This window comes from Populus trichocarpa, chromosome 1, assembly GCF_000002775.5.
Source record: "Populus trichocarpa isolate Nisqually-1 chromosome 1, P.trichocarpa_v4.1, whole genome shotgun sequence".
NCBI lineage: Eukaryota > Viridiplantae > Streptophyta > Magnoliopsida > Malpighiales > Salicaceae > Populus > Populus trichocarpa.
The window spans coordinates 6295801-6366812 of NC_037285.2; the positions used below are offsets into that span (position 1 = coordinate 6295801).

The 71012-nt window shown below is 32.6% G+C and overlaps 8 protein-coding genes and 1 pseudogene across 11 annotated transcripts in view; 6 read left to right on the forward strand and 3 right to left on the reverse strand.

Moving 5' to 3' along the window:
- The first annotated feature begins 3585 nt into the window (after window positions 1-3585).
- LOC7491488 (uncharacterized) lies at window positions 3586-7338 on the forward strand. 2 transcript variants are annotated; one of them, XR_002977811.2, is made up of 7 exons: window positions 3586-3910; window positions 4636-5124; window positions 5473-5694; window positions 5779-5851; window positions 6017-6124; window positions 6267-7017; window positions 7109-7338. XR_002977811.2 is itself a non-coding variant. In XM_002297887.4 (6 exons), the coding sequence occupies exons 1-6, from the start codon at window positions 3794-3796 to the stop codon at window positions 6632-6634; spliced, it is 1377 nt and encodes a 458-aa protein (XP_002297923.3). In that variant the 5' UTR covers window positions 3586-3793; the 3' UTR covers window positions 6635-7338. The 2 variants fall into 2 exon arrangements, 1 of the variants encoding a protein (XP_002297923.3); XM_002297887.4 differs by having other exon boundaries at window positions 6267-7338.
- A 738-nt stretch (window positions 7339-8076) lies between these two features.
- Window positions 8077-18692, forward strand: LOC18094470 (protein ARABIDILLO 1). 2 transcript variants are annotated; one of them, XM_024585190.2, is made up of 14 exons: window positions 8077-8192; window positions 8306-8396; window positions 8824-10237; window positions 10493-10651; window positions 10795-10875; window positions 10987-11118; window positions 11281-11408; window positions 15361-15448; window positions 15898-15992; window positions 16405-16468; window positions 16617-16792; window positions 17005-17226; window positions 17775-17859; window positions 17984-18692. In XM_024585190.2, the coding sequence occupies exons 3-14, from the start codon at window positions 8879-8881 to the stop codon at window positions 18158-18160; spliced, it is 2766 nt and encodes a 921-aa protein (XP_024440958.2). In that variant the 5' UTR covers window positions 8077-8192; window positions 8306-8396; window positions 8824-8878; the 3' UTR covers window positions 18161-18692. The 2 variants fall into 2 exon arrangements, with proteins under 2 accessions (XP_024440958.2, XP_024440961.2); XM_024585193.2 differs by having other exon boundaries at window positions 8104-8396; window positions 17984-18172; window positions 18264-18692.
- Window positions 18693-23725: 5033 nt separating this feature from the next.
- Window positions 23726-26909, forward strand: LOC7477796 (lipid droplet phospholipase 1). Of its 2 annotated transcripts, none has more exons than XR_008058570.1 (11): window positions 23726-24065; window positions 24451-24518; window positions 24692-24762; window positions 24860-25102; window positions 25366-25529; window positions 25647-25702; window positions 25800-25852; window positions 25940-26060; window positions 26225-26393; window positions 26549-26666; window positions 26748-26909. XR_008058570.1 is itself a non-coding variant. In XM_002297889.4 (11 exons), the coding sequence occupies exons 1-10, from the start codon at window positions 23944-23946 to the stop codon at window positions 26618-26620; spliced, it is 1068 nt and encodes a 355-aa protein (XP_002297925.1). In that variant the 5' UTR covers window positions 23732-23943; the 3' UTR covers window positions 26621-26666; window positions 26748-26909. The 2 variants fall into 2 exon arrangements, 1 of the variants encoding a protein (XP_002297925.1); XM_002297889.4 differs by having other exon boundaries at window positions 23732-24065; window positions 26225-26322.
- A 1025-nt stretch (window positions 26910-27934) lies between these two features.
- On the forward strand, window positions 27935-33937 carry LOC18094468 (ATP-dependent 6-phosphofructokinase 4, chloroplastic-like; annotated as a pseudogene).
- Window positions 33938-35560: 1623 nt separating this feature from the next.
- LOC7477798 (ethylene-responsive transcription factor ERF106) lies at window positions 35561-36815 on the reverse strand. Its single transcript, XM_002299371.4, has one exon. It carries the CDS (start codon window positions 36558-36560, stop codon window positions 35847-35849), a length of 714 nt encoding a protein of 237 aa, XP_002299407.3. The 5' UTR covers window positions 36561-36815; the 3' UTR covers window positions 35561-35846.
- A 7640-nt stretch (window positions 36816-44455) lies between these two features.
- On the reverse strand, window positions 44456-45986 carry LOC7491489 (ethylene-responsive transcription factor ERF105). Its single transcript, XM_002299372.4, has one exon. It carries the CDS (start codon window positions 45590-45592, stop codon window positions 44729-44731), a length of 864 nt encoding a protein of 287 aa, XP_002299408.1. The 5' UTR covers window positions 45593-45986; the 3' UTR covers window positions 44456-44728.
- Window positions 45987-55000: 9014 nt separating this feature from the next.
- On the forward strand, window positions 55001-56243 carry LOC7491490 (ethylene-responsive transcription factor 2). The gene has a single exon (XM_002297890.4). It carries the CDS (start codon window positions 55273-55275, stop codon window positions 56059-56061), a length of 789 nt encoding a protein of 262 aa, XP_002297926.1. The 5' UTR covers window positions 55001-55272; the 3' UTR covers window positions 56062-56243.
- Window positions 56244-66165: 9922 nt separating this feature from the next.
- On the forward strand, window positions 66166-66984 carry LOC7477799 (oleosin Cor a 13). Its single transcript, XM_002297891.3, has 2 exons — window positions 66166-66522; window positions 66619-66984. Exons 1-2 carry the CDS (start codon window positions 66242-66244, stop codon window positions 66740-66742), a joined length of 405 nt encoding a protein of 134 aa, XP_002297927.1. The 5' UTR covers window positions 66166-66241; the 3' UTR covers window positions 66743-66984.
- Window positions 66985-70284: 3300 nt separating this feature from the next.
- LOC112327029 (zinc finger CCCH domain-containing protein 54) overlaps window positions 70285-71012 on the reverse strand; it is a 1105-nt gene continuing 377 nt past the window's right edge. Inside the window, 2 exon segments of the mRNA XM_024598277.2 lie at window positions 70285-70895; window positions 70898-71012. The exon segment at window positions 70898-71012 is cut by the window's right edge and continues 377 nt beyond it. Of these exon segments, the coding sequence (XP_024454045.2) occupies window positions 70444-70895; window positions 70898-71012 (567 nt within the window). The 3' untranslated portion in view covers window positions 70285-70443.

Consider the following 71012-nt stretch of genomic DNA (forward strand, 5'->3'; position numbering starts at 1 on the left):
AATAAAACAAAATATATGAGAATTGTTTTTGAATTTTTATTTTATTTTAGTAGGTTGGACCTGGTCTAATGCATTTATGTTTGGATCGGACCCGTTCCGACCCATGAACAGTGGAGACGCTCTCCACTATTTTGTAAAGTGAACAATGGAAACGAGGAAATGCAGCGTAAGAAGAAAAAAAAGAGAAAGAGGAGGGGAAGAGCAATGGAGACGAGAGGGTTGTTTTGGAAAAAAATTACAATAATTTCGTTGTCATTTGGCAAGAGGCAGAGAAGGAACAGAGGGGAACAATGATGAAAATTTGGGAAATGACAAGATTTTTTCAGATCTGAACAATGGAGACCTCTCGGGTTATTTTGAATTTTTTTTGCAATGGTTAATTATCTGCACTGTCGGTGAAGGTGAGAGGAAAACACGCCCTTGTGAAAAGTAAATCCAAATTGCTTTTCAAGAAACTGAGTTTCATCCTCAGTTTCGGGTAAGACCCACAACAATAAAAGTGTGGTTAATATCTAACCAAACATTTACAAAAAGCGTTTTCTTGCAATTACAACACCAAACACGTAATAAATATAGCTCCATCAACCGAGAACCGAATATTACAATGTTTTAAATTGGTTCTTAAAAATTAAATTGAAATCGAGCAGAGTTTTTATGTCAAGCTCCAAAATAGTATCCAGGTTTAGTTGATTGCCTTTTCGTTTAAGCTCAAACTTGTTTAGAAACAAAATAAAATTGAATAAATATAAATATTATAATATAATTATCTTAACAAAGTATGTCTTTAATTTCAATACTGTATATTAATCTTAGTTTGAATGTTAAAATCACTTAGTACTTCATCTTATATTGGATAAGCAGTGATTAGTCAAGCCGGAAATTAACTAATCCACTCGAATAGTACTAAAAAGTAAAAACAGAAGCAGCTGAAATATTTGGAATCTTACCACCATATTCTGTCATCCCGATGCTAATTTCCGTTAGCAATGAAGGGGATTTTTACTGGTAATTTATTTATTCTCTTAGGGTTCAAGGTTTCAAATGGTTACCACTAATTAACTAAAAACTAAGGTCAATTTTTTTTTTTTTATGCATATGGCTTTTCAGGATGCATGTTATATAATTTTGGTGTTCTACCTCAGCGCTAGTAACGACTTTGAGGAGGAGGCATGCGACAATGGAGCCGAGGCATTGAGCAATCCACTATAAAAGGCCAGTAAGGAAGGTGATGTTGCCTCCGATGGCCAGCCCGAAGGTGTTTTTTAAAAATCGAACCAAGTTAGAATAAGTAATAAAGGATTTAATCAAAAAATAGAAAATTAGTTGATGAAATTTAAAATAAAAAATAAAAAGGATAAAAGAGCTTGACCCAGCAGTTCAACTTTAAAATCTCTTGATCTAACTTGTTGCCTAGCCTGAGTTTAATATTAACTTGTGTAAGAGTTATCTTGACGTAACCTATTCTACTTAGTAAGTCGAAAGACAACCAGTAAAAAGTATGGTTTGATTTAAAAAAATTCAAGATAATTTTTTTTTAATATTGAGATGGTAATATATTGGATCGACCCGGGTTTCACGACTTAATCGGCCAAACTCGCGATTGGGATCATAAACTCCGTTAAGTTTAACAACTTTGTTTTTTTTCAGTTATTTTTTTATTTAATGATATGATAATAAAAATAAACGTTCATATTATTGAGCATTAGTCAAATATCAGGATACTTATTTGAAATTACAATAACTTGATATAAAGTAAATAAATAAAATTATGAAAATCAATTCAAAATCAACCCAATTAAAGAATAAAATTGAATAAAATTAATTAAAAAAAAATTATCAAATAAAAGAGCAATTCTTACAACAACAACAGCGAATGAGTTCGGGGCTTACCCCAATTCTTTATGAGGTGATGTAATTAACAAAAACCAAAAAAAGAAGTAGGTAGGCCATTGTTCATATAAAACATTGAACCTCCTCACAAGAGGTTTTTTTTTTAATTTTCAAACATTTTTTTAATTGTATCATTTTGCAGTGTAATTATATGAGATAAAGCTCCAAATTAAAACACAATGGCTCGTACCAAATTTATGATAATTTGCATTTTAATTCAAAAATTAATTTTGTTTATTTTCAGACCCTGAGTTATAAAGAATAAATATAAAGTTATCGGAAAATAGTAAAAAAAAAATAGTTAGTTGTCGTAATATCAACAACAAAAATAGACAGACTTAGTGTTTGATGGTGGTGGTTTCTCATTGTAAACAGGTCTAAAAAAGAAAATCTTCCATTTTAATTTTTTAGATTCAGTTGATATTAGTTTTCTTGGGTATTTTGAGGTTAGCAGGTGGTTTATGAAGATTTATTAGGTTTTTTTTTTGGTGAAAATGAGTACAAATATGGATTTTCAAGCCAAAAAACTCTACCTCAAGATTTTCGATCACCATAGTGGTGGCAGGATTTCAAGTTGCGTATAACCGGCAATGCGTCGTCAGCCCTAACATGCCACACACACCTATCTTCATTTTTTTTTTATCATATAATGAAAATAAAAAAAAATATTATTGAACCCATTGGAGCCCACAACCCTGGTCACAAGTTTGACAAGTTAATTTAAATTGATCAAAATCGATCCAATATGTCATCATTTTATTTTTTTAAAAAAGTGAAACCACTTTTTACTGCTAGTTTAAGTTGTTTGACCCAGGCTCGCATGTTTGGACTTTTTTTAAGGCCCTGATATGTTGGGCCACTTAGATAGCGTGTCTGGCCTAACCTTTTTTTTTAAAAAAAAAAAAAGAACCTTCAGTATGTGGTTTTTGATGATTTTTTCCCTTCAATTTCATTATTTAATATTGAACTGATTTTAAATTGGTTTTAATTTTTTTATCATATAATAAAAATATTATTGAACTCATTAGAATCCACAACCCAAGTCACAAGTTTGACAGGTTAACTTAGGTTGACCAGAATCGATACAATATATCATCGTCTCAATGTTTAAAAAAAAAATGCAAGCTTTTTTTATATTTAAAGTCAAATAATTTTTTAACGATTATCCAAATTGCTTTAAACTCGTGTCTGACGTTTGTTTTTTATGTTATTTTTTTTATTTTTTGATTTTTTTTATCTTTGGATATGCCAAGTTGACTGAGATATATTAAGTCAACTCTCAAATAATTTAATTGAAAACCCGAACTTAAAAATGACTGAAGTCGAGGGTTTTCAAGTTTGACTTACTATATTGAGTTTAATGAGAATGTGAAAAAACTTTCCAAAATTAAAATTACTTTTTACATTCAAATTTTTTTTTTTTTTTTGTCTAACCTGCAACATATCACAAGAAGTAAACTAGTAATCTCTACAGCATTTTAATCTAGATACTATCTATTATTTAATCTAAACTAGTAACTTGTTATTAAACAGCATAATTTTTATAATTCATAAATATATTAAAACTTCTCATATTGTAAATTGCATTAAATTATTGCATGGGCCGTATAATAATTTTGGTAGACCTACATAAATTCTGGCATAAAAGCCCAGAACCATTTGACAGGGGGGAAATAAAAAGAAAAAAAGAAAAAAGGCATTTTACTTTACTGCAAAATCTGTGCGGGTCTCCAACAGTCAAAACCAAAATGACCTTTAATTTTAAACTCCAAAGATCCACACAGATACTGTAGTTGCATAGCGTTGCTCGATCGCTAACAAAAAAAACATGCTAAAAAGTTGACAGATTTCAGAGCTTAGATTGATAGATAGTTAGATAGGTTAAACATACCAAAAGGTAAAAATGGAGTTTACTGAAGCTTATAAGCAGACGGGTCCTTGTTGTTTCTCTCCAAACTCCCGTTACATCGCTGTTGCTGTCGATTACCGTCTCGTGATTCGTGATACGCTCTCTTTTAAGGTATTTTCACTACCCTTTTGATTGTTCTGTTTGTTTTTAAGAAATTCGTGGTGAATTTCTGTAACGAGCTATGTTTGGATGCTGAGAAAATTGGAAGAATGCAAGTTCTTGTTTGATCTTTTTCTTTTTTTCCTAATTTCAGTGGTGTGTATTGAGCTACCCTTTCCGTTTTTCTTTTTGGTTTCTAGAACTTCGTGGTGAATTTTGTGTTTGGATGCCTAGAAAATTTGAAAAAAATGGGAAGAATAGAAAGTTTTGTTTGATCTTTTTTCTTTTCTTGTTAGTGTCAGTGGTGTGTGGTTGAGCTAGAACGGGAATCTGATTTGGTATTACGTTAAGTCTTGTTTGCCTGATATTTCTTTGTCTGGTTACTGAGAAAGTGGAAGTTTGTTTCTTAGTTTCTCGTGAACTTAGTGTAATGCTTGTATTTGGATCCTTGGGAAATGCATGGAAAGTATAAAAGCTTTGATCATTTTCTGTTTTCTTGTTAGTGTCATTTGTGAAAATTGAACTGGACTGGTTAAGTAAAAGGGCAGGAGGATATTTGATGGTACAATGCGAGGTTTTGATTAAATTATGCTTATGTCTTGTTTGGTTACTGAGAAAATTTTGTGGGAAAAAAATTTCTTTGTCTGCTCAAGTATTAACCACTGAGTTTTATTAATCGAGGCTATTAAATATGGGATTCTTTTGTGAGATCTTGCATTGTTTTTTATGATTTGCAGGTTGTGCAGTTGTTTTCATGCTTGGATAAGATAAGCTATATAGAATGGGCAAATGATTCTGAGTACATCCTTTGCGGTCTGAATAAAAGACCGATGATACAAGCATGGTCATTGACTCAACCTGAGTGGACATGCAAAATAGATGAAGGTCCTGCTGGTATTGCATATTCTAGATGGAGTCCTGACAGCCGGCATATACTTACCACTTCAGATTTTCAGTTGAGGTTAACAGTTTGGTCGCTTTTGAACACAGCATGTGTTCATGTCCAGGGGCCAAAGCATTGCTCTAAAGGGGTTTCTTTCACTAAAGATGGGAAATATGCTGCAATTTGTACGAGGCGTGATTGCAAGGATTATGTAAATCTACTGTCATGTCATACATGGGAAATAATGGGTGCGTTTGCTGTTGATACATTGGACTTAGCTGATATAGAGTGGTCGCCGGATGATAGTGCTATAGTAATATGGGATGCACCACTTGAATTCAAGGTAATGGCGTTTGTTTTTTGTTGCATTTACCATTTATCAAGAGCACTTGACTTTATAAGCACGAGGAGAAGCAAATCTGGGGTAGAATTTAATGCTTATATTGTACCCTTCTAATTTCTTGGTGATGATTAGCATTTTATGATAGTACATTGCCAAGCATTGAAAATGTCTGTTGCTATCAATTTTATGTCTTGCATTATGCATATGTGACATTTCATAGGAGCTCCACTTTGTATTATATCTCATGGTTTATCAATGCCCAAGATTGCATGTTGACTTTTGATGGTTTCTATCTTTGTGTCCCTGTCTATAAGACTGAGAGCTTATGGTTGTTGCAATTCGATACAGGTTCTAATTTACTCCCCAGATGGGAGATGCCTATCCAAGTATCAAGCATATGAAAGTGGACTGGGTGTAAAAAGTGTTTCGTGGTCGCCTTGTGGCCAATATCTAGCTGTGGGTAGTTATGATCAGATGTTGCGAGTTTTGAATCACTTAACTTGGAAAACATTTGCTGAATTCATGCACCTATCCACTGTCCGTGGTCCTTGTTGTGCTGCTGTTTTCAAGGTGACTGGATTTTTTTTTTTTATATCATTGGGTGCACTGATGATTTAAGTGGTTACAACTTTCAGTCTTTTCTTAATTTTGCAGGAGGTAGACGAGCCATTGCACCTCAATATGTCTGAGTTATGCTTGAGTGATGAGTTTCTCCAAGGAAATTCTGGTAAAGCATGACTGCACAAGTATGGAGTATCTTACAGTGACATGGATCTTGTTTGACACAGAATGTTTGATCTGTAAAATGAATTTGAAACTGTCTTCATGCAACTATATCACTTCTTTTGAATAACTTTTCTAGTCGAATTAATACCTTTTCCTTTCCTAAAAGATGTTTCAGAAGGACACTTCAGAGTCATGTACGATGTTACTGAAGTACCTATTAGCTTGCCTTTCCAGAAGCCTCCTGCAGACAAACCGAATCCTAAACAAGGCATCGGTAAAGCCCATCTTTCTCGTATAGCATGTTGATGCAATTAACAATACATGTTTTAAGAGTTCCTTGCAGTGCATTGATGTTTGTTTTCCTCTTTGTTAGTATCAAACCAAAATGCACTAAAAATGCATGACCTTAATTGCAGGTCTTATGTCATGGAGTAAAGACAGCCGATATATTTATACACGTAATGATAGCATGCCAACTGCTCTGTGGATATGGGATATACGCCATCTAGAGCTTGCTGCCATCTTGGTGCAGAAGGATCCCATACGAGCAGCAGCATGGGACCCAACATGCACACGTCTTGTTCTCTGTACTGGCAGCTCTCACTTGTATATGTGGACCCCATCAGGTGCTTACTGCGTGAGTAATCCTCTACCACAGTTTAACATAACTGATTTGAAATGGAATTCAGATGGAAGTTGCCTCCTCCTCAAAGACAAGGAGTCGTTCTGCTGGGCGTCTGTGCCCTTATTTCCAGAATCTAGTGAATATAGTTCAGATGACTGAGGCATGTCTCCATTTTTTAATCCAGGTGGCTTGCAAACTTAACAAAAAAAAGTATACTACAAAAACAGGGCATCAGTGTTTAACCAAATATTTCGATTCTCCTTATCTCTGTTTTTAATATGTCAGAAGTGAAAAACTTGAAGAACCATAACTCGATTTCCGAAAGAGTATACTCGTGACACAGGTTTGGCCAGTCTCGGGGTGTGTGTGTGTCAAGACAATGGCAAAACGAATGAAACTATGGCAAACGACATTTATCCCGTGTCAAGACAAATCAATAACGGAAGTCAAATATATACCAACATTTGTTGAGTTTCATGGAATCAGCTATCCCTTGGCGAAGCTGCAAGTAAACTGTGATAGAAACAAAGCAAGCATATACCGTAAGTATGCTTTTTTCGTGTGATATTACTATGTTTCTTAATTCTGCTTCTTTCATTGAACTCTTGTCAAATGTTTGTATTTTGTGAGCAGGACTGCATGCAATAAACCCTACCATACACGGCATTTTTTATGATATATCACAGCTTTGTAATTAGGTAACATTTCAAACATTAGTTTAATGAATTCCATGCCATGTCATTAAGTTTCGGCTAACCTTGTACAGGACAAATCAAGGATCAAAAGTCAAAACTGTAATAATTAACATCGTGTAGTTACATGGAAACAATCTATTATATGGTCGCTTCCCTTCTTGTTTATAACGAATTGGTTTTGCGTATGCAGAAAGTTCTCGTCAAGTTTTGATACCACCAAACATTACAAGCCGACTAAAACTTCCCAGAGGTTTTTTTTTTGCTCTCTGTGTCACTATCTTCGTTTCAAGTTCAATGAGAGACGTCAAGAAATGGATTCTCTCGTAAATGCCCTGTCTGCAAACGGCAAGCTGGCTTACGAATTGTAAATGCAGGATGCAAAGAGTTTAGCCATATCTTAGACGATACTTAATTGCATGTGACAAAAGTAATCTGCTACTGAACCGATGCTTTCGGTCTCTTGACCTGAAGTGTTTTTATCAGTAATAGAAATTAAAAGAATCCACTGGCCGCATGCATCAATGCTCCTCATTTTCAATAATACTCCATTGCCGCAATCGCACCAAAATAATTGGAATAACCACTTAGAAACACCTATCCATTGCACTTGCAGTAATTCGCCTTATCTTTCCTTTTTATCCATTGAATACATAAATTCTATCGTGTTTTGTTTGTGTTTTTGGATTAAAAAATAAATATAAAAGAATAAAAATGCTTTTGGTTCGAGAAATAAAAACAAAGATTTAAAATAATTTGATTTTTAGAATAACTTTAAAATGAATTTATGTGTTCTTGAAGACAATAAAAAAAATAAAGGAAAAAAAACCATTGACCTCAAGAAAAAAATCAATAATCACATGGTACTATAAAACAGGCGGTGAATGACAGAGAGGTATTTATATGGCAACAAGAAGCAAGAAAGCCCACCAACACCGTCCTCCACTCAACTAAACCTTTCTTTTTTCTCCCCTCTCTTTCTCGCATCAAACACCATTGCTTTGCACCCACAAAGAGAGAGGGAGGTATCTTTTAATTCGAAGCTAAAAAAACTGGCTTCAACTTCACAATTTCCTTTGTTTTTGTTTTTTACACTCTTTAACTGCCATTACCTTCTAAAACGCTTTTTTTTTTTAAGTTTCCTATTCACATTCACAGTTTGAAAGGTTCCTTTTTCAGGCTCTTTAACGACAGCCCAATTGAGTTTTAACTTGTTTGACGCTATTTAGGTATGCCCATTACTTGCTTTTGGTTGAATTCCTCGCCTGTCTTGTGATGTTTGGCTTTGTTCAGCAGCTGTTTTTTCATGTTTTTGTGATTAAGTATTTGTTCTTGATTGCAAAAATGGACTTCTTATATCTGGGGTTGCGATTATTGAATTAGAGCTTGTTTCATTGGATGTTTGTTTTTCTATGATAGTAGAATTGGTTAATTTTAGGTCTTTAGCATGTGAAACATTGGAGCTTTCTTTATTGAATGTTAGAAGGTTCTTTTATGAAATTAAAGATTGTTTGTTATGCGGTCCCAAAGAATGGTGTATTCTGTTTGTTGCTTGCTTTCTTAATGAATTTGGAGGTTGTTTGGCATTGGTGTATGTGTATAATAGAATTGTAGCTTGTTTGATTAATGAGTTGCTTATTTTGTTTCAATTGAAAGATTGCTGACAGAAGGGTTCCTAGTGTGCACGATATTGGAGCTTTTTGATTGAGATATGACTCGAAGGGTGAGGAGAAAGTTGGCACACTCCAAGGAAAAAAATAAGGAGATTGTAGGCAGTAATTCAGAGAATCAGGATGATGGATGTTTGCGCTCCAGTACCATTTGTGACCTTGATTGGATGGCATTGCCTGATGACACAGCTATTCAGCTATTTTCTTATTTAAATTATCGAGACCGGGCCAGTTTGTCGGCAACATGTCGAACATTTAGACTGTTAGGTTCCTCTCCTTGTTTATGGGATTCTCTAGACCTTCGGTACCACAAGTTTGATATTGCAGCAGCACAGTCGCTGTCTTCTCGATCCAAAAATCTTCGGAAGCTTCGGTTTCTAGGGGCAGAGTCCGCAGATGCTATTATTAGTCTTGAAGCGAGGGAACTTCGTGAAATTAGTGGTGATTTCTGTCGGGATATCACAGATGCTACACTTTCAATGATAGCAGCTCGACATGAGATGCTTGAGTGTCTCCAACTTGGGCCAGATGTGTGTGAAAGAATCACCAGCTTTGCAATCAGAGTAATAGCACTTTGCTGCCCCAAGTTAAAGAGACTTCAGATTTCAGGTGTTAAGGAAGTTACTGGAGAAGCCATAAATGCTTTAGCTAAGCATTGTAGGCAATTGGTGGAGGTTGCATTCATGGAATCCAATTCTGTTGATGAACTCGCATTAGGAAACCTGACTTCTGTCCAATTTTTGTCACTGGCTGGAACAAAAAACCTGAAATGGAATTCAGCTTCATGTGTTTGGAGTAAATTGCCCAAGTTGGTGGGGTTAGATGTGTCAAGGACAGATATAACTTTCAGCTCTGTCATGAGATTGTTTTTGTCATCCCAATACTTGAAAGTGTTGGTGGCCTTGAACTGTCCAGTTTTTGAAGCTGAAGTTGATAATCACATGACATATAATCATAAGGGAAAAATATTACTCACAGTTTTCAATGACATTTTCAAGGCAGTAGGCTCGTTATTTGTCGATATTACTGAAAATGAGAGCAACAACTTATCTTATTGGAGGAAAGTAAAGAGCATCGACAGAAGCATGGATGTCATTGCTACTTGGATTGAATGGATTTTCTCACATTTTCTTTTACGTATCGCGGAGAACAACCCCAAGGAGCTTGATGCTTTCTGGATCAAGCAAGGAGCAGCTCTGTTGCTTGATTTATTGCAAAGCTCACAAGAAGATGTTCAAGAAAGAGCAGCCAATTCAATTGCTACTTTTGTTGTGATTGACGATGAAAATGCCACTGTTGATTCTCAAAGAGCTGAGGTAGTTATGCAGAATGGTGGAATACAGCTGCTTTTGGACCTTGCTAGATCTTGCCGAGAAGGACTTCAGTCTGAAGCAGCAAAGGTAAGGGTGATTTCTTTTAGGTGCCATTCCTCATCCTTCTTGCAATTTGAAAGACATTTGGACAGTCATTTAAAATTATTGAATAAGAGTTGGAAAAGGCCAGGTTTAGATATGACTCGAAACAAAAGTTAGATGCTTAAGCTACTAAATTTTCTTACTCCTTGAATTCTTACTTCTCACATTTTGTTCATAGAATTTGATTTCCTGAGAAGTTAGTTATTTGGCATAATCCTGTAACGCTGTTGACCTGTGCAGGCTATAGCAAATTTGTCTGTAGATTCAAAAGTTGCAAAAGCTGTTGCTGACATTGGAGGAATTAATATCCTTGTCGGTTTGGCTAGGTCAGTAAACAGATTGGTTGCTGAAGAGGCTGCTGGAGGCCTATGGAATCTTTCCGTTGGAGAAGAGCATAAGGTTGTGGAAATTGAAGCAAGTTTATGATGCCATAACCTAAAATTATGCGACTTACTCTAATCAATGCTGTTTGGAAATTGAAGCAAGTTTATGATACCATAACCTAAAATTATGTGACTTACTCTAATCAATGCTGTTTACAGGGTGCCATTGCTGAGGCTGGCGGTATAAAAGTTTTGATTGACCTTATTTATAAATGGCACGCTGGCAATGATGGGGTACTTGTATGTATCCTGCATACATATAATATAAGCATCACTTGCTACATGATTCTGCAACTTATGTAGCATTTCAATTAAGAATTATGGGCTGGTGTTTGCAACCTTGTTATTCAGGAACGAGCAGCTGGAGCACTGGCAAATTTGGCAGCTGATGACAGCTGTAGCATGGAAGTGGCAGTGGCAGGCGGTGTCCATGCTCTTGTAATGCTTGCTAGATCCTGCAAGTTTGAAGGAGTGCAAGAGCAGGTGATCCTGGTTATAGCTTTTAATCTGTGCATGTGTTCACAAGTAAATGGTCATTTTCTGAATATGATATACGAGCGTCATGTTTATGGCATGTGATTCATTTACTAGATTAAAAGTGGGTTCTAAACTGCTGCATTCTCTGTTGCTTCTCTTCTTGACCAGGCTGCTCGTGCATTGGCCAATCTAGCTGCTCATGGAGATAACAATAATGACAATGCTGCTGTTAGGCGAGAGGCAGGAGCACTTGAAGCATTGGTCCAACTCACTTCTTCCCAGCATGAAGGTGTAAGGTAATCTATTTTTCTTTCAGCTACCTATGGTATTAATATAATAACTACCTATGGTATTAATATAATAGTTAATAACGATCTTACTCAAGCAAATAACAAGATAATCTTATGTATTTTGGATAATTCTAATAAAAAAGTAATTTCACTCGCCTTTTGAAAAACTTGCCATTCATTTTCATTGTTGTTATTTGAAGAGCACTATCATTCTAAATTTTTAACTATTTTGTTTGGCTTGAATTTACGATTACAATTACAAAATAAACTAAATGAGAAAGAAAAAAACATTGTTTCTTTCACTTCAGTGCTAGACACGGGCGCATTGTGTCAACTCTTACATTTTTAGTATATAAAAAGAAAATATTAAAACAATATTGTCTTGAATTTTTTTAAAATCAAATTGGGTTTTAATTGGATCATATTGGGTCAACTCTTACCTGATTCAATTTTAAACTCGATCAAGCCAGGAAAGGACTCGAGTGGAAGGGTCTCTAGGTTAGCCTGCCAGGGTTTGTTGATATTGCCAAAAAGTTTCCCACAACAATGCGCAGTCAATGTGCCCTTGTATTTCTTAATGTTTTTGCGTTAAAATTAACATATTTCTATAAAAAACAAAATTTATTGAAAAAAAAAAAAGTGAAAAATGGACCATGTTGATGAGATAAAAGAGTTGAGAGATGATACTTTTACTTTTATTTCAAACCATTCAATTTTGTTTTTTTTTTTTTGTATTTCTTATGGCTTTTTGATTTTTATTAAATGAAGGACAGAGAAAAAAAAAGTCATGTTACTTTGAAGAAAACAAATAAAAAAAGAAGGAATTATATTATAAAATCATTTCAATGGAATTTTAATTATTGCTCTTAAAAAAATAATTACCATATAATTAAATAAAAAAATTAAAAGGCTTCCCAAATCATGAAATTAAATATTTTAATCTGCATCTCTCTCTTAACTACTTAATTTGATCTTTAGTTATTGTTAATATTTTTTTTTAATATTTATTAGCGCATTTAATTCTCTATTTGTTTTATTAAACAGACCCATAAAATTTTTAACTTGCAATAAAAACTTTTCTTGCTGCTACAAAACATATTGACAATAGCTATACCTTATTTTTACTTTTTAAATTGTTTTTTGATCTTACCCCCTGTGGAATGAGTGCTAATGAACTAGTCGGTCAGTAAAAATAATCAATTCATGATTTTTTAATTTAAACTTGCTTTCAAGATCAAAATAAATTTTTGCATAAAAACAATGATTCTCATAAAAATAGCATGTTTTAAGTCAAAATAAAAATGAAATGCATGGATAATGAAATTAGGTTTTTATTTAAAAATATGTTTTTTTTTTAGTTCAAATCATTATGGTTTTTGCAAAAAAATTTTTGTTACATTTTATTTAATGAACTATGTCGTTAACGAGAAAATTTTGTTGTAAAAAAAAATAAAAAATTACATGAATTAAGAAAGATAATTTTGACAATTTTTTTTTTCTCCATAATTTTATCTGTAATTTTTCCTTTAAATGTCTATTTTTATTATTCTATAATTAAATAAAAAATTCATTCGAAAAAGTTTCTTATGGTAGTATGCGGGCAACCATGCTAGTTTCATACTAGGAGACCGTTTGACATGCTAACTTTTCTTTTTTGCTCAACTACATAAAAAAAAATCTTTTGGTAAGTCAAATGGTTTCTGCCTTTCGCAATATGACCTACACATAATTGCGTTACAAACCTTGATTTTATAGAATGTAAAATGCTTTTTATTCATGAAGACTTGTTTTTTATTTATTTTGCATACAAAAATTTATCTCACAATAGTTTAATCAAACTTTTTTTTAAATCTATTTTTTAAAAACTATAACTAAAAATGTTTTTCTTGAACCTATTTTTTTTAAGCATGTTTGGTATTATGATACAAAATGTTTTTCAAAAGTGTTTTTCGCTTGAAAAGCTTTATAAAGATTTTTATAGATTTTTATTTTATTTTTGACAACATATGAAAATCATCTGAAAACACTAAAAAAATCAATTTAATGCCTTTTCAAGCCAAATGGTTTTTTAAAACGCACTCAATTGTAGCTTGAAACGCAAAAACAAACAGTGTTTTTAAACTCTAACAAAAAAAGCTACCATAATACCAAATACACACTAAATAGCATAGAACTATCCGTGACTTGTGTTATGTCGGGGGTTGGATCAATTTTTTTCTAAACAATAAATAAATCAATGTGTTGCTAACTTTTTTTTAGAAAAAAAAAATCAATTATGAATTCAAAATATAATGCATGTTGGACAACATCTTTTTAAAATATTGAGATAACATATAAGACGACATCCTTTCATTTTAAATATTGAGATGATGACAAATCAATTTTACTCGGGTTAACCCTAGTTAGCATGCAAAACCAATGACCCGGGTCATTTGACTTCGATAACTCTATAAAGAGCAAATAAAAAAATACAAAGCCCAATTTTCAAATAACCAAATGTTGTTGATAAAATTGAAAAAAAAAATAATCTAAAAAAAGTAAAAATAAAAAACAGCTGGGGTCAACCTTGACAAACCTTCTAAACCCTTGACATGGATCATCAGAACCGGATAACCCTATAAAAATATATTGAAATAAATTATGAAGCATAATTACTAACCAACCCAATATTTGAGGACTAAACTGCAAAAAAAAGAAAATCTATTTAAAAAAAAACTAAGACAACCCACGGTATGAGTTTGTGATAATCCCATAGAAAGAAAATTGAAAAAAATAATGAACTTGAATCCGAAATTAATCTATTGGTGAAGGATAAAATTATATATATATATAAAAATCAATTTTAAAAAAGGGCCCAAAAATATCCCAAGTCAACTGGGGTGAATTTTCCAAACCCATTACCCAGGTCATAAAATTAGGATTATCTCATAGAAAGAAAAAAAAAAAATACAAAACTCAATTCTCAACTAACCAAATGTTGGAGGACGAAATAAAAAAATAAACTTTATTAAAAAAAACAATAAAAAAAGACCCGAGTAAAACTAGGTCACCCTGCGATCTGTTTAATGAGACCGAGATTATCTCGTAAAAGGCAAATAAAAAAAATAACAAAGCTTAATTTCCAACAAATCAAATATTAAAGAATGAAATTGAAAAGAAAAAAAAAACAGGTGGTAAAAACAACAATCAAAAGAATAAGAATAAAATTTGATACACAAAGTTTGACAACCCACTTTGGTCTTTTGAGAGTGCTAGGCATGGAAATCGAGGTGAGGAGAGAGAAAAGAAAGGAAAATAAAGAAAAGAAAAATGGTTTGCCGGAGTCAAACCAGACGTCCGTCGTTGACACACGCCGCACATGGCGGTAGACCACAACAAGTCTTTTTGGATAGCACCAACGAAGGGCGTAAGTATTTGGAGATTGTTGCACGCGCCATCCAAGCTCGGTGGCCTCTCCCATGCGCTAACAATTCTCGCCAATTCTTCCCTTTTTTGTTCGAATTGGTCATTCTCACCAATTCTTCTCTTTTTGTTCAAATTGGTCTTTGGATTGTCAATTTTCAAATTCATCCTTTAAATTTTAATTGTTTAAAATCAATGAAATTGATCTTGTTTTTACCCAAACCGAGAATTAATCAAATGTTTTTTTTTCTTGATACTTGAGAATCCCATAAGAACTGAATCAGAGCAAACCATGATTTCCAATCTAAAATCAACCAAATACAAAAAGGATAAAATTGAAAAAAAAAAAAATGAGCAACCTAAAAAAAAGGAAAAAAATGGGGATTCATTATTGTAATCCACCGTGTTTACGTGTCTTGTGCAGCAATTTCACCACCCTTTTTAGTTTCTTTTGTAATTGTAATTGTAATTGTAATGTAATATTTATGTACTTGGCTTCACAAGCTTCTACTCTTTTAAATACCATGTGGAATTTCATGTTCTTACTTACAAACAGGCAAGAAGCTGCTGGTGCTCTGTGGAATTTATCATTTGATGACAAAAATAGAGAAGCAATAGCGGCAGCTGGTGGCATCACAGCCTTGGTACGGCATTGCAATTGCACAGCAAACCTTTGTTAAAAAGACTTGTTTTCTTCTTGCATTCCAGCTGATGCATAAAAAGCTAAAATATCCAAAACTTTTGCTGTTTTTTATATATATCATCATCATTGCAATCATCATTATTATTATCTATTTGTAATCAGCTTCAAATGTTCTAATTTGTCCAGGTAGTTTGAGACGTTATGACAGGATAGGATAGGATTTAAAAAATACGCAAGTAGGTAGAGAAATAAATAACTACTAAAACCTCTTAAGCATTAATATTGAGATGTCCTTGATGTAGAATTTTGTTATCATGAATTCCAATGGTATTGTATGGTTCTTTCATGTAAAGAAATAAATATAACAATGCCAGTTTGATTATTATTTGAATTAATGCTGTTGCATGCATTTGCAAGTAATTGATGTTTGACTTGATTATGGTGTTTTAGGTTTCTCTAGCACAATCATGTTCAAATTCCTCCCAAAGTCTTCAAGAAAGGGCTGCGGGTGCTCTTTGGGGATTGTCAGTATCAGAAGCCAACAGGTAGTGAAAGTTTGAATCGATGTTGCCCTGGATTCCTCCTAATGTATTGATATTATTAGAGTTGACAATTGCTGCCTTGCGTTGGTTGCTTGGCATATGGAGATCCTCCGTTGTGATCCTTTATTGCAATGGATGTGACGGTGCCTTCACGTTTGCTATGCACGGACCCTGTTATTTTCTCTGTCCTGTTAACTATCATAACTCTGCCTCTTAAGATGCGATTTCAAGACATCAAAAAGAAATGTTTAAACTCCATTAATGAAAAGACTGTCTTTTTACTCTTTGATATGAAATTATTCAGTTGATGGTGCCTCGGTTTCAGTCTCTACTAATTAACTTGGTAAGCGAAATTGCATCTCTACAATCTGTTTTACTTTTACTAATGTGTTACCTCGGTTTCCTGTTAATCCAGTATTGCTATTGGGCAAGAAGGCGGTGTAGCTCCACTAATTGTACTGGCTTGCTCAGATATTGCAGTAAGTTTTGGTCTTTGGCAAACTCGGATGAACTGAAACCATCACCATCCAAGACCAATCAATCTTTCTTTAACTGAAATGGTTTGGTATAGCATTCATGGTAAAATTTGAACATGACTTGAATGACCTATATTTATTGGATTTTCAGGATGTCCATGAGACTGCTGCAGGTGCTCTTTGGAATCTGGCTTTTTATCCCACCAATGCTCTTCGCATAGTAGAGGGTGGAGGAGTCCCAGCCCTCATTCATCTGTGTTCTTCATCGGTATCAAAAATGGCACGTCTAATGGCTGCATTGGCTCTGGCATACGTGTTTGATCAGAGGTAGAGATTCAAAATACTTTTTAATCTGTCATGACCACACACTAACCGAAACACATGTATTTATTTGTGAGTTAACCCTTACACATCATGGATATACTGGGATGGCTTCCATGTGGCATGTGCATGTTAGATATTCCTATAACATGTCTAGGATTGCAGTGGCTTCAGGTCTCAATTTGCAAGAGTTTTTGAGTTTACTGTGTTGCATACAGAACGGAAGAATTTGCACCAGGGGGGCCTTTATCAGAGGGAACCTCAAAGACCATGAACTTTGACGAGATTAAAAGGGTGGCCCTGAAGAAAATTGAAGCATTTGTGCTTTCTTTCTCTGTTCCACAAAATTTTGCTGCTGCAATGGTGTCATCCGCCCCCAAAGCCCTTGGACAAGTAGCAGAAGCAGTACGTATACCAGAAGCAGGGCATCTGAGATGCAGGTTTTTTCTTTTTTATTCCCTTTTCCAATACCAATCTTGAAGATTCACATTTAAAAAACTAATATGAAATAGTTTAATTTAATAGAAACAATAAGCACAATTCTGTTGTTGCTTTTGATTGTCTGTGGTTGAAAAATGTCTTCATGAAGACTTGGTATACCTAGGATTTAGTAATTGTAATAATCATCTGCAAACAACCTTATGAATTGGGAGTGCGGAAGTCCAATATTCCCTCGTGCTTGTTCTTGGATGCTTTAGTTGAATCCAATACATTTAACACTTTATATGAAATACATTTGTTACATTGCCGTGCCTTTGTGGCTGTATTTGTTACTATTTTGAGGACCTTAGGTTGTTTGGCCCTGGGTGAAAAGTGTGTGAATTTTTCCGATTGCGGAACATTGGAGCATCATCAATAGATTGCATAATAAGGCATGCCAGTAAGTTTATAATATATACATAAATTAGACTCCTCACTGCTGATCTTGTTCTGAATTTTGACTCCTCACTGCTGATCGTGTTCTGAATTCCGTGTTTCTATTTTTCAGTGCAGCTGAGATTGGAAGATTTGTTGCTATGTTGCGGAATCCTTCTTCTATACTCAAGGCTTGTTCTGCCTTTGCTCTTCTCCAGGTGAGCCTCTTTTCCTCTCCACTATGCCTGCATGTGGAGGTTGAATTTGAAATTTGATATGTTTCTGCAATTAAATGTGAATGGCAGACACTATCCGAATAACACTTTTGTTACTGCATTTCAGTTTACAATCCCGGGAGGACGACATACATTGCATCACACAAGCCTGTTGCAAAATGCAGGAGCACCAAGAGTCTTACGCGCTGCTGCAGCAGCAACTACGGCCCCAATTGAAGCCAAAGTTTTTGCAAAAATCATACTTCGCAATCTTGAACACCACCATTTGGAAGCTTTAAATTAGATCTTGGAAATGGTTTCTTTCTGAATCTCTGCTACTCAATCCATCAACTTCCAAATTCCTGCTTGTGTTTCATAAAGCATCATGGTGGTAATTTCCAATGCAGCCATATATTCTCGTGAGTTGTGGCATGGCCAATGCAAAAGCACATTGGTTGAATGTGAGATGCTCTTGGATGCTTCCGGGGATGCAGGAGCAAAGGATGACTTGGTCACGTTTGCTTGACATAACTGGTTGGTAGCAACCATGCATGCAGGGGAAGCGTTGAGCATACGTTCTTTATTGCAGTTTTGAATTTGACCATGTAGAGCCTGATTTTACATAAATCATGTGACGAAAACTAGATGTAAACATTTTCGATTTGAAACTCGTTGTGTCAGGGTTTTAGGAATCAATGGAACTCATAAGTGATCGCCAATGGGTTCTTGTTGAGTGACAAGACCAAAAGTTGCCGAATATTAGTGGTCTTTGCTCTTGTCAGTTCTGTGTCTTTGCCGCATGCAACCTAATCATACACCACCATGACTTGCTCGAATCGAGTTGCTTTTTTTTTGGTTCTTATTACACCATGCGTGTTTCTGCAAATGAATCTTGAGTTGGGGCATCCTGTATCTTGTAGGCAACCACTTATAGTTTCTTAAGCAACAATGAATGCATGTATAATTCTATATATAAATATAAAAACACTTGTTTAATAAATCAGATTAAAAGTCTTAAAAACTAAAATATGAAACCTTGTATTAAACTACTAAAGTTGGCATTTTGGTTTGGTGTTTAGAACCAAACTAATTTGTATGCCTGCTTTACGTAGTGGGGACTGGGGAGATCTAAATTTTTTTTAAGCATAAATTTTTTTCCAAATCTCATGAAATTTATTATTGTTAAATCTGAAAATATAGTCATTTTGAATTTTTTGTTTTATAAAGATAATTTTTTCTTTTGTATTAATCAATGCAATATTTTTAACTGGAAACATTGTTAAAAAAAAATTATGATTAGTAAATCAAGTTAAAAAAATAATTCAAAATAGTATGTCTATATTTTATATGATTGAAAGCTAAATTTTTTTTTTATAAATGTGATAAAATCAAGTTTCAAATCTATTTAAACATTCTAATAATCAACAAATAATTTGAATGGAGTTTTTATAAATAATTTATTATTAATAGTATTATTTTTAAATCAAATACATAATAATTGAAAATAAATTAAAATTAAAATATTATTTAAAAATTATGTTAAAACTAAAAAATAAGTGAATGTAGTAAATGTTCACAGGGTGTATAAAAAAACAAAGAGAAAAAGGTAAAAAAAAAAAAAAAGGCCACCAAAGGATCCACCCCTAATTTTTTTTTTAAACAATAGGTTGTCTATCGGAATCTAGAACATAGGTGCGGCATCGAGCTCTTGAACCCGCAATCTCTAATTTGATTGACATGTTCTACAAGCCTTATTCCCAATAAGGTTGGCACACTAAAGCCAGTTGAGATCATTTCCATACCCAAATCAGAAACAGAAGTTGTTGTTCAGAATTCGATTTATTTTCCTAGTATTTTACTTTTCTTATTTAGTTTAGAAATCCTATGGATTTTATATTAGCTATATAACTTCCAATAAATATTAGGATTATGGTTTAGATATAGAATATATATATATATATATATATATATATATATATATATATATATATATAGGGTTATCTAATTTATTTTTTAGAACAAATTAAATTATTTGAAGAATTATTAATATTTGAAGCTGTGATTTTAAAGTTTGTAAGACCCTGATTTCTTTCTTTTTTTTTTCATTATTCAGTGCATCATATCCCAATCCTCTCCCCACTAATGCAGTTTTGTCTGTGGTGAATCAATGCATTGCTTAAGGGTTGTGTTGTTGAGCAATCTGGGCTTGCTTTATCAAAACTGAAAAACCAGAAACTGCAGAAAGGAAGATAGGCATGATTGATGCGTACAAGTAAGTTTCATTGTAGGACCTTTTCTAATAGAAAGAAGTGGATAAACCCTAAGACAACGTGACAATAAATTAGGTTAAAAATAATTGTGAAATGGAGTGGTCGGGGGCCACAGTGCTATTTCTTCTATCCCTCTCTGGGTGTCTTTTTCGTAGTTGCTGGGACTTGGCTAGCATTGAAGCTCAGCAATCATCATATGATCCACGTCAGGGGAGGAGTGGACAATATAGATATCAAAGAAACTTATCTGCTAATTATTGGCGTGTGCCAGCTTCTTTTATTCTTTCTGTTTCTCTGCGAGGAAAAGGCAAATTATCAGGTTGTGTCAGGGTTCTTCCCTTATCTTGCCTGCATCTAGGATTTTACCGTAACAGGAAACTTGAAATTCAGGGAGGCTAGAAACTATGCACGAGTTTTGTTCATCATAAATCCGAACTGCATTTTGTAATCATTCCATGGAAAATCCTGTGTAATTTATGTGAATTTTAGATATGTCATGTGTTAGTGAGATTGTAAGTGTAAGAGATTACATATAGTTTAGAGGTAATTATTCCCTGCACAAAGTTAAAATGCACAGGTTTGTAGTATTTTTTTCTTCTTCTTTTTAACCTTTCAATGAGTTCTATTATCCACGAAGAAGAAGAAGAAGATCATGAATCTCTTCTAAGCTTTAGCAAATAACCATAAAAACTCGCTTCTAAGCATCCTCTAACCTTTATCTGTTGCTTGAAAACTAATTTTGGAACTTTTTGTTCCAGTAGAAGTCTATGAAACTTTGAAAGTCAAGTTAGTCGTCACTTATAATTTAATCATGCACTCAATAAAAGTTTTTTTTTTTACTAGTTATATCTTATTAATTATTTTATAAAATTTATTTAAAAAAAATAAAAGAATACAAGGGAAATTTCAGATAAATATATTTTTATTATTTTTTATGGGTCATAAACTTTATATTATCTGTTCTCTTTATGTCTATCTATTTCTTCAAAGCAAAATCCAGTTAAATAACTAATATAATATTACCAAATAAATGCTTGATATTAAGTAGATATACATTATATAAAGAAATCATATATGCTAACTCATATTAAACAAAATTAATTTAGGAATGTTTTTAAAATGAGAAAGTTACATTAAAATTGCTGTCTTCAAGTTTCATATTTTGAAACCGCTTCATAATGATTTCATTATCAATCTCATTAAAGATATCTTTCCCAATATATACAATCAAACTGTTATTTATCCGCTTATCTCTCATCCTATTCCACAATTTATTCTTGAAAATATGCATAACAAAAGAAACTCTCTTCACTGTATTAGTTGCAACTGATAGAAGTAATGACAATTTGCTAAGCATTAATATTAATTTAAAAAACTCTCTCCAAACTATCTTTATTTTTTTTTTATCATTTTCTCCGCAAGACTAATAATACCTTCAATATCAAAGAACTCATCATCATTACGTAGAACAATAATATACATATCAAGTTGGTCACTAAGTACCATAAGGTCCACTATAAAGAATTCATTGGGATAGAAATGAGCAAAGACAATGAGATTTTCTTTGTTGAAAGCAGAGAAAGAGTCATTTGGGTTTAAACATGTCACACAAAGAAGTAACTTCGTACTCGTTGTTACACGTGTGAGGCGTCGCAACGATCATCCTCCTGGATCAGGAATGGTGTGGGTAAAAAGAACAATGAATTCTTGTTCTTTATCAGTAGAAAAAGGAAACAGTAGTTGCCATCTAGTATTTTGGTCACTATGAACCCTAATTGGTCTTTGAATTTGGGAAAGAGAACTAATTACGTAAAGAAAATGTATTAGCACCTTTAATATGTCTTACCTGAGATAAACTGCATTGTTTATGTGTCTGATATAAACTAATGTATTATTTTATTTTATAATCGTTGGTTTATCTAAAGTTTAAGAAAAGTTCTCCTCAATAAGAAAATCCTTATCTTATCACGTTAAAAACCTAACCATTCTAATGTCAATATAACAAATAAACAAAACTATCTTTTTATTTAATATTGAAAATATGTCTTACGTATAAGTTCATAATCTTGGATACTAACAGAAAACAAAATAATTTTTTGGTATTTTTTGAAATATAAACCAAATTCTCATGACTTTAATAAATTGGTTATTAAATTCTAAAATGCATGCATATACATATTTTTGAATTTTTGTATGAAAATACGATATGATTTTTTATATTTTTGAGAGACTAGGGGTTTATACACCCCGCTAATCTTTAAAACCATCACTCGGTTCATAAGGCTCTGATTAGCCCATTAAAAGAAAACATGAAAAAATAATGAAACCAAATCCTTAATATAAAAAATATTTAGAGATGGAATTGAAAAAATAACGAAAGCAAAAAAAAAAAAAAAAAACAAAAGAAATGGAAATCAAAAGAATGAGGGTAAAAATTAAAACCAAAATTAAATTAAATGAGATGTTGATGAATGAAATTGAAATAAAATAATCAAAAAAGAATTGAGGATAAGATAAAAAAATCAAAATAATGAGAATCAAATTAAGAAAAATGAATTGAATTAAATTCGAGGGATATAATTGAAAAAAATTTTTAAAAAAAACAATTAAAAATTAAGAGAATTAAGGACTAAATTGAAAGCTAAAATAGACTCAAATGATTGAAATAAAAAAATAAAAAAAAAATTGAGAAAATAAAAAAGATCAAAATAATGAGGGTCAAATTCTAAAAAAACTGAATTGAATCAAATTTAATGGATGCAATTGAAAAAAAAAATTCAAAATAAAATAAAATAATTAACAATTAAGAAAATAAAAATTAAATTGAAAGTTAAAATAGGCTCAAAAAATAGAATTAAAGTTCAGCAAAAAAAGAAAAAAAAAGAAAAAATCCATCAAAGACCGACCATAGCTCCATCATCCAAACACGCCGGGCCACCTTGAAGAGCACAACCAAAAATTTCTAATGCCATCACAGAATGTGGGTAAGGCCACCGTAATGCACCAATACGAAGCACCCTCGTGTGTATCATTATACCTGACAACTTTTAATTTTAATAATATTAGATTTATGTTTAAAGATAAAACAACCTCTAGCTCAATGTAAATATAACAAAAAAATCTAAGTAAAAATATTAAAATACCCTTGAATCAAAGCTAAAAAAAAACTGATGCAAAGGTCATTCAAGTATTTTTATTGTGCATTGAAAAAAAAAAAAAGTTAACAAAACCCTTGAAATGGTTATATTTAATTTTTGCTTTTAAAAATAATCCAGTCATTATATTATACCTAAAAAATTACGGATCAAAATACCTTATATTAAATTTTACAAAAGCTATTTTACCTGATGGGAAAGACTATTTTACCTTTAAATAAAAATTCAAAAATTAAAAATTAAAGAGCAAAACGATAATTTTAATGGTAATAAATTGTGTCTAGTGCTACAATAATAATAATAAAAACCCCTCTTTTTATCCTTTTTTTTTAATATAAATATATCTCTTTATTCCTTAAAATTTTTTTTTAATTCACTTTCTTTTATATTTTTAATATAAGTAATAATATTTGAAAAAAATATGAATGACAATCAATCGCACCAAACCGAATGGTTAAAAATAAAAACCTTACTTTAATTTTCTCTATAACTACCCTTTTCAGTTTCCTCTGTCCGGGGACTCTCTCACCGCCATTTTTTTCGAGAGAATCAACACAATAACCAAAAACAAATTCTCTGAAGTCATTATTTAAATGCATTTTTGGGTGAAGAACCGTAAAGAAAGCGAGAGAGATAAAAATCAAGAATTGGATCAATAAATCATGGAGAACAGAGTTTGTTCAACAGAATCAGTAAATGGAAGCTGTGATGTCTGGAGTTGTCAAAAATCCGCTGCTGCTTCTGCTGATCATCTTGTCATTATGGTCCACGGTATCCTTGGAAGGTATGCTCTTTTTTTTCTTCTTATTAATCACCGATTATCATGTTTTGTTTATTTAATTTAGTGAATTTTTTTACCTGGTCTTGGTTTAATTTTGTCGACCACGAGAGCAAAATGTTAAAACTTTATTTTAAAAGTTTTTGTTTTATTAATTGAATTTTCACCCACAATTACTGAATTCGGAATTCAATTGATTTGTTGTTTGCTTAATCTAGTGTAATATTTTTTTTATCTGGGTTTGGTTTAATTTTGTAAATTATGAGAGCAAAATCTCAACTTTCTTTTAAAGTTTCCTTTCGAGTTTAACTGAATTTTCGGGCATAATTATTGAATTTGGAATTCGATTAGTTATGCTGTTTGCTAATTGTGGGTGTATTTGAGTGATCAGTAACGCAGATTGGAAGTTTGGAGCAGAGCAGTTTGTTAGAACTTTACCTGATAAAGTATTTGTTCATTGTAAGCATCATTAGTTATGTTTTCGATATTAATAAGAAGCGAAATCCTTTCTTTCCTTTTGAATTCGGTATTTAAGTGGTTGTTGAGTGGAGTTTAAATCATTTCTTTTGGTATCTGTTTTTTTTTTCCTTACTCAGAATGAAATGCTTGGGTTGGTTTTACTTGCATTGCAGGTAGTGAAAAAAATATGTTTAGGCTGACACTTGATGGTGTTGATGTGATGGGTGAGCGGTTGGCTGAGGAGGTATTGCATTTTTTGGATTCATGGGTGTGCCTGTAGTTATTTACTAAGTTTGGATGAATTCTTATGCTGGGTTATTGATGAAATATTTGAATTTTAGGTACTTGAGGTAATTCAAAGAAAGCAGAATTTGCGGAAGATTTCATTTGTTGCACATTCTGTGGGAGGATTAGTGGCCAGATATGCAATTGGAAGATTGTATAGACCACCCAAGAAAGAAAATGTAGCAGATTCAACTGATGGTACAAATGAAGACGACATAAAGGCTACAATAGGTGGCTTGGAGCCTATGAACTTTATCACGGTTGCTACACCTCACCTTGGTTCAAGAGGAAATAAGCAGGTATCATATTTTGATTGTCTTGTGTCATTTAGATTGTCAAATTTGATCAGCATCCACTCAAAAGCATTGAAAAAGCAAATTATTAGGTTATTTAAATGTTTTCATAACAAAAAAATCTGGACTAAATCTGTGCGTAGAAATAGCTTTGCTTGCTTTCCTGCCACTATCTGACTGGGCATGTTAATCATTCCTTAAACCAAGCTTTATTAAATTTAGATTAATCACACTTGTGTATTTCGTTCAAAAAATGTCTTCATTTGCAGGTTCCATTTCTTTTTGGTGTAACTGCCTTTGAGAAAGCAGCTCGCCTCTTGATTCATTGGATATTTAAGAGAACAGGTCGACACCTTTTTCTTACCGATGATGATGAGGGCAATGCTCCATTGCTTAAACGCATGATAGAAGATTATGGTGATTGTTTTTTCATGTATGCCTCTTACACAACAGTTCTTTATGCAGATTTTTTCTTTTTGTAGTTTCTTGAGACGTCATCTTCATGATATCCAAATATGCAATTAATAAGGGCACCTAACTAATTTTGTAGGTCGGCATTGTGTATATTCAAACGCCGGGTGGCATATTCAAATGTGGGCTATGACCGTATCCTTTTTGTTCATTCAAAGTAGCTGTGAGTGATATATAATCTGAAAACATGGCAGAGTCTTTATTCTCTGTTTCCTTAATGAAAATTGTTTAGATATTGTGGGCTGGAGAACGTCGTCCATCAGGCGTAATTATGAATTGCCAAAGGTACATCTGCTTCCACTGTATAGTTCTCCTTTATCTTATTGCCTGTTGGTTAGAACGTCCTGACTGAAATGTCATTTTATGTTTTAGTGGGAAGATAATATGAACAAGGAATATCCGCATATTGTATACGAAGAACGCTGTAAGGCCCGTGATGCCGAGCAGTCTGAACTTATTTCGACAGAAGATGATGGTTCGGACAAGCTAGAAGGTATATTTTGAATGAAAAGATGCAGCCACTATGATCACCTCATTTGTTTTAATTCCCTTGCCCAACTTGTCTAATGAGAACTTCTTCTTGTTTGGGGAATTTCCGTCCACCACAATTACTGCTTATCAATTTTAAAAGTTTGTTGATTGGTTTTTTTTGTGCAGAGGAACTAGTGGCTGGTTTATCCCGTGTGTCATGGGAAAAAGTGGACGTTAGCTTCCATGCCAGCCGACAGAGGTTTGCTGCTCATAGTGTAATTCAGGTCTCTCTCATTCTCCCCTCATGCATGCATCCATTCGTCCTCACTGCAGTGTTATGTTTTTTGGTTATATGGTATGAAAATACTAACCATCTCTTGGGAATAATAATGGTCTCATCAGTGCTCATGTGCAAGGAAAAAAAAAAAAAAACTCCTCGGAAAATGAAAATTAACACCATAAATTTCTGTGTTTCTGAAGGAACCTAACACCATTCTGTACATATTGCAGGTTAAAGATGAAATGATGCATATGGAAGGTGCAGATGTGATACGACATATGATTGATCATTTTCTTCTGTAAAAACCAATGACTCCTAGACATAACAACATTACAGCTGTCCTACATGGTAAGTTACTAAATGAGTATGCTATATTGAAATCCTGGTTTCTGGACCTTTCATCTGTACCTGAAAGTGCATTTATCACAGGTTGAAGGTTGTCAACTATCGTGGTGATGGTGAATTCAGCTAAAACTACGAAGACTAAACGACCAATTTAATAGAAATTTTGGTTTATTCATTTTTGTATCGTGCAAACATTTCTATGATCATCAATAAATGAAAAACAAAATGCTACATATTTAGCTCTTATCATTGTTTTAATGCTTGTATGCATGTATGCTGGCTGTGGTTGCCAGAAGTATGGTTGAAAGTCCAAACGAGGAAATGCGACAGGGCATGCTTTATTTGAACTCTCTTTTCATTGTATGCTTTATCTGAAGTTAACCTATGCATTAGAGTATTTCTTTTGAGGTTCCTCCTCCTTTAAGCCGGTTAAGCATGGCCTAGTAGCCTACATTTCTCATCGCTCGCGTTCCTCGAAATTTCTCAATTTCATCTGTGTTGATAAATTTTTAAATTGGTACCTGTATTTTCCAATTTATGTCAAAATCATCTACTAATAGATTAAATCATCAACTAATAACTGTTTAATTCATTATTGAACATATTTGATATGAAAAATAAGAACACATTAATGTGTTTATTCCATCTAGTTTATGTTTAGTGATCGAAGGATCTATTACTTTCATGCGTATAATTGGATTGAAAAAATTATCAACACAGAGTGGTGGAAATGTATTTTACCATCTTGACAAGTATACGTGGATGAGGTGGGGTTTTGTAATTTATCCATAGCAGAATGATTAAGTGTGTGTTGGTATTTGATAGTTTTTAGTATTACAGTGTAGAGTATTTTTTTTTTTATATTAGTATATTAAAATTATTTGTAAAATCTTAAAAAAAATATTAATCTAATATTTTTTAAGTGAAATATAACTAAAAATAAAAATTACCATAAAAAGATCGTTTTTAATGGGATTCAGTAAACTACACATTGACTCCAAAAATCCGCAATCGAGCCAATCAAAGAAAAACAAAAGTAAAAGAAAATGTGTTGAATATTCTCGCAAACCAATAGAAAGTATACACATGGCATGTAATTAAAACCCCAGTTAAATCGTCGGCACCTAATCATTCCCCCCTTACCGAAATAAACGCTCTCAGGAAGATCTCCCTCTTCAGTCTCTCCGTTTGAACGATGGATCTCAATAGCTGCTGCTGCTGCTTCATTTATTATCAGTGGAATCCCACAAATTCTCATTATTTCAATTTAACTCCAACTTTCCTCTCAAGTCCAAAATTCCCCCACAAAATCACTCTTTTGGCGCCAAAATCACCCAATCAGAGTCAGAGCTCTTAACGATGATGGTTTCGTCCTCGAAGTTGTGCCTCACCTGATCGATTTCCCCTCTAATTTACCAGTAATCAATGATTATGTTTTTCTTTTCAATTTAAGTTTCAATTGATGATTTATTTACCTTTTATTTTTGCTCGTATCCAAATCCTTTGCATTACAGCCAAGCCCACGCGATTTTCAAGTGCATGAATTCATTGATTATTTGAATTAATTTAGGATTCTATTGCTCTTTTTTTAATTTTGAATCGGCAGGCAGACTTTTGTTGGACCAGAAGATGTAGTTGCAAACAAGTAAGCACACTGACTTGTAATTTTTTCTGCTGCAAACGACATGTCATTCAATCATTTCTCACTCTTTTTTTTTTTAATAGATTGTTGTTCATAAAGATAGTCCTAGAGGTGTACATTTCCGGCGAGCCGGTCCGAGAGATAATGTAATTTTTTTAATTTGTAAATTTAAATTTATTTATGCTTCTAAAAGCATTATTTCTTAGGAATTATTCAGTACACGGGTGGGTTAGGTGGTGCACGTGCTTCATCACTCGCATACAGGTGGGACCCACTTAATGGTCACAACACGTGGCGCAGCATGGATGTGAGTGAGAGAGCAGGGCATTAGGTGTGAAATTGTAGAAGCTGATTGTTGTTGATTCAACTGGTGTGATGATATATGTATAGGTGTATTTTAAGCCTGAAGAAGTGCGTGCTTGCATAGTGACATGCGGGGGCTTATGTCCAGGGCTCAATACAGTGATTCTATGGAGTTGGTGATGTACTTGGCATTATGGTGAGTTTTATCCAGAGACAGGTAGAGAGTTGTGTTTAATTGTTGAATTGTTTGCTTTGAGAAAGAGTTTTCAAACGGTTGATTGAATTTGCAGGGAGGTTATAGGGGTTCTTATCCGAGAAACACCATAAATTTCATGCCCAAAGTTGTGAATGACATACATAAGCGCGGTGGCACATTTCTTTGCACTTCACGGGGAGGTCATGATACTAACAAGATAGTTGATATTATTCAGGACAAGAGAATAAATCAGGTGCATACACATTTTTCTTTCATAAATTTCCAAATATGGTACACAACCTGAATGAAATAAGGTAGACTGGTTTTGTGGATGTATAAGTATATATTGTTGGAGGTAATGACACCCAGAGAGGAGCAGCTTTAATTTACAAGGTGGTTATTTCTCCAATAAGAACTTGTTCCGTGACTTCCGTCAATTGTACCGATCAGTCAGCCTGCATTATGGTATGATGCAAGTGTATCACACTTGCATGCCTTTTCTTCTCTTCAATTTGTGTTTTTGGTACATTTTTACAAGGAAGTTGAGAAATGTGGTCTTGAAGTGGCAGTTGCTGGGATCCCCTAGATGATTGATAATGACATTGCGGTGAGTTTTGTATTTCATTCTGCAATTTTATGCTTCAGAGCAAGGTTTGATTTTCAAGGCTTAGCACATTTTTTTCAAATGTTTGTAGTTTTGGAATTGGCGTGCTTGAGTTGAACTGTATTGAACCTCGAAAATGATGTAAATTGCATTGTTGTTGTAGGTGATAGACAAATCTTTTGGAATTGATACTGCTGTTGAAGAAGCTCAGAGAGCAACTAATGCTGCGCATGTGGAGGTTGAAAGTGAGGAAAATGGAGTTGGAATTGTTAACCTTATGGGCAGATACAGTTGGAACATAGTTTAATAGATGGCACATTAATGGCCATCAGATTCTCACTGTATTTATTCTTTCCTTCCAGCTTCCTTGCGCTTTGAATCCTGCAGGTTTCATTGCAATGTTTGCAACTTTGGCAAATTGAGACATGGTAAGACTTTTTTTGGTAATCGTCTTCTTGAACTTGCAAATATTTGGATCCAATTTCGATGTCATTAGAGTGTCATATTTGATGATAAGTAAATCAAAGGCACTTTCTGAGAGGGTTGGAAAATAATAACTTGATGTGGACATAAGATTGAGTCCAGGATCCTTATTAGCCAATAAAGTTACCCATGATCATCCTGTTTTATTGAGTCATAACAATAATGTGATCGTTTGCCTCCAGGTTTGGCTGTTTCAGGAAGTTTGGCCTTATTGTTTGTGTATGAAGCAATGATTTGTTGTTTAATCACTATTTTGTAACAGGATTGTGTGCTAGGAAAAATTAGGTAGTGTTATATACCATCTTTGATGCTGGACGTCTTTGAAAATGGTAGATTTAAGCATGCCTTCTGTGTAAAGGATGTTGCAAGCTCGTTTTCCTAGAAAACATATTGCTTCATACACACACATGTATGTGTATCTTTATTCTGTATTTATGTATGTGTGAATGGTTGTACATATGCATGCATAAGTAATTGTATGAGCTATATTCCCAACTCTCTCACTTTTAGCATAGGGTTCCCTTTTCTTCTCCAAACTACGTGTTGGAAAAGGTATTGCTTCAGGATGTGCTTCAATGGTGTGGTTTAGTGCCCAAAATCACTCATAATATTACAACTTAGTGATATGCTACTGTGTTCGGATATTGAAATATAACAGGATTGCCTTTTGAATTTATTGAAAAGAGGATAAAAGAAAATGGGCATTTGTTATTGTGTTAGCAGAAGGAACTGGGCAGGAATATGTTGCTCAGAACATGCATGCAGTTGATGAGGGAGATGCTTCAGGGAACAGGCTACTTCTAGATGTTGGTCTGTGGTTAACTCAAAAGGTTAAGGTGGGTTCAAAAAGTTGCCATCTCTCTTACCTCAAGTTTTTTTATTTCACAGAATAGTGTACTTATGTGCCTTTTTTTTTATGAGTTTGTTCGTCTATGATTTTCATATGTGCTTTTATTTTTAATTCTTCTCTCTCTCTCTCTCTTTTGCGGTGGGTGGGGGATGTGGGGGATGGGTTTGGGGGGGCGCTGCTGACAGGAGGTATGATATTGTAGGCTGTTACTGCCTTGTTAAGCAATTACTTATCCCAAACTGGAGGTATGATATTGTAGGCTGTTACTGCCCTGTTAAGCAATTACTTATCCCAAACTTGGTGTTCTAACTTTCTTGGGCCTCAAAATTATGAGCCCGTTTGGTATTCTGGTAGCAGTTTCTTTTCAATGTGCTTTTCGCTTGAAAATACATTGAAATAATGTTTTTTTTTTAAAAACAAAATTTATTTTTAACATCAGCACATCAAAACGTTTTGAAAAAAAATAAAATAATTTGAAGCAAAGAAAAACATAAAAAATTTTCAAAATTTTTCAAAAACTCTTTTGAAATACAAAAATAAATGGGCTCTATGCCACATAGCAATCATGTTAGGTGGTAAATTGGTACAACCGCCTAGTACCTAATTTTAATACATTTATGTTGCTGTACCCATCATTCTGTTTGAGACAGACCATTTTTTTCATTTCTGTTACCACATCTATTTACTTTGTTATTGTTATTATTAATGTTATTCCTTTCAGACTGACTGTTAGTATCTCATGTTGCAGGATCATTTTACAAAGGTTAAGAAGATGGAGATAGATATGAAATATATAGGTATCTCCCAAATGATTGCATTAGAATTTTATCTTTGGTATAACTAAGTGGTCCATGTGATGATTCTCACTTCTGCTAAACACAATCCTAATTCAAGGTTGACCTTTTTATGCAAACTACAGCCATTGGAAAAAAAATTTACTGTTTGATTGAAGGAAAAAAAAATGTGAACAATGTACTTGGCAGGCTTATCTCTAGCTAATGAAAGGTTATGCTAAAAACCTTGTCCTAAAAATACTTGCTGATTTGAGGCCAGATAAGAAAGGTTTGTATGGTGAAATTGTGTAATATTCATTTTCATTGAGTTGGTTATCCTAGGATCAAGAATTAAGAAAGTATGTTTGAGAACCTTGTGAAAATTATCCCCTATACCGATGACAGAGAAGAGGTCTATGTATCTGAATGTTGATATATTCGTATGCAGATCCTACATACATGATACGAGCTATTCCAAGTAATGCATCAGAAAACATCTCTTGCACCCTTCTTGCACAAAGTGCTGTTCAGGGGGCCATGGGTGGGTACACGGGATTCACAGTTGGTCCAGTTAACAGTAGACGTGCTTATATTCCCATATCTGTAAGCACGTCCTCTTCTCAATATGTGTATAAGAGGGCATCTCCAATGGCAAAAACCATTTAGAAGAGCCAAATTTTTAATATAGTTTTTTGAATAGAGTAAATATGTTTTTTTTTTCTTACATGCACTCCAATGGGAAAAAAGCTATTTTAACAAACAATTTGTATTTTAATATATTTGATATTAATACTTTTGGCTCTTTGAGAAAAGCCGTTGAGAAAAGATATGGAGATGAAAGAAGAAATCTTTAAATAATATTTTTTTTTAATGTTTTTGGCTCTTTTGATAGCTATGTAGGAATGACTTTTCATTGAGAGAAAAAGGGATTTTGGCTCTTCATTTGGCTATCCCATTGGAGCTACAAAACCAGGGGAGAAAAGCTAAATTGCTTTTTTCTTTTTTCTTTTGGCTCTTCCATTGGAGATGCCCTGACTACCATGACTTTATATGAATACAATTTCACTTGCTGGTTTAGCTTTTTTTAAAATATAGAGACTAAATTGCTTTGTTTTTTTTTTTAAAAAAAATCTTTTGGCTCTTCCATTGAAGATTCCCTGACTAACATGACTTTCTATGAATACAATTTCACTTGCTGGTTTAGCTTTTTTTTTTAAAATATAGACTTGGCTCTTATATTTGTAATTTTACTAGTTGAATGTCTAAGTGTGAATCAATCTGTCAAAAACTTGTGAGAAGCCTTTATATATTATGCATTTAAACAGGAAAAGCTAAATTCTCATCAATTTGGTTGGATTAATAAAATTAACTTACCCTGTAAGTGAGTAGTGGATTAAATTCCTGTCATTATAAGATCTCGTAAGTGCTTGAGTCTCAGAGGAGGAATAATAAATATAAGATGTGAAAGAATAAATTCGACTCCTGCTAGGGCGCAGGAATGCAAAACTAATTTGGGGTGCTGCTGCTGCCTTATCACAGATGAAAACTAGTACATTCCCTGCTCCGTTGTCAGTCACTTGTACTTACAGTTTACACAAAAGCATTATATAGTTTCTTTGCACCAGAGTGCAAGAAACTGTTCTATTTTCCTCCTGCTGATACAGACAGTGCAGAATATGATTAACTGTTAGTGGCCTTTTTATTATTGTTCAATGCTGGGCTAACCTTATAGTTGCCTTGTAAATTGCCTGTTCCTTTCAGTCTTCTGAAGTAGTGAGAGTTCAATTTTAAGCTGTTATTGAACTCCAAAAACGCACAACAATTATTTTTAATTAGTAGCAGGGTAGATCTTGGAGCTTGTGGAAGCAATTATAAATTCTGTGACTAATGCAATACAATTTTGTGATGCAAAATCGACTCAACTGTTGTGATATTGCAGAGAGTGACAGAGGCACAAAACACAGTGAAGTTAACAGAGGATGTGGGCCTGACTGCTTGCTTCTACAAATCAGCCTAGTTTCTTGAATTCCAATGAGACACTTGCAAGAAACAGTTGATAGAGAGACTGTTGATCGGATCCACAACCTGAAGATTAGTTCTACTTAGATTTTATGGGTCTGAGCAAAAATCCAAACAGGTCAGTGTCATCTCTTGTTCTTTCCACTATGGTGAAAGACCTGAAATCTTCTAATCATGAGGAATTCAAGAACGTACCACAGATGTAAATTCACCACTGCTTTTAATCAAGTAGAAATATTATTTGGTGGCTGCCATTCATGATGATTCTTAAATTATAGACAAAACTTTAGGTTCTATCTTTTGCAAGAGTCTGGTGTTTTAGGACAACACTGTCTGTTTCTCAATGACTTGCCATCATATTTACTAAATTCAAATGATATCAATGTACATTTATAGTTAGTTAATGAACATTGTCTTACGCTTGCACTTTGTTCGTGTTTAGATCGTTTAGCTGATCAACTCTCTATATGCAATGAATTGATGATGATAAAACTTGCATTAGACTGGTTCGACAGTGTCTATGATTGGTTACATGCCTGTTTTACTTGACAAGTAATTTATGTGCATCTTTTATGAAAATTTCATGTAAATTAGAGTTTGTTCCCCTCTCAGAGAGAAATCTTCGAGAGTAGGTGGTCCTTTACTCTATTGCTTTATAGCCAAACTCCAAATTCAAAAACAGACAGCTCTAATAAATCCAGTGGTGATGAGATCATCTGGAGGAGAGCCGCGACATGGACGACGATAATAGGACATGTAGTATCTTTTGTCTCATTTACAAAGTTGCAAGTTGCTCGCTGTGCCTATCATTTACAACTGGTTACGTACCAGTCGCTCATGTGGCTCATTGTACATGGTCAAACACGAATTTGGGGAACAAAACTTCCGCTGCTAGATTCAATTCGGGACCCCTCCTTGCAACTTGCTCATAAAGTCTTTCACCGTCTCAGCGAATGCAATCATAAACATGACAGGAATAGTCAATTAAGAGCAAGTTCCAAGACTTTGGCAACTCTTGGTACACATTGTCATGCATGTACCTGCATATAAAAGATGTTAACTTGGTGCCCTGTTTGTTTTTGTATTATAAAAGTTTTTTAAAAAAATATTAATTTTTTTTTTGTTTAAAATTAATTTTTTTTTAGTATTTTTAGATCATTTTGATGTCAAAAATAATTTTTTAAAAATAAAAAAAATATTATTTTAAAGTATTTTTGAGCGAAAAACATTTTAAAAAACAATTGTTATCACACTAATAAGTGAATTGAGGGTGTGTATATATATATATATATATATATATATATTTTTTATTTGTTTGTCTGGAGGGGGATTACCATTTAACATCTTCAAACCTCTTCTTGGAGGAGGTATGGTTACTAATTGTATTGTGTCTATGCCACAGAAGATTAGATATGAGCAAACTCGAAATAGTCCTATAATCATCATTCATCTTCCTTGAGGTAGCTGTAGGTTCCAGGTCTTTACTACACCCAACCCCTTTAGGCCACTGTCTCAACAAGAGTCAAGATTAATGATGGATCGTACCCTTTAAAGCCGTAGACCATGGTAAACTCAGAAGACTTCCAAATTCCAGCAGTGAGACTGAAATCCCGTCAGCAAGTTGCACATAATTAACCTCTCAAGTGGTTTCTATGAGAGCCGACAGGCAGATTTATGGTCATTTGTTATGACTTTAGATGAGGAAAAATATCTACTTCATTATTATCCCAGTATCTACCTCTTTCCTAGATCACTGTTTGGGTAGATATATTTTCTAAATACAACAGTAACAGTCATTATTATCTCCTGTGACTGTGAGAGAGTTTCCTAGTCAATTTACGAGAGTAATGTTTGGAGTGGCGTTTAGGCACGGGAGTCTCTCAAATGAGGAGGGGGGGGGGGACTACTTGATGATGGTGTTATTAGAATTGACAATGCATATTACAATAATTTTGCAGACCAAGTCACAAAACGAAAATCATAACAATACAAGGATAGAGAACAAGAGAAGAGGTTAGGAGTCAAGATTCAGAAAGTATGGCACCCATGGATTGGATTTTCTTTGACAATTCATTCATGATACTGCCATTATTTACACTCGTAACATTATCCTAATCACACACGTACGGCTAATTACACAAACATACCACACGCTCAACCTTAGGAGAATTCCGTTGGTGGATGAGTCTTTATTCGCCTAATAGGGTGTTATATCTTTTTTTCTTTGATGAACTTGGTCCCTTTTTTTTTTCTAAGATGAAGGCCTTCGATCCAACGTGGTTTGTATGCGGGGCCTTATTCGAACATTGCCTACTAATCTACTGACACGTAAAGCAAAACTGGCTTTCGAGATAACGGTGACAGTTGCTCCTCGTCAGAAAAGCCCTCCACTTCCTCTCCACTCCACTCTACATCCCAATTTTCCGGCGAGACATCAACAGATTCTGGCAGCACCTCCTCTCTCTTCACTCTTCTCCTCTTCCTGCCCGTGGCCGGAGGCGAGCTGGACAGTCCAGCCTCCAAAGGAAAATTCAGGATTGCTTTCCTGCCCCTCATTTTGAATGCAGCACAGTCATAAGCTCTTGCGGCATCGATATCACTGTCAAAAGTACCTAACCAAACCCGACTACCCTTCCTGGTTGGGTCACGGATCTCCGCCGCAAACTTTCCCCATGGCCTTCTTCGGACCCCTCTGTAATGCCTTAATATTGTCTCTTCTCTATCTGTCATCTTTACGAGTTCAGGTGGTGGGGACTGATTACTTGAATCTGAAAACATGGGTTCAGGAGGTGTCAAATCTATGATTTCAGATTTTATTTCAAAGCTACAGGTTTCTTGGGTGCTATAGTAACTTTGGTCTGATACTGGGGAGTTGGATTCAGACCCAGATAGGGAGTTCTCTAGTTTAACAGATATACTGGCTACAGTGGACTCAAGATTACTGATGAACTCATCTGTGGAGGTGAAGTCTCCGAGAAGATGTTGTCTTATGAGTTCTAACGTGGAGGATTCTTCTGGGGTTGCCATTTTTTAAAGACAGAAAAAATGAGCCAAAAAAGTGGATGTATGGGGTGGTAGTCAAGTAGTTTTTTATATACAGGGAGTGAATTCAAGTTGCTACTTTTGCTTTGAAAAATCAACATCAAATGGGACTTCCTGAATTTATTAGATGCAGCAAGGTTACAGCATATGGAGCATCATTGTACACGGTTTTTACCCAAGTTTTGGAGCTGGATTTGGGTCATCTTATCCAAACCTCATTAATGGGGATAAATTGAGGGTTCGGGGGATTTCAAGTTGGCCGGGAGGTAAAGATCATCGAGTTTTGGTGTTTTGTGTGTGTCACAATAAGCACAACTTATGCTTGGCATCTAATGTGCATGTTGTGTGTTGACATCTTGAATTGTTGGGGGGCAGATCTTGCAACTAGCCTAGTAGGTCCCGCTATGAACTAAGCCTATCAAAGGTCTCTCGTATTATTTTCTCCGTTAGCCTTCACGTATTTTGTTGTAGTTTGTGGCTACTAGGAAAATGCGAAGCGCTTTCACGGTATAATAAAGAGATATTGAAAAAAATTATTAATATTTATTAGATGGTTAGAATTTATTGGAAGGTTAAGTTTTTTTTTAACGGTTTAGCATCTATTATAAATAAATATCATGTAATCCTATTTCAATATAATAAAAAATAAAAGCTCCTTGTTATTGTGAATATAAGCATACTGTCAAACCACGTTGATGCGCTTGAAGCAAGATAAATTTTTATTAAATGTTGCTCTTCGCAAAGGTAACAAGATAGTTAATGCGTTTCAGAAGAGTGATGACATAATATACCGCGCTTTATAAACGCGACATGTCGTAAAATTTAAATCCCTTATTAGATTAAAGAAAATAGACAGACGCAACTTCTTCACTTTAAAAACTGACTTTCACATTCCTTGTCTCCTTAAAAAAAATAGCAAATCACTTGTTTTTCTTCCTTTAAAACACTCAAAAATCAAACCCATCTTAGTCTCCAAGCATTCTGAGATGTTTTCCTCTTTAAAATCCACCTCTGCCACTGCTGCAACCTCTGCCCCCACCGCCAAACTATTTTTCTAGTCTTACAAGCAAGGTAAACATATGACATTGCTATGAATTTGTGTTTGGTTTAGTTGAAATGAAATCATTATTTAGGGTTTATGTTGAATTTAGAATTTTTTAAATTAGTGATAAATTAACTATGAATACCATCAATTAAGATTGATTTGATATTTTTGAACATGAAAATAAGGTATATTAATTATGAATTAATTATTTCAATAAATTATGTGTTGTGTTGAATTTTGGATATGTTGCCGAGTTAGAGATTTTGTGTGGATTGGTTGGAATTAGCTAATAATGTTATCAAGTATGCTTGATAATTTCATGCAATAGAGCATGAATACAATAGAATTATGAAGAATTGCACATTGTAATCAATTGTAGATAAGATATTGAATTTGATATTTTCTTTGAATTGTTTTAATTTGCTATGAATCTGGATTTGATTTAATGCAATTGAGTATGAAAATATCAATTATACTTGATATCATGAATTATGTTTAATTTGGTCAAGTATGCATTGCGTTAAATTTTGGGAATTTGTTATGAATTTTGGCAATTAGGGTTGAGGTAATGCAATTTAGTTAAAATTACATCCAATTGACCAAAATCTAATTTGTTTTTTTTTTTTGAAGAATGCCTTATAATATATTTATGTTATGTCATTACAGTGACACTATTGTTCCTGATGTGAGGAATAGTATCATACATAATGGCGGAAACAGTTTGTTGTTAAATGGTAATTTAGGCATGTCATATGCGAAAATGAAAGAAATTATTTGTCATGGAATTAGGTGGAATTATAATAATATTGATGTTGAAATAACTTGGAGGTGTTAAATTGGTGAACATCAATATTATCATGTACTGATTGTATACGATAATAGTTTTAAGACAATGATTAATTTTTTCATCCAAAGTGGATTGAACATGATGATATTGTATGTGAGTAGTCGACCAAAATCTTTGTGTGTTCCAACTTCTGGTCGAAGATGTAGTGCCTCACAATCTGTCGGTCCTTCAAAGTCAGTTCGTAGAGGGAAAAAATAATTTATTGTCGGATGATTTGCTACAAAGGATTAATGATACTATGTTTGACAATCCATTCGCTGATCAACATAGGTTTGACTATTTTTAAGCCTAGTGACAATGAAGATGATGAGATGCTAGACCTGAATATGACAATAAATGTTGTTGTTGATGATGGAATAATACCTCTTGTTCCTGAATTTGAAGATGCTTCCAAGTTTACTTTTGTTGTTTCTCATGATCAGGCAATTAGTCATAGACGTTTACTAGGAGGCTTTGATTTGGAGGTTAGACAAACATTTAGCAATAAAAATGAATTGATTAATATAATTAAATGAAGGCATATTGCACATTCAGTTGGATATTAGGTCCAATGGTAACTCAATATTTGTTAAATTACAATACATACAAGCATCTGAATGTAAGTGATATTTACGTGTTGGGTTATCATAAAAATTCAGATTCATTTGAGATAACAAAGTTAAAGAGGCCACACATATGTACCTCAACCTTTGTCCAAAAAGACCACCATCAGCTCAATGCAAATTTTGTTACTAATGTTATATCAACTCTTGTGATGGATAGTATTTTAATGATGATTGTAAGCTATAAAATGAGATAAAATTTCATTACAAGTATAAATATCCTAAGACAAAGCATGGGTTGAAAAACAAAAAGTGCTTGAGCATCTATTTGGTTTACACAAGAAGTCTTTTGAGAAATTACCAAGGTTGTTGCTAGTAATAAAAAAATCAAATCATGGAACAGTTGTTGAATAGAAGCACAAAGAAAATCTTGATGATAATATAATGGTTTTTGGAAGAGTTTTTTGGTCATTTGAAACTTGTATTGAAGGTTTTACGTACTATAGACCATTGATCAATGTTAATGGCACATATTTGTATGGGCGATATGATGAGAAGTTATTGATTGTCATTGTTTTTATGCAAATAATAGGATATTCTTGTTTTTAAAACATATTATGAGTGCGTTTTCTATTTTATTGTTATCATCAATATATATATATATATATATATATATATATATATTGATTGAATATTTGACCTAAAGGTCAACAATTTGTACTAGCGGCAAGGATATATGGACATCAGTGGTCCCATTGATTTTTTTAGATGGTTGAGCCATGTCGCATGTGTACGGTGTCACAACAATCATCCTCTCGGGTCGTGATCTTTTTTGTGACGGGGAAAAGAATAAGGAATTCTTGTTTTTTTTTATCAATAAAAAATAAAGGAGACGTCACTTAGTATTCTTGTCACTAGAAACCTTAATCGGTCTCAAAGTCATGATAAGGGGACCAATTGTGTATAGGGAAGACATATCACCTCTAGTACACCTTATCTAAGGTAAGCTGTATTTTTTGTTTGTCTGATATAAACTAAGATATTATTGTGTTTTCTAGTTGTTTGTCTGTCTAAGGTTTAACAAAAGTCCTCCCCATTAAGAAGGTTATTATCTTATCAGGTTAAAGCTTAGCCATTCTAGAGTCAAAATATATATTTTGTATTTTTTTTAATATTTGGAATACATCTTATGTATAAGTTTTTAATTCTTGATATTGAGACAAACAAAATAAAAATTTTGATAGTTTTAAAATATAGGCCAAGTTTTCATGACTTTAATAAACTGGTTATTAAATCCAAAAATATATGTAAAAATAAAAAAAACTATTTTGAGATTTTTTAATATGCTAAAATATGTAAATATAATCTATTTTTTAGAGACTTGGTCATATGCAATTTAGATTAAATTGTAATTTTGAAAGAAAGATTTTTGTTATTTTTCATGGAAGAAATTCAATTTATTTAATACTGGAAATATATCTTGTATGTAGATCATAATTTTAAATATTACATAAAAAAAATAAAAAGTGAGAAATTCAAAATTAATGACAAGATGACGTTATAGAAATTTAAAAATTCAACCAAGGCCAAGCTTGGCAAAACATTTCCATTTCATATTTTCACAACTAAATTCAACAAACACCCTCTTGTAACTAACAAGTTAGAAATACCCTTTTCAGACAAACAAATTCAAAACCAAATCGTTTTAAACTTCACACAAATCAAACCAAATGCTCAAGTAAATTTCAGCAAAAACTCATCGTTCCAAAATCTAACCCAACCATTCAACAACCATACCTTCAACTCAAACTTCTCCTGATCACAAACCAATTCAATATCCACACCAATCTTCTCCTTCAATGAAGACCAAGGAGAGCCAAGGATGCTGGAATTTAATATCTCTGCTACTGTTCACGGTTGGGTCAAAGTGTTGCTGCTCATGGTTTGAACTAAACGACCACCCATGGTTGAAGATAAAACTATTTTTCTTGGCTGAAAAATTTAGTTGCTGCTCACAACCGACATTGGTGCTGTGGCTGTTCTTCAATGGAGAAAACTAGAGAAATGAGGCTGTTGAATCTTGGACTGTTGCTGCACAGATTTGTTGTGCGAAGAGACTGCCTGCTACTACTTATAGCTGAAAAGGAGAGGTAGTTCACGACAAAGATAAAGCTATCGTTCATAGCTGAAAATTTCAGCTGCTGTTCCTAACCAACGCTGGTGTTGTGCTCTGTTACTAGAATAAAGAAGGTGAGGTTGATGCCGTGAACAGGTACTGGACTGTCATTGATGGAGAAAAAGATATGAATATTTCTTGATTGATGTAAGGTTGTCAGCGTGGAGAAGAAGAAATGGACGATGCTTGGTGGTGAAGTCGTCGGTGAGGGTGAGTTTGAAAGTGGTGGCCGATTGCTGCTTATTGTGGTGGTAGAGAGACGGAGGCTGATTCTTTTAGTAAGGGTTAATTAATTTGGTGCTTCTTGTTGGTTCTGGATGGAAGGAGCTTAGGGTACTGCTGCTGGAAGGGTGGCTGGCCTTGAGTGCTGGATCGAGAAGAAGATGTTGCTAGTGCAGGAGGCTCACTACAGCTGCTTCAATGGAGCAATGAGAGTTAGGAGAGAGTTGCTGCTGCTGCTGTTGCTTGCCCAAGGTGCGGAGAAGATGACACTAGATACTGCTAAGGAAGATTTTCCACTGTTGCTCAAAGTGCAGAGGAGATGAAGGATGGAGGTTGGTGATGAACGGTTGTAATGAAGACTTTACGCACGTTTGAAGCTTCTAAAGTGGCTGAGGAGGTCATGGTGGTGCTGTAGGGGGTTGTGATGATTTGAAGGCTGTTACTGTTGCAATTTTGGTCGGGAGGCAGTATTCATGACAGTGTTCATCCTTTCTCTCTCGGGGTGAAAATGATGATTATGATCAGTTAAGTTGTCATAGAGCTTATGTATATATAATAAGATGCACAGAAGAATGAGATGTTTACATAGATTTATATTATGATTACACTGGATCAATTCATTACATGATCTCGAGTGAGTTCCTCCATCTACTTACATGCAACATGCTCAAAATATTCAAAATATTATAGAATATTTAAAATATTATAGGTAATTAAATTTTCTTAGAATTAATATGCGTTAAAGAATGCGTTTTGTTTATTGATCTTGTAATTTAACATTAATATTTTATTAATATTAAGTTGGCTTGTTTTTACCATAAGATCGAGAGGTCGCAACTATACTTTGTAATATTGATGAAGAACATGAAATATACAGTTATGCATCTTGGTGGTTCAATATTTACCGCAATAGACTTGATAATCTTGGAGAGAAGTTAACTTTTGAGGATGCGGTGGCAGAAGACGAGGCTACTCAGGTAGGAACAGTATGCAGTCGTGCTATTAATGAGTCCAGATCATCCAGTAGACAACATAAACATAGCTAAATAGATATGTTATGTTGATATATTTTGAGATTTCAATTACTAGAATATTATATTATATAAATATTTCATATTTGTCTTGCATGTATATATGTTTATTTATTTGCATTCTTGAGGCCATTTGTGATTATAAAATGTGAAAATTTGTTATATTTGGTTATTAATTGTGGTTCTTTGTATGTATTTTAAAACGAGATAAAATTTTGGATGTAGTTCCTAAATAAGAGAAACTTTGTCCAAATTTTGTTAAAATTGGAAATTTTCTTACTCTCTAAAATCATTAACTAAGTTAAATGTAAAATTAACAAAATAAATAATAAATCTCATAAGAACTATTTTTTGTTAGATTTAGATGTAGGAGAATTTTGTTACTGTATTTCCACGGAATGGCTAAGAGGCTACTAAAATTTAATTGATGTCACGATTATGAAATGCGACATCAATTAATATTCACGGTTTAAAAACGTGACATAAATTACATGTCACATTTCTGAACCGCGACATGAATTAAATGTAACGGTTATGAACTATAACATTTCAAAGCTGTGATTTCGCTAAATCTTTTTGTTGTTGTGTTAATTAGCCTATTCTTTTTTGACTTTCTATGCTAATTACTCAATTTGACCAAGTATTTCAGATAATTATCCATAATATATAACAATTAAATTAATTTTCCAAAATTGTCCTTCTTTAAGTTCCAATTAACTCCATTCATCTACTTGTGAAATCCTTACAAAAATAGGTTAAAACAAGGAAAAGAGACTCTACATCTATGGTTATTCTAAAACCTCAAATTAGGAAGGACAAGGAGATGATGTGCATGTGAAAGCAAAAATGTCCTTGAAGTTTGGTGTTCATGTGCTACCAGTTGAGCTACAGAAGTTGTACTTTAGAAACATATAGAGAAGGAAGTGATCTGCTTTTAGTAATTTCTCAATTCACTTTCTTATCATGCTTTTCTCTAGTAATTAAGATCTTCAAAAAGATACTTTTTAATCAACTTTTTATCGGAGCTTAGTTGTGTTTTGATATTTCAAAAAGAGGAGGAAGAAGAGGTTGTAAAGAAGAAGATGAAAGACACACATTAATAGAAACATTAGTCATTTATATGGTAGATAAAAATTCTCTCTTAGCTAATACTTACTTGAGCCATGTATAACAACTTCTTAAGGAACATGGGTTCGAAATAATAATAATAATAATAATGGAAAATTAATTTTACCTACCTATAATTTAATCACAATTATACTTTGCTTTATAATTTTAGAAATTACAATTTACATTATGAGTCAATTTAAAAATTTAAAACAAGATAAAAAAAAATTTATTTTTTTATATAATATAGCATAAACACACAAATAATAGACCAGTCATTCAAAATCGATCAATAACGAACACAAAATCTCAAAAATCCAAAATCTCTTGAATCCCATGTCAAAATCACCATTAAAATTTAATAATTTTAAAAATCTCAACGAACACCATCACAACATTCAACCCACCAACCCCAATAAATTTAAAAGAATATGGACAAAGTATAAAAACAACTATAACCTATAAAAACAACCCTTCACTTTCTTCTATAAATATTTCAAACTATTCTATTGATTTTTTTTTGTACGCATAAGTGAGAATGTAAAATGTTATATAACCTATAATATAATTAAGCTGTAATTTTTAAAAGAATAAAGACAAAGTATAAAAACAACTAAACTATAGAAAGGGGAGAGTAATTTTCCATAATAATACCCAATTAGCCCATCAGCAGGATGGTTAGGCAACATTCACCTAAGCTTCCATGTCTGCTTCAAAAACTTTCTTCCGACAATTGAAATATATCCCCCGCATAAGAGTTGTGCAGAAAATTGCTAATTAGGGTCCATGAATCCATGGAGAGTTGGTGGTGAAGGAGGCTCTTGTGTATGTAATTTTTTAGTGTGATTGACTTTCTTAAAACTTGATTAATATGGATTAGTTTTGGTATATGATTTAAGTAAAAAAAAAATAACAATAAAAGTCCATTTCATTGAATAAATGCAATCAAAGAACAAATACAATCTTGCAAAACTTATCTTCAACAAACACAATCTATTAGTTGCGTCTAGAACCCTACTAGGTATATATATATATATATATATATATATATAGAGAGAGAGAGAGAGAGAGAGAGAAACTTCCTCATCACTACGTGATCTGTGACACTTTTTGGCCAACAGAAGTTTCCTAAGTTAGTAAACAACAAACCAACCACCCAACCGACATGTCGACCCTCTCTCCTTCAAACAACCATGAGCCTTGAATATCCAAATGAAGGATGTGGAGATAACGGCGATAATGGTGGCACACTAAATATCCCCATGGTTTCACCATCCCAAAACCCCTTCCAACTTGACGGCGTTAATGGACCCGAGGCAACCGCTTTGACCTCACTTTCCGGTGAAGAAGTCTCCCTCTTCACCACCTTATTAGTGATAGAATTAGTACCTTCCACGCTACTCTTTATTCCTTCAAACTTTCTTTTCTTGCAAGAAGTTTCCAAGAATTGTTCAGGTTGTTGAGAATTCGACTTGCCAGCTTCAAGAGGGAAATTCAAGATCGCTTTGCTTCCTCGTAACCTGAAAGCAGCGCTATCATAAGCTTTGGCAGCTTCAATGGCAGTATCAAATGTTCCAAGCCATACACGAGCTCCTTTTTTGTTAGGGTCACGGATCTCCGCTGCATATTTTCCCCAAGGCCTACGCCTAACACCCCTGTAATGCCTATCTTGTTCACTAGACAAATCTGTCTTGTTCACCACTGGCTGTGCTACTTGTGGGTTCATGTTCAAGGTTGCTGGTGGAGGTATGGCTATGTCCTTGATCATGGATGGTTTTCTCTGGCTTAGAGAAGTTGAAGACTTTGGTGAGGAATATTGAGGCTTGGATTCAATGCTAGATTGAGTTTGCAGCTTGAATTGTGGTTGATCAAAGGGATCAAATTCTGTTGATTCAGACTTGATGTAGTAGTCATCAGTAGTACTGGTGGTGGAAGTGCTGCAAAGATCATCAAGATTGGAGATGAAGCTGTCCATGGAAGCAAAGTCAGTCAAGAGGTGTTGCCTAATGAGTTCCAATGTTGAAGCTTCATGATCAAAAGATGCCATTACAATTGAGAGAGGGGTAGTTTCTCCTCTTTTCTTTTCTAAGTGGCTACTTCTTAAAGGAGAAATAAAAGATGGGAGGGAAGTTGCAAAACTAAGATTGGAATTTAAAGAAGAGGAGAGAAGGGAAGGTTTGAATATTTTGAGTGGAAATGAGGGAGTGACGAGCGTGTGTATATATATATATATATAAAGGGTAGAAATTTGAGAAGCAAGAAAGATAGAGAGAGGGGGGCTTCATGGGAGGTTCCTGGGAAGTAAGAGGAAGCATCATAATTCATATAATCCAAAGTTGAATTTGGAGTGGTGGGTCTAGGCTGCCCCTCTTGTCTTGTAGTGGACATTATTCTCTCTTATTGGGATTTTGTTTTGAAAAATAATTTGCTGAAAGTTCCAGGACAACAGCACAGGTTTAAAAAAAATATTTGAATCTGTTATTTAGAATAGGGGTTGTATTTTATAACATGTTTTTGTATATAACTATTATTTTAAATAATAGATATTGTTTGTCATATATAAATGTTATTTGAAATAGTGATTATATTTCATAATATATTTTTATACATAACTATTATTTAAATAGCGGTTGTTTAACATGTTTCAAGATATTTTTATTTTGTAAATTAATTAACTTAAATAAAAGTCAATTTAAAATATTATAAAAATTTAATGGTTAAAAGATAAGATTCAAGATGTATTGACTAAAAGATGAAATTCCAGATCTAGTAGCTAAGAAAAAAAAAAAAGGTAATGTGGCATGAGAGAGAAATGGAAGAAGAAAAAAGAAGGAAAGAAAGAATGAGTCATCAGGAACACACAAGGGTTCCGCTTTCGACACACTTGGTATTTTTAGAAAGATCTTAACGAAATAATTCTAGCTACACCTTGAAAAAACACCAAATGAGATATTAATTAACTCGGAACAAAACCCATAACAAATTACGACCACGTTTGGTGGTTTTTCAAGTGGTGATTAGAATTCTCTCGTTAAGATCTTTTTAACAGTACTGAGTGTGTCGATCGAAAACAGAGCTATGGTGTGTTCCTGATAACCCATTCTTTCCTAACCATTGAATTTTAAATCTCATTTCTTAATTATTAGATCTTCTTAAAATTTTATGTTGATTTTTAATAAATATTAATTAAATAAAAAGAAACATGAGTTTTGAAACAATAGTTATTTTCAACGGTGGTTCTGTTCAACGCTATTTTCAACAATATATAATTATATTCAAATTATATTATTTTTCTAATATTTTTATAACATGTGTTGTTTTCTAAAACTTCTATCAATCTTATAGTATTTACCGGTGGTGGTGGTGGTGGTGGTCCATGCCTTTTTATGAACGACTCTGTTTCCTGGTTGCTTCGGACCACAACCCATAAAACGATAAGATTGCTTTGGCCTTCCCTTGTTAAAAAATGATGAGGTTCAGTACTGCAATAATTCTGCTTTTTTTTCCCCCTTACAATAATGGTTTGGATAAGGTATCTTTCCCTTCATGTAATGAAGAGTTTGGAAGAAGCACTAGCCTGTCTTCATTATTTATGCAACAATCAAATTGTGCCCAATACAGTAGAATAACTCCAATATTTTGTTGAAAAGATTTGATCATGTTTTCCCCTTACAACTCAGCAAATAAATTAAAATCTTACTCGTGTTTTTTTTTTTAATTTCTTGCTCGAACAAATAAATTATTGTTCTCCTACAAATAAAGAACTTTTATATATCATGTTAAAAATAAAATCTTATTTTGATCAAATTTTAGAGAATAGAATGTTTCTAAACTATTTTCCTAATATCAAGAAAAAAAATCTTTTTTCGGTACGAATCATTTATTTATAAATTAGAAAAATTTATTCTGATAACATCTTTAATTTGAATACTAAATAATGATGATGATATAATATAAGAAATAAATTCATTTACATGCCACGAATATATATATATATATATGCGCGATTAATGTTCTCCAAGTCCCATTGACATTTTTGGATCGTTGAGCATAATAACAACAGCTAAGATAAATTAAAAGAAAGAAGAAAAGTTAATTGTCACGTGAGAGTTGATTATAAGAATCTTCAATGGTTTTTGAAGACTTGGCAGGTAGGTTTGGTTAATTAATTGAATAAATTGAAATCCCAGGAGGAGATCAGATCAGATTTACAATTTCAAGATAACAACATGGCTAATTAATGGCGATGACTCTTTAACCTTTATAAATGTTATATTCAGTCTAGGTAGTAGTAGATCATGGATAGACTTATTACCTCTTTCATTCATTGATCATGGACGCGTACGTAAGCTGCAAGAATCCCTTTTTCTTTAAAAAAAAAAAAAAAGAAATTTTTTAAAGTTCAACTTATTGACTCTTTGACGACAATGTTTCAAAATTGCTTCAATCTTGTATTTGAAGAAAATAAATTAACTCAAAGAATTTGACATGTGCTGTGATCAAATCATTGGAAGAGCACGAAAAGTCTTGCAGCTGAAAAGGAGTTTTTTTAATCTTCTAACTTAACGGCCAAGTGAAATTGGCAAGCAATACTAAAAATGGCAGATTTCACGCTTTCTATGTCTCATGGAATACGCCACCAAGTTTCCTCACAAATGGTATAATTTTTTTGCTATATTTCTCTGTCAATTACCTCATTCGACCTTCTTGGATCCTTCTAGTTTGGGCTTGTCTGTTCTTAGAGACGTACATGCATGTCAGCAGTTCATTATTCCAGGTCGTTGAACTAATCCAAAGACAAGTATCGTTAAAAATAACTAAAAACCAAAAACCAACCATGTCAGCAGTTCACATTGAGAACGGCACCGGAAAATTGAAAACGTACGTTGATCAAAACCAAGACTCTAAAGACCAGATTCAAAAACCATGTGGTTTGAATATTGACTTCCCTACAGAGAGCAGAGCTTTTCAACAATTAATTTCTTCGTTGTTTATTTCTGCAACGAAAAGCAAACGAGCTTGCCTTGGATGAAGTTGCCATCATCCACTTGCCGGTCCCAATCCTATCAACTTGCCAACAAGCTGGTCTTGAATTGTGGCCATGGCGTGGACCCTCGTGATTTAGACACTGAACTTGGACACGCACGCACACACTCTCTCTTTTAAGATTAATGATGGTGTTTTTCTCTCAATGTATAGCTGTTATTATTTGTCTGGACTGATACTGGTTCTATTAACCATTGACAACGACCCTCCGATCCTTCTATTTAAATATAAAGCCGGTAGGAATCCGGTTGCTTAACGTAAGAGAAGACGTTTGATAGCGACGGGGTTGACGTTGTTGAGGCGTGTGGTATGTCGTTCAGCTGTCATTCAAAGGCCCAGTTTGTCTTTTCAGCCCAACCAATATTCAACTTTGATGAAGCCCATGGCATGGCTGAAATCTTATAATTAATTAAAATTACAAGTTTTTTTACATATCTGTAAATCACATTAAAAAGGGGCGTCATTTGTTTTAGAATTATCCCATAAAAAATTAATCTCATTAACATATTCCAAAAAAATATTTAGCAAATTACGTCAATTCAATCAACGAGAGCAATTAAAATCAATTCTAACATAGAATCGGTTTCAAAAAATACATAGATAATTTCAGTTTTCTAAAGAAAAAATTAATAATGTTTGAAGAAACCATCTATACCCTTAATTTCAGACTTGAAGCATTCATTTATAACACATTAAAGTTTTTGGAGAGCAAAATAAAAATTCAAAAATTTCTCTTTTTTTTTTCTTCTAAAATTAAGAACGTTTTTAAGCTAGCTTTTGTATATCCAAATCAAATCATTTACCTCCAAGTTTGTGAATTTAAGATTTTTTTTTGCATAACCTTCACATAAACTCATATCATAATGGTAATATAGGACTAATGAAGTGTTGGTTTAGCAGTTAAGACACTGTTATATCCCTACAAAGATGAAAATACAAGTTCGATTCTCAGGAAATATATTTATTGGATGGAGCAACTACGAATCTCTAACGGAACTAGTTTCATTCTTTAAAAGAGTGTGAGTATATCCGAATAAAAACACATGGTAATATAGGAAACAAAGTAGCTAACTAATGACTGGAGTCGAAATGACATGATGACGTGAACATTTAACCTTAGATTAATTCGTAATTAATTCTCTATAGATTTTGTGTGCGGTAGAACTTGGTGAATTAGTTAAGAAGAGTCCATTCTGGGAGTTGCCTTGACTTTTAGAGCGTGTTTGATAGTGTAGTTGCGGGTAATTTTTAAATAACTTTTCATGCCAAAATGTATATCAATTATGTTTTTTTATTTTTTAAAAATTATTTTTGATATCAGCACATCAAAACGATCCAAAACATACAAATCATATTAAATTTTTTGGGAACGCAGCCGCAGCCGCGTTCCCAAACGTTCCCATTAGGAACTCAAGGCAGGCATTCGTTTTTCTACGTGATTGAGGTTGATTTTTAAAATATGTTTTATATTTTTTAAAAATTATTTTTAATATTAACATATTAATATAATCTCAAAACATTAAAAAGATATTAATTTAAAGTAAAAAATAAAATAAAAAAATTAATTTTTTTTAAAGATATTTTTAAAATACAAAAGAGACGGTAGAAACAGCAACGGCGCGGTGCTGTGCGCGCATATAGAGACCAAAACAGTGAGCAGAGAAAAATTTGAGGCAAACACCATGACCATATAATTGCATCATACTCTTCAACTTCAGCCGTTTGAATAATTGAACATTAATTGCATCTGGCTCTATATAGCACGTGTTTGGTCTCTCTACTTTTCTTGCTTGACATTTCAACCAGAAGCTTGCAACTTGGAATTAAATATTGTTTTTTCAAATCTGAATTATTATTATTATTATTATACTGATCCATGCATGGAACCCCAGAGAGTCTCAGTACTTTACAGCTTGAGAACTTTTCTTTTCGATCGGTCTTGACAATAAAGATGCATGTGGGTAAAACTTTTGAACACCAAAACCACCCCTCCCAGCTAGATTTCTTGAGGATGACTAATATTTAAACCTAAGGGAGTGTCGGTATTACTGGATAAGGATGGATTGGATAGAACAAAAATCAATTTTTATATTGTGAGAAAAATTTCTTGAGCGCATGTATTGTTATTTATAAAACGACTATTTAATATTCTTCGTTTAAATATATTTTTCTAAAAATAAATTAAAATCAGTGGCCAAAATCTATCAAACTCTCCCTCTCATAAAGTTAACCATTTAAGTGGTAACTCAGTAATAAAAGTTTGGGACTAAGAGGTTTGCTCCCTCTGTGATCTCAGGTTCGAGCCCTGTGGTTGCTCATATGATGGTCACTAGAGGCTTACATGGTCGTTAACTTCAGAGCCCGTGGGATTAGTCGAGGTGCGCGCAAGCTGGCCCGGACACCCACGTTAAATTAAAAAAAAATCAATAAAAAATAAAAAATCCCAAACCTAACACATTCCCAATTCTTTCATTTCATCTCCAGAAACCTGAACTTTAAAATCTCTTCCAAATAGTTTAATGGCCTCATCGTTCTCTTTTCCATAACTCAATGACAGCCTTGCCTTCTCCCTTTCTTCCCATTCTCTTCCTACCATACTCAAAACCATCGGCTGATCTTTCCTCTCATTGCCTCGCTCTCATTTCTGACACAATGGGATTTACCTTTTTCCCTCGCATCATCGAACAAGGTTTTAGAATGATGGTTTATGGTGGATCAATGAATTATGGGTTTGCAATACCTTGGGTTTTGATTAGGTTAATTATTAGCGGGTCTGTTGAGGAATTGAATCGTGAACCTGAACGTGATTTGAAAGAAGGGAATTTGTATTTTGTTGTTCCTTCTAGGTAATTTTTTTTAATTTCTTGATTTGATTAAACTTTCCTGGAGTTTGAATTGGCGTGGATTAATTATTGGGTTTTTGAATTTATGTTAATATTTTTTTTAATTAGCAATACTAACTCATAAAAAAAAACATAAATCGTTATTAGCTAGTTAAGTATAAAAATAATGTCTCAATTAACATAAAAAAAATTATGGATTTTGTTTAAAATAAAACAATATTTAAATAAATGCTAATAATGATTTTCTAAAAAAATATATTTATTCATTATATTATAAACAAAATTAAAAATATATATTTATTCATTATATTATAAACAAAATCAATTAAACTTTTGGATTAAAATATATGTTATAATGTACCCTTCAAACATCAGATTAATATCTACAAGCATAAAATATGATAAATTGTCATGTTTAATCCAGATTAAGACACATCAAACATAAAATAGGATAATTATTTGTCGAATCCAGTTTTATCCAGTGTAATCAATACCATCCAGCATATCATACAACCAGCCAGAAATATCCATTGCTGAAAATATCTATTGCCACTTTAACGGCATGACTTAGAATTTCAAGATTTTGGGTGTCATGTTCTACGATATGTACTCTAGACTCTGGAGCCGACAGGGCTTATTCTTTATGGTTTTTTTTGTCGTGTTGTACAGATACATGGAAATAAAATCACGCCCTTGATCTACCACCGTATATTAATTTTTTTAACAAATTTATTCTCAATTTTCAGTATTTAACAACGGTTGAGATGTAAGGTTATTTTGGAATGCACTTAATTATCTGTTGTGTTTTATGACCGTGATCTTGACTTTTTTTATTTATTTATTTTTCCCGAATTGATAGGTTTTGAGTTATATATACAGTGAGATATATAGCCATTTTTATCATAACTTGTTCCATTGAAGAAAACCATATACAATCATCACCAAATTATATCTGCTTTTAATTATGATGTTATATTGACTTTGTGATTTGGTTGGATTTAAAAGCAGTCACATTATTTTATATTTTGATTTTCTATGTAGTTAATTTGCATTTTAAAAAGGTTTTAAACAGCGTTAAAAGGGTTTGGTTAATATTCAGTATAAAAGAAATGAAATTAGTGGGGATAAAAATAATATATCTTTTTAAACTTTACATTTTAAAATTATAAAAATTCATTAAACCCTAAATTATTCAGTATAAAAGAAATGAAATTAGTGGGGATAAAAAGTAATATATTTTTTTCAACTAAAAGCAATTTTATTTTTTATCTCAGAACACTAATAAAATACACACAACATCATCAATTAAATATTATAACTTATATAATCGCAGTAACATGATATATAGTGTGAGTAAAAACTATAATTTCTAGATTTTACAACCCTAAATTATAAAGAAAGAAATTATAATTTTTAAGTCCTCAGATTACACCTTTAATTGTAGAGAGGGCTATCGTATATTTACAAAAGAATTTAGTCCAATCATCTTCGAAAAATCATTATTTAAATAGAAGAAAATATCCATATTATAAAAAAATCATTATTTAAATAGAAGGGAAATATCCTAAATATAAAAAATCATTAATTAATTAAATACCAGGAAAATATCGTAATTATAAAATATTTGGCATTGTTAATGACAGCCACAAGAAAACATGTGGAACGAAATTTTCCGTTTTGGATAGCGACATAGTACCCTGTAGTTGTCGGTTGCAATTAGGATTGGCCTCGTTTCGTTGCTCTTATCCTCAGCAAGCCATGGAATCATGGCAAGGGCTGGTGCATCCGTACAACGTCCCTATCATGCGCTGTCCCATGGCTTCTCATTTAATGGCTTTTACAAGGTACATTCTTTTTTTAGATAGAATCAAGTTGCCAATTGTACCCAGATGAACGACAAATAATCGTATGTGCAGCCAAATAGTATGATAAGATTCTTCCTAGGTGTTCTGGAATTCTGTTCAAACAGTATTTTATAAGAACCTAAGTTGTTATTTAAAATTATTTTTTTATTTTTCAAATCATTATAATATATTAATATTATTTAATAGCATTTTAAAAAACAAGCATCCAATGTGTAACTTCACTTTAATTCTTGAAGAAATATGATAGGTTTTCTTATGAACTAAAATTATTGATTTATTGGTGCAGTAAATCTTAATATTATTACCAGTTATTTTATTAAATTTATCTTATCTGATTGGTTCGATCTACGTATATAAAATAAGTAGGTCTTGTAATTTTTAATAATGAGATTAGATTTTCAATGTCTTGTGAGATTAATATAAGCTGCATGATTCTTGTAAAACTAAATGATGTGAAAAGCTTGGGATTAAAGGGTTTAGATAGTTCTGTGATAAGAGCTTGTGACTAAGGGGTTTGCTATCCATGTGGTCTCAGGTTTAAACCATGTGATTGCTAATATGATGGTCACTAGAGGCTTATATGATCGTTAATTAACTTTAGAGCTCGTGTGATTAGTCGAGGTGCATGCAAGCTGATCCGGACACCCTACCCACGTTAATAAAAAAATTATGTGAAAAGCTAAACAAACTATGCTTAATTGACAAGAATCATTAGATCATTGCAATATATATATATATATATTATCTTAACGCATGCTTTCAAGTCTTCGAGTGCTTTGCAACGATGTTGCCTCTTGAATATAGTCGGGGGAAGGGGACGAGGTTCCGTTCTGCCTCTTGAATCTAGTTTAGGAGTTGGAAATACGCAAGAGACAGCCCCTACCATGCACTAGATAACAGCCCTGTGTCTGTTTGGTAGTGGGATTGAAGCAGTGCAAAAATGTGTTTTAAAAACATATTTAATTTTAAAAAAATATTAAATTGATATTTTTTTTAATGTTTTTTATTTGTTTTGATATGCTAATATAAAAAATTATATTGATATATATATTTTAATTAACTCGAGAGGATGAATCTGATACGTAACTCAAACCTGATGCTGGACCCAGCCTTCATTCAAGATTTATAACTATGCTTGTGACTAGCTTTCCTAATCCAGATGTATGCATATTAACGGACCGACACAATAGTTGTTACAATATGTCCTAACAAATCCATCAATCAAACAAAACCCACTGATGAAGGACTAGCCAGTCCAAGTTTTATTTGTTATTCTAATGACCATCATATTTTTGGCCAATTTTGGACACCAAAACTAAATTAATTTAAATCTTGGTATTATAATATTTAACTCTTGCTTTTTCTTTAACAATTTCGCTGTTCTTCCCTGTGAAGCTCATTTCTTTATACGGACACTACCACCTCCACGTCACCCACAGATATTATTTTGCAAGATGCTCTCCCTCAGCTCATGGGTAGTGGCGAATGGATGACATAAGCTGGTGAAATCACACCCCCACATTATCAACTACGGGACAACAACCCTTCTCAATTTGCCCACTTGTGCATTGAAATTTCATAAAAAACACAAAACTAAGAAAAAGGGAATTGTCACATTGGCACTAACAATAAAAAAATATTTAAATATAAATGTTAAAAATATCATCACCTACTTCTCCGTCCAGCATGTCTCTCCCTCTATATCCCCAACTATTATATGTCTATATGTATATAAATGGACAGACAGACAGACACACACACACACACACAACACCCCCAACTTCATCTCACTTGGATTCGTCATTCTTTCAATTGGATTCTGTCATTCTTTCATTTTTCTCTTCTTATCCCATCAGAATAGAGAAAATTTGCAATTTCTATATTCCAAAAACTAACCCAACAAAACATATATACCTTCCACCTTGATTTAGTCACTCCGAGAGAGAGAGAGAGAGAGAGAGAGGAGAAGAAAAATGAACGAGATTAGCTCATTGTGTGAGTTCAGTGCTCTGTCTCATCATCATCAGCATAGAAGTACAAGCTTTAATTCTCTTATTTCTTGCTTAAACGAGACATGGGGTGACTTGCCATTAAGGGTTGATGATTCTGAAGATATGGTCATTTACAATTTCCTCAGAGATGCTGTTTGTTGTGGATGGTCTCCGTTGGATTTGAGCACTTCAACTACCACTACTTCTTCTACCACCACCACCACCACGACGACGACGACGACAATAACAACTAATGTTGTTAAAGCCGAGCCGAAAGATGAGCTGGATCTGGAAGCCGAGCCCATTAAATTGGTTCAAGAATCTAGCTTGAATATGGAAGCTGTTGTTACTAAGAAGGTGGTGACTAAGGGAAGACATTATAGAGGAGTGAGGCAAAGGCCGTGGGGGAAGTTTGCGGCTGAGACAAGGGACCCAGCTAAGAATGGCGCGAGAGTGTGGCTTGGGACTTACGAGACGGCAAAGGAAGCGGCTTTGGCTTATGATAGAGCGGCTTATAGAATGCGTGGCTCAAAGGCTCTCCTTAATTTTCCACACAAGATTGGGTCTAATGAGCCGGATCCGGTTAGGATCACTGCCAAGCGTCGACAGCCAGATACAGGTCTGACGGCTGTGGATACTGGCTCGGCTAAGATGAGGAAAATGTTGGTGGATGAGGGGGCTGAGTTGGAGAGGGGGGTGGGATATAGTGTTTTTCAGGTAGGACACCATAAGGGGTTAATGCCAGTTGGCGAGCAATTATTGGCTAGTTAGAGGAATGAGGAATGGTTAATGTTTTGAATGTGAATACACTGAGTTTTTTCTTTTCCCTTAATGGAATGGTTTTTTGTATTTTTGATGTAGATGCAAGTACACAAGTGAAATAGTTGAAAACATTACCAAAAATAATTATTTTCCTGACATTTAAATAAAAGCAAATACACAGTTGCAAATGACTTATTACATGTATGAATTTTTTAACGGTTACTAATTAAAAGAGGTATGGAAATTGTCGTATCTAGCTGGCACCTCGAAATAATGAAAATTTAGAAAATTAAATAATAGATAAAACTTATCATCTTTATGATAACTAGGCTAGTCAACAATCTAATTTTTTTTTTGTCTAAATTTAAAATGGGTTTTAAAAAAAAATTCTTTGAGATTAGGGCTTGGCCTTAAAGCCTAATCCTAATCCTCACTTCTCCAATGCGAATGCGGGATTCGAAGGGTTGGATCTAAAGGGATTGTAAATGTTAAACTAGGTTTTTGAATTTATGTCCTCATTATGTTTTAAATTTAGATTATGAGTCTTCGCTCACTCTCAATGAATTTTTTAGAGCCATGTTGATCTAGCACAAATCAACTCACAATATATTAAAAAAGAATATCTTACGATAAAAATCATAAAGAAGCAAGTTTAACATGACATACAAATAAAATAAACCAATTCATAAAGCCAAGTTACAAAAAGTAAATAAAAAAACAATAAATTTTTTTATTTTATTTTTTAAATAATACAGTCATATCTATATCTAAGATAACTTCATTGACAGGTACAGTTCACTGTATGATTTAAAAAGTAAAGCAAAGGTCTTCTGTTATTTTTTATAAGGTCGTTTTAGGTTTAAGGGTATGTTTGGCAAACACCCATTTGGTTTATTTTGGATAGTTTTATTACATGAAAAAAAATATGTTTTTGCCACACAAAGCCTAAAAAATAAAAACAATAAAATTGTTTTCTTGCATATGGCCAAAAATTCTAAAATCATTTGAGCATCTTTTTCAAAGAAAATATAAACTATCTTTAAATGTTTGTTTCTGAAAAATATTGCATGGATTTTACAACAAGTTTGTAAAATTTCAAAGCACTTTGGCCTACATTTCAAAAATACCAAAACAAAAAATTTTGTTGTCTCTTTTAGTATACGTGATTATAAACTTATAAGTAATACATATTTCTTATATTAAATAAAAGACAATTTATTTTATTTTTTATGCTGGCATTAGAACGGTTAGGTTTTTAACCTGTTAAGATAAGGATCTATTTACGAAGAAAAGCTATTCTTAAACCTTAGATAGACCAACGGTTAGAAAACACAACATTTTCTTAGTTTATATCATATAAATATATAAATAATACAACTTACCTTAGGTGTGATGTATTGGAGGTCTTAATACATTTCCTTTATGCAATTAATCCCCTTACTCAAAATCTAAAACTAATTAGGGTTTCTAGTAACCAAAATACTAGGTAGCTACTCTCATTCCTTTTTTTATATTGATAAAAGACAATAATTCCTTGTCCTTTCTAGCCACACCATTCCCGACGATCCTGGTACGAGATGATGATCGTCGCGATGCCATGCATATGCCACAATGATATTACAAGGAGACAACCTAGTAAAAGGTTCTAGCTATTATGTGCATGGATAAACTTAGTGATTGTAGGACATAAAAATCAATTAATATGACCGATATAAAATACAGGAAAGAATATTCCAAAGAATTGTATCTTACTCTATAATAAGTTCACTAGATGTTTTAGTTTTTTTTAAAATTTTAATTTAATTAGGGAAGTTACAAAGTTATCCAATTAACCTTTTCTTGTTCTATTTTTTGGGAAATAAAAAAGGAATGATTTTTTGGAATTAAAAATTTAAATGCTTGATATTTTTTATAGTCTAATAGAGTTTGTTTTTCAAAGTATTTTTAGCTTATAAATGTATTAAAATAATATTTTTTATTTATTTTTAATATAAGCACATAAAAAAAATTTAAAAAATATTAATTTAAAGTACCAAAAAAATCTTCAAATAAACTATTAGATAACAAATATTCGTGGTAACTTTCTTCTTTTTTACCCATGGGGCATACAAATATACATTTAGTCTTTATGGACACGTTGTCCCAGGTCAAGAAAAGCTATGAAGAGAACCGTATGAAAGGAATTCAAATCTTCCAAGCCTAGCTAGTTATGAACGATAAGCAGCTGAGAATTTTCCAAAAATATTCGTTTACCACATTGAAATCACCCTTCACTCCGTTGAATTCCAATGTGAGAACTTGAAATATACATATAACACCTCACCATTGTTTTGTCTCTATTTCTCTTATGCTCCTTTCATCTTCATTTGTTTGAAATTTCTCTATGCCATAATTTTCGTTTTATCCATAAGAAACAAAATTATAAAACCAATTGTTTTAATCATTATATATAAATATGGGGACGAAAATCAAAGCACAGTTCATTAGTTTGGTGGGAAATCGAAATGGTTCCCCCTAGTTATTAAAGAAAATGAGAAAATCGATTCACATTTTAGTCATAGTTTCCAGAGCAAGTAGAATCATTAATTAACAGTAGTTCGTTAAAGTCAGTGATTGGTTATGATATAAAAAATAAATTAAAAATAACTTATTAAATTTTTTGCAAGTTTATTAAAATAATGAGGAATAAATTATACAAATTAAAAAGTTAAATGAGAATGAAATTGAAAAAAAAACTAATTTTATAAATTATCTCAAATAAAATAAATAAAAATCAAAATAATGGAGATCAAATCTTACAAATTAAAAAGTTGAAAGATGATGAAATTAAAATAATAATAATTATGATTTCATAAATTATTTCAAATAAAATAAATAACAATTAAAAGAATGAGGATAAAATCTGATAGATAAAAAATTTCAATTAAGAAAATAATAAGAGAAAAACAAATAACAATCATAAAAATAAGAATCAAAGTTGATATAAAAATCAAATTAAATCAAATTCTAATGGATGAAATTGAAAAAAAAAATTCAAAACAAAATATATAGTAATTAAAAGTTTGAGGATCAAATTTGATATAATAAGCAAATAACATGATATTTCTAAATTTTTCACAACTTCTGAAAGATGTTTTTAGTCGAAAATAAAAGGAAAATATTTTTTTAGAAAGTAAGCTAAAAAAAAATTTAATTAATTTTTTTTTATTAACTATCTTTTTTAATAAGAAACAAATACATATAAATTTTAAAATGGATTTAAACAAATTTCGCTTGTGCGCACAAACTTCCAAGCATAATAGCACACGGTTTTTGAGCATGCAACTTAAGAGCCCGTTTGGCTACGCGTTAGAAGTTGCATTTTTTCAAAAACACAGGAAGCAAACGTTTGGTTAACAAAAAAAAGCTGCTTACTGTGCATGGTCCCACAGCCAAATCGCGTGCGAAACGCTAGAAGATGAAAAGCATAAAAATGCTGCTTTCGGGAAATTCAACCATGATACACAGTTCACTGAACAGTGTATCATGCCACCTCCACTGTTCAGTGAGCAGGGGAGGCATACTCCACTGTTAATTGAACAGTGGAGTATGTGAACAGTGTAAGAATTGCACTGTTCACGTGAAATTCTTTTTTTTTTTTTTCATTGTGTTAATTTTTTTTACATTTTTTTTTAAAAAAACACTAGTATAAAGTGAATTAAATTCACTCGCACTGTAATATTAATTTTATACCTGATAATATTTTATCTACGCTCAAAAAATTATGAAAATTGTAGTTCTTATCGGATGAATTTTGTATGTAATGAAATTATAAATAGTTTAATGGAATAATAAAAAGTATTTTTTATAAAGTATTTTTTATTTCATGATGTAATAGGAGTAATTAATTCTACAATATTTAAATTTAAAACCATTAATATTAATATATATTTTTAAATTATTTTATAACCTCAATTTCAAAAGCATTCTTAACCAAACACATTAAACTACTTTTTCTTCAACCTCAATTTCAAACACAGTTTTAACCAAACACCTATTTTTTCAAACAAACCTAAACTAAAAGTACTTTTTATAAAACAACTTTCTTCAAACCACAACCACAACAACTACCGCAATACCAAACACACTCTAAATTTTCAATGAATGGTTCCTTCTTCCACTTCTCAAGGATTGACCTCTGTAGATGACTTTGGTTGCATGCTTGCCTTCCATTTTTAATTGTTGATAATTAACAAGGCAAAAGGGTTAGGCCAATCGAAGTTTCTAGTACTAATAGAACACTTTCAAGATAACAATGATCGGCTACTTTTATTAATGGATAACCCTCAGGTAAGCACATTGGTAGAATTTTTCTAATCCACATTATCAGCACTGACAATTATCTGAGGAGGGGGATAATTACTCTTTTTGTAGAGGGAGTATCATGTTCATGAGTGTTTATTGGTCTTCACTTCTCACTCATGATCAAGTCATAAAAAAATTAAAAAAAAAAAAAGAAGAGAAAGAGAAAAATTCATCTAGAATGATCCAATGAAAACATCTTGTTTACTTATAACCCAATTAGCCATAGAAATACTCAGTTAAAACCTATTGATTTTTTAAAAAAAGTTTTTCGTCAAAATGATATCATTTCTACATGTTTATAAAATAAAAAAAAATTAAAATGACCCGGATTAACCCAAGTCAACCTATTTAATCTATGACCTGAGACTTGCCTCAGGTAAGGTTTGAAAATTATGCCATACATGACCTTTACAACTTGTAACACAAATCATTAGACTAGAAGGATTAAACATGAGAAAAACAAGAAGTTCAATTCTCAACAAATTAAATGTTAAAAGATGAAATTGAAAAAAAAAATCAATTACACAAAATGATCTAAAATAAAAAAAATATCAATTAAAAGAATAAGGGTGAAAATTGAAAAAAAAAAATTAGAGAGAAAGAACAATCCTTTGATTGGAGGGTTAAATTGAAAAATAAATTAATAAAAGGATGAAAATAAATCAAAAGTATGAGTACTAAATTAGAAAAAAAAACAAAACATAAAAAACTTGGGTTGAAAGGTGAAATTAAAAACAATCAAAATATTGACAAAAGAGCCAAGAAAAAACTTAGAAATTAAAAGAAGAATAACTAAATTGAAAAATATTATATATGACAAATTACAATTAAGGATTAAATTGAAATTAATTACAACTTTTACAAAATAATCAAGAAAAAAAATTAAAATTAAAATAACAAGAACAAAATTAAAAAATATATATGATAAATTTGAATTGAATGACTTAATTAAAAAAAAAACTTAATTGCAATGTGATTTGTATGATAGCACATTGAAAAAACCTTGATTTTTAGTTGTTTTGTTATTTATCTACACCCAGTGTATTTTGGACAAAAATATATATATTAAGGATTAATTAAAATCTATTATGAAAAAAAATCTAGTTAGGTAAAAAAAAATTCAACAATTTTATTGAAATGGAAAACCAACAAAATCAAACTAAAATCAGATATTAGGTTTTTTTTTTTAAAACATGAGATCAAGTAAATATTTTATTAAGCAGAAATAGATTAAAGAATAATTGTTTTCAAACAAATGGCATTACATAAGTAATCTACCTGGATTAAAACTAAGACCTCTAAAGTCTTGTCCTCCATTTTCATCTATTTATCTAATAAAACGGTATAAAGCATTGTTTTATTATTCAATGCTTATCTTAAAACGTTCAAATTTCCAACTAAAAATAAATAAAAAAATTCTACGATGCTTCTTGCTGCCATACGCCAGTAACCATGTGAGTTACATTGCGCACCAATATGTGAGAAATTAATATAAGTATTTAAAATAAATGACAAGAAAATAAATCTTATTAATTATGCTAGATAAAAAAATAATATTAATAACTACCATCGTCTCTTCCTTTTCTGAAAAAAGAAAACGTTCATTTCTCTTCTCTCCAATCTCTACATACACAACAAATGAAGAAAATACATGAGCCTTTCTTCTTCGTCTACATCGCTAATAATCTTCTCTTCTTTCCAACTCTTAGAATATAAAAAGAAAAACCCTTTATTGAGACATCAAAATAGTTTTTGAGCTTTGAAATTAAGATTTGAAGCTAGTTTCAGATTTTATAGAGCCACAAAGAAATTATCAATAACTCTCAAATTAATAATGAGACCGCTATATATCAAAAAGTCAACAAAAAAATATATATTTATTTAAAATATATATATATATCTTTTCCAAACATGGTCCCGTGTATATATATATAACATGGTCCCGTGTATGTATGTATATATGTATATATGAAACCAGAAAACCCTAACCCCCCATTATTTTCCATGTTCTTCTTCCCCTCTCGCTTCTACATAGCTGCTAGCCCCTGGCTCAGATCTCCTCACGGCAGTCGGCAGCAACCATAATTCTGTGTTCTACAAAAATAGGGTGGTCATATGAAACATACAGGTTAGATTGTTTCTCTTTGGGCTGACCTTTTCAACAAAACAAAACTATAATGCTTTCTTTTTCTTTCTTCTTCTTCTTTTTTTGATGGGAACCAAAGTTGTGGGATTTCAACCCCTTAAAACCAGAGCAAACTAAAAGTCAAAACTTACTAATTAAACACAAAATTATAACGATCTCCATTCTTTATACCTGTAATTACAAAAAAGAATATCATAATTCAAGGTGAAATTTTTTTATTCTACATAAATTTCAGTATAGTTTTCCTTCATATTTTAGTACCAAGTTATCATCATTAAACACAAAATTACTATCCAATCATCCTTAACATAATAATTTCAAACTTTTATTATATTCTATAATTTAAGATTTCAAATTTATTTTCACATTTCAATGATTTTATCAATATATTTTATATTTACACAAACAATTAATTAAGTGTGTGTGTGTGTGTATAGATTCAATGAGTTAATTAAATACATACATTATAGTTTAAAGGAATAAAAAAGGCTAGATCATATAATATACTATAGAAACTTTTCTAAGTTAAATTATAATACTTTAGTTTCTAAGTTTTTAATCACAACAAAAAATAATTTTCTAAAAATTTAAACATACCAACCAAACTATGTTATAAACAAAAAAATGTCCTATAGTTAACTAATATCTTCCCTGTTGTTGAGATGAACTTCAAAATTTATTTAAAACAAAACATGGTATTTTCTTCAATTATCTACTATAATACATTATTTATAACACAATTTACCCTAATTGCAATAATTAATAACAATCTAACATTTTCTTCAAATTACTCTTCAAGAACACTAACTAAAAAAATTCAATTTCATGCATAAAACTGGAGTTTTTTTTTCATAAAGCTCACATTATTGGGTTTAAAACTTCTTATCAAGCATAAAAGTGAACTTCAAATATTATCCAGTCAATTCTCTATCTAAAACCTCAAATTTCTCCTTTTAATTTGATTTTGGCAACTTGATTCTTAAACTTGCCAAACTTTCTCCTTTGTTTTATTTTATGTTGAAACCCAATTATTTTCAAGAGAAAACAAGTGAAGAAATTTTGAAATCATCTCCCCCCCTCTCTCTAGCAGCAGCCAGCCACCAACAGAGCAAAAAAATGAAAATTTCTTTTTTTTATTTTTTTTTTCTAGTTTACCCCTCTTATAAATGCTTAACACCCTTTTATTATTTATTTATTTATTAATTATTTTAATCCATTAAAATTTTCTACATTAATGTTCTTAATCTTTCTTATTCTCAGGATAAAGTTTCTACATAAATCCCCTCTTTTTTTTTTTTATCCGATCGTGTAAAATTTTTAATTGGGTTATTATAAAAATATTATGTGGAAGCATTATAACTTTACCGCATTATCTTCCTTTTCTCTTTTTCACAATCAATTTGATCATGCTATCGTGTAGTTATGATGTTTATCAGATCAATAAACAACCATTATAATTAACTTTTTTCTTCTTTTTTTTGTGTTATGTTTTCTCTTGTGAAATCAGTTTATTCTTCTCTGGTTTATGTTGTGGAACAGTTTGGGTGGATTTTGGTCTTGATATAGCGATTTCGATGAAAAGAAAAGCTAGGACTTTTGGGTGATTTTTAGTGAAATTTATGGTCGGGACTTGTGGTGGTTATGAAGGTCAAAGGTTTTGATGAGTTATGGCTGGGTCTGCTGTTATGAGAGAGAACAGTTATTGTCACGGGCTATGGGTTTGGAGAAGACGAGGTTGGTTGATTATGAATATATGAGTAATTTTTTAGACGGAAAGTTGTGATTTTTATTAAAAAGAAAGCATGAGAAAGGAGAAAAGGTTAGCAAGAGAATGAGTTATATGGTAATGATTATCTTCCATGCGTTAATATATTTGTTATTTTATTGATTTTCAAAATTTCCTTTGACCTAGTTGCAAAGTATAATATTAAAAAATCTGGTTGAAAAAAACAACTATAGGATATTAAGATTATTTTTTTCAAAAAAAACCTAAATTTTGTACTCTAGAAGCTTTTTGTCTTTGTTTTGGCCCTGGCCCTTTTCTTCCTAGAAAAAAAAGATTTCTTCATCAAATTACTGGATGATTTTAGTAACTACCCAAGAAGAATTATATCCAAAACTTGCGCAATTTTCATACGCCGAAAGCTATAATAGCCAGGTTTATTTTATTGTATTCCCGAATAGGACCATAAAAGTATTAGCCCGAAGAGAAACCAGCTCAAAGCCTCAAAGTTAATAGCAGCGACAGTCCATAGGCCCATATAGTATATCCCACAAGCCTCTTGGGCTGAAGGATAGCACGCTTACAGGTCCAATGCCTCCTGATTTTTGAGAAACGGATGAAGCTGTACCTTTCACGTGGACTAATTTTAGTGGGTATGCGGTCACCTTGAGCGTTGGAATTGGAAGAGTATGGGTCTGTCATATATTTTATGTTTTGCATTGACGCTAAAATATTGTTTTTTAATTTAGGTTTTTATTATTTTGATATAATGATATTATAAATAAATTTTAAAAAATAAAAAAATAAATGATTTTAATGTATTTCCAAACAAAAAACACTTTAAAAAATAACCACTACAACAATGTCACACACTCTCTAAATAATAATTATGCATTTAGGGATGGTGATTTAATCATAATGGATGTCTACTTAAATGAATATTTTTTAGATAATTATTTTATTTAATGAATAATAAAAATGATATAAATATTATATCAAAATATGACTTAACACGTATAAATTTGTATTATATTTTTTAATCCATTATAATATATACAACATTGACATAACACACTCATATATATTTCTCTTAATTTTATGTAATATTAAATAATAAATAACATTCAGGATATTGAAATAAATATTTGAAGATATAAATATTTATTTTTCTTATACGATGTAAAATATAGTAGAAACTTATATTTTAAAATAGAATTCTAATTAAATGAATAAAGAGATTATAATTTCGAAGTAATCGTATTTTTTCATGTGCTTCGTTTAAAAAGTTGACAACATTTTAAAACATCTTTAAATAAAAATATGGATAAAAAAACAGGACAAAAAATATTATATTTAGATTTAATTGTATACTTTTATATATATATATTTAACCACTAATTATTAATTAAGATAGTAAATAGGTTTTAATCCCCCCCCCCCCCACATAATAACCCAGATTTGAATTTCAAGGAAGGGGAAAGCAAAAATTTATCATAAATATATGAATTTGTAGTATAAAAGATCAATTATAAACCTAGTGATGCAATAATCTTGAAGGAAATTAAGTCGTGCAAAAATATCTGGAGGTAAATTATTTGAAAAACTATTCATGCAGCTATGTTCATGCACAGTGGATAATTATTATATGCGTGGTTCTGGATTCCTCGAGGCCTCCCAAAGCTGTCCGTCGTTTTGTTTCATTTTCATTTCATTTCATTTCTTAAAACAACGTGTCCTAAAACTAAACCTTTCGGGTTGCATGCAACCCTTGCATGACAATCTCCTCAACACGTGCCTCGTGTCTCTTTGGCACGTGCCTACCCATTGGGACCCGCCTTAATAGCCTTTTCTCTTTATAACTCCACCCTCGCACACAAGAAAATCACACGGTTCACAGCTATTTACAATATTCAAAGTAATCTCTTGGTAAAATTCTATTTGAATTGTAGACAATAATATCGTTTGACCCTGCATCAATGGCTGAGCTTCAACAATCACAGCAACCAGGGAAACAACCGAGGTCCCAGCAAATAGTCAAGGCAACTACTGCTGTCACTGCTGGTGGATCTCTCTTAGTTCTCTCCGGTTTGACCCTTGCTGCCACGGTCATTCTGTTGACCATAGCCACTCCATTGCTGGTCATATTCAGTCCAGTTATTGTTCCTGCTGTGATGGCAGTTTCTCTCTTGCTTATGGGGTTCTTGGCCTCTGGTGGCTTTGGTGTGGCAGGAATTACTGCCATGTCATGGATCTATGGGTAAGAGCATTTTTTCTTTCTTTCTTGGGGCTATGTTAATAATATTAATAAATAAAATGTGTCACGTAATATTTTGAAATTGACCTGTTGAATTAGGTATGTTACTGGGAGGCATCCTCCAGGGTCAGACCAGCTGGAACAGGCACGCATAAAGTTGGCTGTTAAGGCAAGGGAAATGAAAGACAGGGCTGAGCAGTTTGGGCATCAAGTTATTTCTTGAAAAGACTTGCATGTGATGATCTCTCTTATACCTTCTTTCATGAAAAGAATGGTGATATTCTTCGAAGAAGTACAAGGTGGAGATCATGGAGATTGCAATGGAGGATGTGAGTTTTTGTAGGAGTTAAATATTGGGCTGTACTCTTTAATTTTTAGTGTCATAGTCATTTGCTTCTTGTTAATGAGTCTTTTAATTGTGTCGATCTTAAATAATTTGCTGTGCTTGTGTCTTGTTAATTTTGAGTCTATGTAATAAATGTTCTTTTTTCTTAATTTCTATGGTATCTTGGTTTTGATTTACTGTACTAAATTTACCCTTTATATTTTCATTTCTATTAGTGTCTCTCAAGGGAGTTTCTTGTGGAAAAATAGGTACTAGTAAAATTGGTCGTGCTTTTGGCTGGCTAGCGGCAAACAATGCTGGCATGTGAACTAATGCTGAGTGAGGTAATTGGGGTAGGTGTCACATACTCACATGCTCACTATATATATATATATATATAAAGATAAAAATGACTAGTAGTCTTTAATGCAGAAGATATCCCTAGCAAATTAATAGAATACTAGCATTTAGCAATTAGTTGAGCATGGAACTCTTACCTTTGGGTTCAAGAACATGACCATTGATATGAAATGATGCGAGAAATTAAATTATTTTAATACAGTAAGAAATTAAGTTGTTTTTTTTTTTTTTAATTTTATGATATATTAAAACAATATGGTCTGATTCTTTAAATTTAATATGAGAGCATGTCAATCCCGAACCTTTTCATTTTCCAACAATTAATGCCATACACAGCAGATGATCAACACTCGATCAAACGGAAGTAAGAGGTTAGGCAGTTTTTTTCCTCTCCTCCTGTAGGAGTTACCTTTTGATTTTGGCAAAGCACATTGATTGTGAAAATGTACATGCGATAGAAAAATTATCTCAATCTATTCATCGAGCTTGGTGTGGGTCTCGGTCCAACCACTAGACCGAGCAGTGTGGCTGTCATGTCACTTGGGTTTGAGCCTTGACTCAACCACTAAACCAGACAGCTTGACAATCCGATCACATGGCTTGGGCCGTGGTCTAACCATATGTTATCTCAAGGACGCCTTAAGGATCGGTGATAAGAAGTTCTTTCGTTGAAGACAACATTTATTTTCGGTCCGAGAGGTGTTTTGTTGGAACTTGTTATCATCGAAGCGGGTGTGATATTTGCCTTCTCATCCAATTTTATTTTAAATATTTTGTGTTTCCTCTCTCCTCCTCTCCGGCTATATAAGCCATAGTTTTGAAGGATTGTTATAATTAACATGTTCTTTACGAATGAAACATCTTCTGTTATTTTTTTATATAAGAAAAAAGGTACGTAGGAGGTTGTTATACGGTACAAGCATGATGAATTTGTATGAGCTGCGACTCGATTTTTTAGTACCGAAAGGGGGCAAACCACCAAAAGGAAGAATATATAAAATTATTATTTTAATTTTATTTAATAAATTAAACTTTTAAATTATTTTCCGCTTTCTTCATAATTAAGTTAAAAATTAAATATAAAATAATAATAAATCTATGTAAATTTCAAATCTAAATAATTTTTTTTATTAATGAATGTTAAAAAATAATATAAAATAATTTATTTTTTAAGGGATTATAGAATTGAACTACTTTATTCGAAATCTTGATTTAAGAAAATGGTCACATGCCAATGTATGCATGGCCTACAAAGTAAAAGTAATAATATTTATTTATTCGTTATATTATAATTAAAAAAAACTAACAAATATGAAATAGCTTTTTGTAGTTTTGTTTAATCTTTTAAATCTTTACTGGTCGGGCAAATCTTTGAAATCAACAATTCTGGTCATGAGACCGAGATGACCATACAGAAGACAAAAAAAAACCTTGAATAAAATTATTAACCATGATAAAATAAAATAAAAACAAATAGTAATCAAAACAATAAAGACCAAATCTGATATAAAAACTAATGAAAGAAAATAATGAGAGACTTAATTGAAAAGAAAAACGAAAAAAGAAAAAAAAGAGCAATTAAAATAATGAGAACTAAAATTAGATAAAAAACAAATAAAATAAAAAGTCAAGAGACAAAATAGAAAGAAAAAACAAATTAAGAAAATGATAAAAAGAGAAATTTTAAAAAATAAGGACTAATTAAATCTAGAAAAAAAACAAATAAAATAAAATGTTGAGGCCATAAAATTAAAAGAAATAAAATCAAGGAAAGGTTAAAAAAAAACAACAATCAAGATAACATACACATACACACACACACACACTTAAATGGAAAATGAATGAAGCTAAAAACAAATCTAAAGAAAATTCAAAACAAAGAAAAACCATTATTTTTTTAAAGAAAGAGGGTCATAAATGAATTTTTGTTTTCATTATTTTTTCTTATCAAAATAATATATTCTTTACTTTTTAGCCGAATAAAAAATCAAGCGATTAGTCAGAGGAAAATCATGTCAAAATCAATTGATTATTTTTTGCTTTTAAAAAAAAATAATTAAAATCAAATGATTAAGGATTAAGTCAAAAAATAAAATCCAATCAGAAAAAAAATTAAAAGCAAAATAAATAGTTATCAAAAGAATAAGGATCAAATTTGATTAAAAAAACATAAAAAATCAAATGTCTAGAGATGAAATTGAAAAACAAATAAATAAAACTCAATAGAATTAAAAATTGAGGACTACTTTGCAATTTTGCAAAGCCACCACACCTTCTGAGGTGGAGGAGAGAGAAAAAACATGAGGAGAAAAATTATCTTCGAAACTTTGTCGTGCCACAAAGGCTGACACGTGCCAGCCTACCGTGTAGAGGGTGACGTGATGTTGCGGACGCCATACCAGAAGGCGACCAACGGCCACCGGGAGACGCTGCACGGGCCACCTAAAAGGCGTAGGCTCCTCCCACCTGCTCACGCCAACCAAATTTTTTATTATCAAAAGACCAGAAAACCCTTGACCTCACGCACTAATTGCAAAAAAACCAAGGTCAAAAAATTAAAAATACCCCTTAACTTTAGGCAACAAAAAAAGTTGATCTTAAGGGCTAAGTGATAATTATATTGTACAAAAAAAAATGAAAATCACAAATAAAAACCCTTCACTTCAGTTATAAGCTGTGTTGTTGTTTTTTCAAGGGTATAAACATAATCACAAGATGTAATAAAATATAAAAATTACTAACTTACCCCTAAGTGTGTGTTCAATTCTTTAGTTTTTGAAAGGAAAATCAATATTCTAGTGTGGATTGCACTCATTAGAATCCGCAATAAAACAGTCTAGCTTTATATATGTATAATTATATCAACGATAATTAATTAATTTATTCGGTGAAGATAGAGAAAAACATGTAATTTTTCATTTCTTAACATGACAAGAAGTACACGACGACTCAAATGAGAAACCAAACAGTTGACATGCAGTGATAATTGAAATTAAGTACCCTCACATTCTACACTCTAAATGAAAAACATTACATTATTACCGGTGCAAAATGGCAAAAGGAAAGGGGAAGAAGAAGAAGAAGAAGAAGAGAGCAAATACTATTCCAATCACTCACTTTATTGTGGGTATCATTGATTTACCCACAAGATGATACCATATTTAATTACTCTGAGCATACATTCGAATCTTGGAAAATATCCCTTAACCCTAGCTCTCTTCGATTCATCAACAGTCACATCACTTCACCAGCTCTGAAATCCAATCAATATGTGGCAATTCCAAATCCAATTCACTGATCCCGCTTCTCTTAAGAGCCCTAATTTCTTGATCATGATCGTTTTCATCAGCAATCTTTGAATTTCTCAAACTATTCAAGAAATCTGAAGCCCCATCAAAATAACTCCTACCATCCATCCTGATAGCCATGGGTGACAGGGACCCCAACGTTGGATGCGACGTGGCACCATCTTCTCTGCTCGATCCAAAACCAAAGATCCCATTCTCATGACCATTCATTCGTGCCCTGTACACAAGAGGACAAGTATATTTGTTCTGAGGCCTGAGTTGCTCAGGTGTGTGAGCAAAAAAGCAAACCTTACGTTGGCAAAAACGTCCTGCATTGCATGCACGTGTTCGGTAACGTGAAGGATGAAGCCAATACTCGAAAACTCCATGAGCAAATTCGCAAGGCAGTGTCCATTGCGAAATTCTGGGCAAGCAATGGCCGTGTAGGGCACCTCTCTTGGGTCCCGACGTGTCGCCTTCTCGCCGCGGTGGGCGTAGGGGCACTCCGTCCAGTCGTGGCT

What these genes read in the sequence shown, in the direction of transcription:
- LOC7491488 (XM_002297887.4), top strand. Translation starts at nt 3,794, where the DNA reads ATGGAGTTTACTGAAGCTTATAAGCAGACGGGTCCTTGTTGTTTCTCT. An exon ending in GTTGTGCTGCTGTTTTCAAG is followed by an intron (nt 5,695 to 5,778) that starts GTGACTGGATTT and finishes TTAATTTTGCAG; the next exon opens with GAGGTAGACGAGCCATTGCA. An exon ending in GAATCCTAAACAAGGCATCG is followed by an intron (nt 6,125 to 6,266) that starts GTAAAGCCCATC and finishes CCTTAATTGCAG; the next exon opens with GTCTTATGTCATGGAGTAAA.
- LOC18094470 (XM_024585190.2), top strand. Translation starts at nt 8,879, where the DNA reads ATGACTCGAAGGGTGAGGAGAAAGTTGGCACACTCCAAGGAAAAAAAT. An exon ending in TCCCAGCATGAAGGTGTAAG is followed by an intron (nt 11,409 to 15,360) that starts GTAATCTATTTT and finishes ACTTACAAACAG; the next exon opens with GCAAGAAGCTGCTGGTGCTC. An exon ending in GCAGGGCATCTGAGATGCAG is followed by an intron (nt 17,227 to 17,774) that starts GTTTTTTCTTTT and finishes TCTATTTTTCAG; the next exon opens with TGCAGCTGAGATTGGAAGAT.
- LOC7491489 (XM_002299372.4), bottom strand. Translation starts at nt 45,592, where the DNA reads ATGGCATCTTTTGATCATGAAGCTTCAACATTGGAACTCATTAGGCAA.
- LOC7477798 (XM_002299371.4), bottom strand. Translation starts at nt 36,560, where the DNA reads ATGGCAACCCCAGAAGAATCCTCCACGTTAGAACTCATAAGACAACAT.
- LOC7491490 (XM_002297890.4), top strand. Translation starts at nt 55,273, where the DNA reads ATGAACGAGATTAGCTCATTGTGTGAGTTCAGTGCTCTGTCTCATCAT.
- LOC7477796 (XM_002297889.4), top strand. Translation starts at nt 23,944, where the DNA reads ATGGAGAACAGAGTTTGTTCAACAGAATCAGTAAATGGAAGCTGTGAT. An exon ending in GTGAGCGGTTGGCTGAGGAG is followed by an intron (nt 24,763 to 24,859) that starts GTATTGCATTTT and finishes TTTGAATTTTAG; the next exon opens with GTACTTGAGGTAATTCAAAG. An exon ending in TATGGTGATTGTTTTTTCAT is followed by an intron (nt 25,530 to 25,646) that starts GTATGCCTCTTA and finishes CTAATTTTGTAG; the next exon opens with GTCGGCATTGTGTATATTCA.
- LOC7477799 (XM_002297891.3), top strand. Translation starts at nt 66,242, where the DNA reads ATGGCTGAGCTTCAACAATCACAGCAACCAGGGAAACAACCGAGGTCC. An exon ending in GCCATGTCATGGATCTATGG is followed by an intron (nt 66,523 to 66,618) that starts GTAAGAGCATTT and finishes CTGTTGAATTAG; the next exon opens with GTATGTTACTGGGAGGCATC.